We start from the raw sequence: 72089 nt of genomic DNA, 5'->3' as shown, positions 1-72089 counted from the left end.
ATTAACCATTTTAACATGTTTTATGATTTTCATTGTTTAGGTGCATCCGTATCGCTAATGATAGAGGATGGAGTGTCAAGTATTCAAGATGGTTCTAAAGTGATTCTAATATGTACGATATCTCCATATAGTAATGGAATGACATGGCTTGTGAATAACGATCCATACGCTGACTGCTTTCAAGGATCATGTGGTGCTTATCCAAACAAACCCTTCACATTCATATTCAACTTTGATGAAAGTAATGGGGAATTTAGACTCACTATAGAGTCTGTTAATACTTCTCACGCTGGTCAACTTTTCGCATGTGACGACGGGAGTGAGAGAAAAACCATAACTTTTAATGTCACAACAGGAGGTAATTTTTTTTATTGAATTTTCAGCACAATTGTCGACACTATGATCACATACAGAGTAGATTCTATGTACATTTACTGTCTTCCACGCATTTTAATTAATAAATGACGCCTGTGTTCTGCAATAATAAAGATATAGACGTTTAAATATTATATAAGATAGACACTTTAATATTATTTATAGTCACATAGTTTATTATTGATATTATAAATTCTCAAAAAGCGATCGTTACTTAGGCTCAGAATTGGAACGCATGAAATACTTTAGATATGAATGCATTTAAGTATATACGTGCGTTTTGATAAGTAAATATTTCAGTGTTATGATTTGTCCAAGACTTAAGCCTTGTATATCACAGATTTACATTGACACAAGCTTCAAAAGGTTCATGAGTAACGGTTAAAAAGTTTATCCAGCAAGTATATGTTACAAATGAAAACAATCATTCGTATATTAACTGATCTTTATACAAATGGACAACGTACGTCATTACTCGTCGGATACGATGATCGAAATAACATAAAATTAGCAGTATGACTGTAACCGATTTTACGAAATATGCATTTTTCTTCTTTATTACACCCTGTTCCGTAGACAATAAGAAAACGTACTCATTCGGGAAAATAATGTTTTCCGGTCTTCTTTCAGTGTCTTTATTGCTCTCAATACGTATATAGAAACGGTACGAACAATTGAGGTGACCTAGTAATAATGAACTTGTAAAAAGTAGCAACCACTAATAGGAATCACTCCTCTGTAGGTCTGTGATTTTTATTTATAATGTTTGGCCTTCTTCCCTTATACTACTATTGCTATCTAAATGAAATGTTACCAGATTGATTAGTACGCCAAATACAAGTACATATTCAACACTTATTTCTATTTCTTTTTGTTACGGATAATTTAGAAGCAGACTTAAACATACTTTTGTCAATATTCGATTTCCATGAGAGACAGTTATCAAATAGTGAATATAGATTCCAGGTAGTTTTTGACAATAAACATTATATATAATCAAATTTCGAAATATGCAGAGAAATTACCTATTTTATTTATTTTACATTTTGTTACAATTATCGTCCATGAAGTCTACTCTGGATTAATGATCATTTTTTGGGGGAGAGCACCATTCCTCAGATTGTATATTAACCAAACTTTGGTCAGCTGTTTGTTATGTTGGCTCGTCTGCGTACATATCAATTTTTGAATTCGTAATAACTGATATATCATTAACATATAACAATTTCTCTACTAGAGACATTTGACTGGAAAAAATGTACATTTTGTAAGAAAAAAATGATTAAGATTTATATTACACATCAGTAAATTGTGGTCAACTATATAAAAGGCGATTTTAAAATCTAAAAATATATATTTTATTGTCATCATCAATATTTTTGAGGCAAGAATCTATCAGCTTTTTGACAAGAATGATATATGCGGAAACCCTATTGCTGCTTATTTATTATATTTATATAACGACGATAACTGTTAAGCTGATTTGCAACATGCTTTTCAAATATGAAATCATATTCTTATAAGACTGTTTGGAAAAAAACCCGTCTTCATGTTATTTAACAAAAACAAATATAAAAGTAAAATTTCACCAGATTTGTGTAGTGGACTCAAAATGAATTAAAACAATGCAAGTGTGTTAAAATGCTTACTCAGTGAAATATCTTTACCTTGTTAGGATCGATAAAACAAATATAACTGTTTGCTATGTACATAGTTATAGTAATAGTAAATTCCTTCAAAAAAGGTCAAAACCGTTTAATTAACAAACATTTAAGTATAATTGTACTTTTATGAATGTAACATAAATGTTGTCACCAGAATTATGTTATTTTTGTAGTATAAAACGTCTGATTTACAGACATTGCTGATAAGCTTATGGGCTTGTCTATAAATTGAGAACAGCAATTCAGTAATTGCTTGCATACCATGTATAAAATTATAAATATTGTGAATAATAACCATATTGAATATTGCAAAAGAAGCATCATAACATCAACGACAAAATCTGTTATAAACATTCGTTATGTATCCAATGCTAATTTGCACAATAATACTAGCCATTTTCTAACATTCTTTAACAATGATCTCTATGAATAAAAATAACTTTCACTCTTTAGATTTTACAAAATGACCCTATGTTTTTATGTGTTTAGAAAAAGAAAATCATATCAGATTAAAATGTTACACATTGCTTTTGTGAATAAGATATCTTTTGTTGAAAACATTGGACCTGTTGCCACATTCGTACATAAAACAATTTAGGTTAAAAATCATGTTGATAGAATGCACATGGAACAAAAGTGCGCAGTCTATTGATATTTGTATTGATTAAGAAGATTTCGTTTAACCATTGTGCAAATGTAGTACATGTTTCAAATGTCAATGAGACATGAAATGCGCTACAAAAATACAATTCGTTATAAAATGTAATAAATGAAGTGGGGAAATATTGCTTTACATTTGTTTGACCAAAACATTTTCAATCAATAACTCAAGAACGCTTAGGCCAAGGAACTTCAAACTTGGTATGATGATTGGTCATGACAAGTAGATGATCTTTCATGATTTTGGGGTCAATGGGTCAAAAGTTAAGGTCACTGACCTTGTAGGTAAAACGGTTTTCGATCAATACCTAAAGAAGGCTTTGGCGTAGGAACTTTAAACTTGGTACGGTGAATATTCATGACAAGTAGGTGGCCTTACTGATTTTAAGGTCAAGGTAGAGGTTACATTGACATTGTAGGTAAAAACAGTTTCAGATCAATAACTTGACGACCCATGTGCTGTTGGCCCTCAAAACTACTAAGGTGCATTGGACTTGGCCAGTTGGCCAGTTGGTGACTACAATTGATTTTTGGGGCAAAGTGTCAAAGGTCAAGGTCACATTGAGGTTGTAGGTTTAAATGGTGTCCGATCAATAACTTAAGAACGCTTAGGCCTTGGAACTTTAAACTTGGTATGATGATTGTTCATGACCAGTAGGTGGCCTGTATTGATTTTAAGGTCAAGGTAGAAGTTACATTGACATTGTAGGTAAAAACAGTTTCCGATCAATAACTTGACAACCCATGTGCTGTTGGCCCCTTAAAACTACGTAGGTGCATTGGATTTTGCCAGTTGGTGACTACAATTGATTTTGGGGGCAAAGTGTCAAAGGTCAAGATCATATTGAGGTAAAAACGGTTTCTGATCTTTACCTAAAGAACGCTTAGGTCTAGGAACTTAAAACCTTAGTATGATGATAGTTCACAACCAGTACCTGACCCCAATTGATTTTCGGTTTCAGGGGTAAAATGTCAAGGTCACATTGACGTTGTAGATAAAAACAGTTTACGATCAATAACTTGGCAACCAAACGGCTGTTGGCCCTCAAATTTTGTTTTAGCATTTCACTTTGCAAGGAGGTGATCCGTACTGATTTTAAAGTCAAGGGATCAAAGGTCAAAGTCATATTGACCTTGGAAGTAAAAATGGTTTCCGATTAATAACTTGACAAACCATAGGCTTATAACCCTCAAATTGCGTAAGTGCTTTAATCTTGGCAAGTAGATGATTCCTATTGATTTTTGGGTCAAAGGTCAATGTAATATTAACCAAGTAGGTAAAAATGGATTTCGACCAATAACTTAATAAGCCATAGGCTGTTGGCCCTGAAACTGTGTAGGTGCATTGGTCTTGGCAAGTAGATGATCTCTGTAGATTTTAGGGTCAAGGGGTCAAAGTTCAAGATCATATTTGCTTCGTAGGTATTAACGGTTTCCGATCAATAACTTAATAAGCCATAGGCCTTTGGCACTCAAACGTTTTATGTGCATTTGTCATGGCAAGTAGATGACCCCTTTGGATTTTGGGGGTCAAGGGGTTAAAAATCACATTGACCTTGTATGTCAAAACTGTTTCATATTAATTAATTGACAACCCATGGACCTTTGACCGTCAATCTTCTTAGATACATTCCTTTGGTCAGAAAACGACCACAATGACACATTGACTTTGTACGTTAAGACGATATCCGACCAATAACTCAACAACTCAAGTTGCCTCTGTTGATATTTTTTATAAAACTAAATGTTTTTGGTATACGCATTTCAAGGTTAATTGGTTAGATAAAGATGTGTCATAAATTGCTGCACACAACCTTTACGGTCAAAATTATTTAGTTATTTGTCATGACCAGTAGATAACCCTAAATGATTTTGGCCACTGTGTCAAAAGCCACAATGACCTGATCACATGACTAATTAGCTGCCGATAAAGGGCAAACATGTTTTACTAACATTTCTTGTTAGAATGGGTTTTAAGTAGAAGTAAATAGGCATATAGAAATTTTTAGTTTTTGCTAGGCTACAGATTTATAAGTTAAATAAAGATTATCCCTATAACAATTGAAATTTTAAGGACCCTGATATTAACTACAGGTTTGCCTAGTGTTAATCTTAACATTATTTGCATTATTAACATGTTAGCTTTTCCGCTTCAACTGTTAAATACTGACTCATTACACAGGTACACGTACATACTTTCCAAACGTTTATATTATGCTAATTTCTAGATCAAATATATGACTATTTGAGACCGCTTCCAACAAAACTGGTCAAGTTTTTTTAGCAAATTCTATTCTATTCAGCCAATCTCTTCCAGCGTTGCCGATAACACTTTTCCCGCCTGTCATTGCATTGAAGTGTAAGTCTGATTTTGCCACTGAAAAATGGGCCATTTTGCTCTTGTTTAAATAGATAACGTTGCACCCGTAATATTATTGCATGTTGGCGATGTACCGTCAGTACAAGGCTCTGAACGGCCTCTTACAGCGAAAATCTCACTCAAGTTAGTGCCGACAAACAGTTCTTGTCGTTATTGGACGGATATGAATTGTATTGATTCTATTGGCCGTAACTGTAGATTGCATCAATATGCCTTCCAGCTGTTATACGGCTTCTTGGATGTTTCGACGTTATCCGTGTAAACAATTTTGGCAAATGGGGTTAATAATTAATTCATTCCCGCCCAAGTAATAAAAAACATATTAATATGTACATACTATAAAGGGGATTCAAATCATGGCGGTTTTCTTTACAATAATAAAAATAAGGTATTTTTACCTGTCTGTTCGAAAAAGCCACTTTCAACCACGCTTTTATTCGTCGCATTTTGTATCAAACTATCGATATTATTTTTTTTCTGTGAAGGAAACAATAATACAATAACACTTGTTAATTGAAATTATACGTGTACGTAAATCAGTTGGATAGAGTGCTATCTGGCCATTTTAGTTTACGGCAACATGTTTATCACTGTGAAAAGATGTACTTTTAAATAAAAAGTTGTCAGAAAAATATTGTAACACAATTATAAAAGCTTAGGTTCGTCATTAATTGATTTTTTTTGTGTTGTTGTTGTTGTTGTTGTTGTTGTTGTTGTTACCTGCCTCTAAAGGTGAGTTTTTTTTTTTTTTTTTTTTTTTTTGCTTTATTTTAGTCATTTTATAGATAAATTAACTTAAAAGGTATGAGTATCGATGATCAATACTTTATTTCAATTCATACTATCTTTGTTATCTCTAGTCATAAGGCTGATATAACAATTATATCTCTTGACATACATTTAAGTTTGTCTTGCTTTATGTTAATAAACAGCGTTTTTCTTTAAAAAGGGCATAACTGGAATATCATTTTTATCATTTGGCTTAACCATCTGTAGCATAAAATCTTTCTTAAAGAATAACAATAAATTTTGCATCATTACAGGGGTGAAAGTAACTCAGTACTATTTTTAACACCTCAAAACACACTTTTATTGACAAATAACTCAACAAGAAATAAAACTCCGTATTGTATAAACATGTATTTTATTTAATTATGATCCTATTTAATCATGCAAAATGTAAGACAATTTTGGCTACTAGTTTAAACATTCCATCTTTTGTCTATGTAAACAAATATAGAAACTATGCGAGAACTGTCTTTAATGGATAAACATTACATACAGGTGATTTTCCTTAACTTTACATAAGTGTCAACAGATCTCCGAATAGTAAAATATTTAGGATGACATTGTGACCACCTCAGCTCTCAGTATGTCAGAAAACCTTTTTCAACACATGCTTGACATTTCTAAAGAATATGGAAAAAAAGAGAATTCTAAAGAATACTTATCTTTATTGACTCTATAACAACAGAACTGTTGGCAGTCTTCTCAAAACATGTTACATTTCAAATGAAAATCAACAAGTTAATATTTGAATATATATTAGCATTCAAACAGGTGTTTGGTATTAACAGAAGAAAGTAAGAAAAAGTATTCAAAGATTTTGCTTTTTAATTAAAATTGTTCTTTAAATAGTACATTTGAGCAAACAGTTTCAATAAAAACAAACATCGACGGAAGAATGTTATACATTGTATAAATGTTTTAGTAACTAAAAGTAATCGAAAGTTTCATTTCAGAGATTCTCAAAAAAGTCATCTTTCATATGTTCCAAGATCAAAACGTATCCCACACGTAATATAATGCTAAATGCATCTCATCAATGTTATAAAATCATTTGCCATATTAAGATTGGGAGCAGAGCATAAAACGAAAAAGTTAAAGGGACTTGAACCGAACATACTCATAAAAAATGAATATTTTGACAAAAAAAAGTGGTAAATAAACGAAATTGTAGAAGTCTTTATCAAAAGTCAAGGTAATTAAAGTGCTTAACATTTCTGAAAAGTGTAAAAAAAACTTTTTTCAGTCTTCTTCAAACGTTCAATGCTGCATTTAGCAAAGTTGTTTTTCATATTCGCCAACTGTTTACTGAGAACTTATTTTTTCAAACATTGTCGGCCATCTTAAACGCCATCTTGAAAAATCATTTTGGCTCTTCTACTATTTAGAAATATTTAAATTTATAAAGATTTTAACTGAATTTCTGAATTACAATCATTTTAATTATTTAAAAAATGAACACTACGAGGGGTATTTATAAAGTGTTAATCAGTGTGAATTTTTACCGTTAATTTTAGCGTAATTGGTACATATGGAAAGGTAAAACTTCCTCTAAAATAATATGCACAAGGAAACCATAAATAAATACATTCGCAGTGGGCGAAATGTTCACTTGAATGGACTACAGTCAGGTACAATGCAGTTGAAAATGACAGAAAAGGAGAACACTTTTCAAGACGAGCAAATAGTGTATTGTAAAATTCGCGCATTGCTTGGTGTTGCTAAATCAGATATTAAATCAGACTTAGACAAGGTTTGTGGGGATAGTGCCCTATCGCATTCCACAGTTAGAAGATGGGTTCGACCTTTTACCTCCGGTAGAGAGACTACAAAAGATGACTGACGAAAATATTTTTGCTGTTAAAAATGTTGTTGATGTCCACTGTACAGTGAAGAGATAGGTGATTTATATGGCATACATTCGTCATCGGTTTTTCAAATATTGACTCTCGTGTTAAAGTTACGCAAGGTTTGCGCCCAATGGATACCTCACCTTCTCACTGAGGACAAAAAAACGGGAGCGCGTGCGAATTGCGTCACAGCTGCTCGATAGGTACAAAATTGCTGGCCAAAACCGTATGAATGAAATTGTCAGTGGTGATAAAACATGGGTCTATATTTATGAGCCTGATGGTAAAGAACAAAATAAGGTGTGGGTCGGTGAAAATGACGAACGGTCTAAATTGCCCGTAGATCTCGCACCTCAAAACGCATTATGTATGCATTATTTTTTGATTGCCAGGGAATGGTGGCTCGAATTCCTATACCAGAAGGCAGAAATTTTACCGAAATCTTTTATCGAGATTCAGTTCTTTCTGGTGTTGTAAGTCACTATACTACATCCCGTGCCCGTACCGGCGAACGCGGAATCAAACTCCTGCATGACAACGCACCTGCCCACAAGTCAGTGGTGGTAAAGTCGTACCTTGACGACAATAACGTTGAGACTTTACCACACCCTGCATACTGCCCAGATTTTGCTCCATGCTATTTTTGGTTGAATCCTTACATCAAGAACTACATGAGAGGTCGCCGATTTGAATCTCGGCACGCTGTCGGCAGCGAGCTTTTCCAGTGTCTAAACACTATACCCAAAGAGGCCTACCGAAAAGCATTTTCCGTTTGGATTTGGCGCTTGGAAAAGTGCATCAAAATCGAAGGGGAATCATTTGAAGGGTTGGTATAACAATTTCCGAAGAAATAATTATTACGTCTACGACTAAAGCGCCACACTTAGTTAACACTTTATAAATGCCCCTCGTATTAAAATTGTATGAAGGAATCTTGAATTTAAGCATATTTATAAGCAAAGTAATAAACTATTAAATAAATCAATATTACGTAAACGTTTCATAATTAGTTGCAAAATTTAATTTAACAAAATACTAATGAAGAAAAACACAGTATTCACTTTAAAAGGTCCTTTGGGATTCATTAGTTACATTATACGATACATATGTGAATAATTGGTGCAGGCAGCCTACGAATTTGATGTTTTTTCTTATTGTAATTAATATGAGAGTTTAAATATAAACATCTAGTCGAAAGGTGTTACCATCTACATGAGCGTGATTTGCTTCGTAATTTATTTTGCAAATTACATATTAACATCAACAACAAGTTTTGTGATCTGTCGACAAAGAAACTTAGCTCACATAGACGAATTAATTGCTTATCAGTAGTGATAGAAGCATTTTTTCATTTCGGATAATGGACAAAACTATTTTCTTGTCTCAAACGCTAGCCCTCTTACATTAACAGTCCGACAACAGGTGCCGGAGCAATACTTACACCTGTTTCGTTTAGCATTTCTTCAGTGTCAATCCTACCAAAATCTACACTTGTCGCCCCTGTGTTGAAAAGAGACAAGCAATCAATTGCCTCTTATTTTGTACTGTGTATTGCTTTGGCTGTTGATATTTTAATATTTGCAATGGTTCTCCTGTGTATTGTATTATTTGTCTTATAAAAACAAGACATGGGAAATCGTGAATCATCATTTATTCTGTCCAGGATATAATGAAATGTATAAAGTCAACAGATAAAACGTCAAGTATTTCTTAAAATGGATATAAACTTTATTCTCCTAAAGAAATATTCCATTAATACCTTTTTATAATAGTTTTGTGTTGTTGTTGCTGTTTGTTGTTGGTGTTATTTTGTTTTGTTTTATTTTGTTTTATACCAAAAACAGTAAGCTAACATCCAATTTGTAATATAATAAGGGACCAGAGAGTACTTTCAAGGATAAAAAAAAGAATCTGAACCGATAAGACCCGTTTAACTATCATGAACATTCAACAAAAAACTTACTTCTTGGATATAAACATTTAATTACTTAATAATAGTAATATTTATAATCATTATCTTTATCATTATTATTATTATTAGTAGTAGTAGTATTACGATTATTTTTATTATTATTATAATTATTATTATTATTATTATTATTATTATAAAATATTATTATCATTATTATTATTATTATTATTATAATTATTATTATTATTATTATTATTTGCTGTATTTTTTAGCATCTACCTGATAGAAGTGAAACTAAAATTGCCACCCAGAATTGTATACAAAGTTGACTTCACCCGGACTTGTAAATAACACTGACTAATTTCACCAAGTATATTATTCATTTTTTCAATTCTGATTATTTCCGACTAAAATTATATACAATTTTAACCAACTCTGCTCAGTATTATAGACGACTATTTTCGCCCGCAACATTATAAAAGACTTTGACCCATTCCATTCAGAATTATATATACATTTTGACCGATTCCACAAAAATTGTATGAAAAACAAATTAATTTTACCAAAAAAATATATAATACCAATTTATTTCAGATACCCTGAACAATATGCATATTAGTTAACCCCGCTCTGAATTGTTTACATCTATCATTAATAGTGTAAAAAATTTTATACTGATTAACGCAGTTTTACACATGCTCTATCAGTATGGCTTTTAATCATTTTACTTACAACATTGTCTTACAGACTCCATTACTATGCTCTGACGATAGTCGAAACTTGCAGTTGATTTTCTATTTATCTCTTGTTAAAGCATAGTATTACATGAACATAATCTTTCAACTAAGGACCAAAACCTTACAAATGGAAGGCAGTATTTATTTGACACTGGTACGTTTGAAAAAAGGAGAACATGTTACATTGTTTATCCCTTGAACATTTAAACAATATTTTACTTCGACATAAAATGTTATCAATTCAACGATAAATTTACACTTACAAAGTTATGTTTCCGCATAAATTGTCTTTGGCAGTCAGACATGGCTTCTTTCTTATGAAAGCGGATGCAACACATCTGCAGATGTTTCAAAATTCCAAATTACACTATTTTTGTGAATGTTGAATTCTGTTTAAGCCTGTGCTAGGAGGCGTGGAAGGTAATTTGCACTTTCCAGTACCGTCGATGAACAGGCTCAATCAAACTGAGCCTGCAACATTTTACAATTTTGCCGTGTTGGGCTGTCTTTAGGGATCCCTTTTTCATCTATTCCATTAATACTGTATCTAATTAAGAAGGTTTTCTCAATGTCGAAATATCTAATTATAATGAAAAGAAAATAACTAGAAACTGATTTAAGCGTCTCTTTTCACTAAAACGCCTGAAATCTAAGGAAGTGAAAATGGTGTCCAAAAGTTTTTAACCTCATTGCAGATTGACATAGCTTGCTGACAGTGGAAAACCAACAATTTTAACAATTATGCTATTTTGATCACAAAAATAATTGCTGATAATTATTTGATACCGATATTTTCTACCCTGATCCAAGGCGAACGTTATCACCTATATAAGAAATGTCATCAAACTAACACATCCCAAATTCTAGACATGTGGCTCATGTAATGTTTTGGGAGCCATTACCGCATCAAATATTACAATATTGTATATGATGTCCTATCTCGAGAGAAGAGAAGGGAATGGGAGGAAAGAGATATAATTTAATGTGTTTGTGACTATTGAGAAATTACTTTATTCAAAAATTTGATTTAGTGATTTTCCAACTAAAAAATATATTTATAATTTCATCAAAGCCGAAAAGAATAAAAACAATTGTTATATTGATTAATATGAATTCGATTCATGTTAACAAGCATTCAAAAACGAACCATATTTTTTGCTATTAAACAGGACACAAGTGTTTTTGTTCTGCAATGAAATAATTGTTGATGTTCTATATTTATACATGTGACATGTTTTTAGAACCAAAATAATATATATCCCAATCAGTGAGTTTATCGCCAGTTTTAATTGCAAGTAACTAAAACGTTTCTATCTTTTTAAATTCTTTTGATGCATTTTTCCTTCAAAGGGTACTGCTATTAACCTAGTTTTATTTCTGTTGCAACTAAGTGTAGTACGACTTAAAAAGACTCAATCAAATGGAGATTGCATTTTTCATAATTTTAATTTTGTTGTCATTGCTTTTGACAAATCTCCCTTGTTAAGGTTTTATACTCACCATAGCAGTTGTGGGTGTAAATCGCTTCCTCGTTCTATGAGTTTGTGTTTCCGGTTTTCGGTGTGAAGTTGTGTGTTGTTATAATAAAATTGCATCGTCTGTGCGTCTATAAATTGTTTACTGAAAGCGTCAATTAAATAACAAAATATCCAAAGGTAACAGGTGCATATATATTCTTTGACAAAAACGAGTATCTCGGAAAGAAAAATGAACCAAAACTTACATTGAACATCATATTGAAAGAAATTAATAAATGCATAAGGTTGCTAATACGCCTTAAAATATAATTATATGATGTGGATATTTTTTTTCAAAATCATTCGTCAGAATGTCGAACTGGCTAGCGTACTGAATGCGACTTTTGTGTTTCGTTGATATCTTAAATACATCATGTTTTTATTAGTATAAGTGTTTATCAGAGACATTTGCCGATCAGCTCGTGTCGTATAACATTTAAATTAGCAGATATGTAAATGTGGTCATTTAGGCGAGATGACGGGAAATTCATGAATGATGCACAAACGCAATACTGTTTACCTCATTAAAAGTAGCTAAATCGTAAAATGCGTCTTTGTACTTAAATATAGATACCGTCGAACCACACGTTCCTATTCATAACTCAAAAATTGTATAGGGAAGAGTTATCATTCTTGTACACAGCATTCCTCGTCAATAAGATCTATCCACCTATGACATTTCATGTTGACATCTCAAACACTTTTGAGTTATGCTCCACTCAGGTGAAAAATTAAGTATGAAAAATAACAAAGGGCAATAACTCAAAAATTATAAAAGGTAGAGTTATCATTCTTGTGCATTGCACACCTCCTGAGTAAGATCTATGCACCTATGAAGTTTCATGTTGATATCTCAAAGGCCTTTTGAGTTATGTTCTGGACAAAAATTAATTTTGAAAAATAACAAAGGGCAATAACTCAAAAATTATGCAGGGTAGAGTTATCATTCTTGTGCACTGTACTCCTCCTTAATGAGATCCATCCAGGTATGAAGTTTCAAGTTGATACCTCAAATACTTTTTGAGATAAGCTCCGGACAAAATAGTATGAAGAAGAAGAAAGGGCAATAACTCAAAAATTGTATAGGGAAGAGTTATCATTCTTGTACACAGCATTCCTCGTCAATAAGACCTATCCACCTATGACATTTCATGTTGACATCTCAAACACTTTTGAATTATGCTCCACTCAGGTGAAAAATCAGGTATGAAAAATAACAAAGGGCAATAACTCAAAAATTATGAAAGGTAGAGTTATCATTCTTGTGTACTGCACACCTCCTGAGTGAGATCTATGCACCTATGAAGTTTCAAGATGATATCTCAAAGGCTTTTGAGTTATGCTCTGGACAAAACTTAATTTTGAAAAATAACAAAGGGCAATAACTCAAACATTATGCAGGGTAGAGTTATCATTCTTGTGCACTGCACTCCTCTTCAATGAGGTCTATCCAGCTATGAAGTTTCAAGTTGATAACTCAAATACTTTTTGAGATATGCTACGGACAAAAATGTCGGACGGACGGAAGGTCGGACGGACGGAGACTATTACTATATCCCCCGCCGCCTTTTCGGCGGGGGATAACAAGCAAAACTTATAAATGATGTATTTCTTTGTGAACATGTTTCTATGTTAGCTCTTGCTTTTGAGAATTATATAATATCTAATGATTGGTCATTAAAAAAAACTAAAATTAACCCAAGAGCAAATATTTGAAATTTGAGTAGCCATAAATTTTTCAATCATCCATATTATATATATGGCCAGGATTGCCTGCATGACTTCGTCCTTACCAGTCCTTCAATACGTTTATTCTGAGGCATATTTTTATTTTGAAAAAAATTTTCAAAATATATAAGTACAAAAATGTGATTAAGAAGCATTTAACACTATTACTGTAAATGGGAAGGAAACGTACTTTTTACTTCATATGCGTATCTCCCTTCTTTTATTAGCAGAAAAGGATCGCAATTAAATAAGACATTTATCACAATAGAAAAAGTAGGCATTTTAGTTATTTTTTAATCTAATAGATAAAAGTACATAAAAATCAGTGAAACAGTTGTGCTCCTAGTTCGAAAAGCATGAATTTTGGGTATGGTGGCAGGATATTGTATTTCATCTTATTTTAGCCTGGAATCCAAGATGGCGGCCAAAATGTACAATGTACGTTGGGCATAACAAAAGGGGGTCATCCCCTTTTACACGATAATTATAAAAGAAATTGATATTGTTGGTCAATATTAGTAATTACTTGGCATAATGTTTAAGAAGCAACGGTAAGAAATTCAATATGGCTTCAGAATCCAAGATAGCCGTGTAGGTGCACATTTGTCTCGGAGCACATTTGTCTCTCAAGGTGTGACCGATGTAATTGTAAATATTCACATTTGCGACAAATTGGAAATGAGACAGATCGTTGACATACAAAAGAAAGGACACTCGAAGCATATTTGTCTCGCATTCTCCCAAAACATTCTAAAAGGGTCATACTTATGCCAGTCAGTATATTGGCCATTGTTCTGTGTTTTCTGTATGTATAATACCGTTTTTAGGTCTATTTTGGTCAATCAATATTCTTTAAAGAAAATCCCTGTTCTGCATATCACAATGAAAATTTCTACCAGTATCAAGAATCCAAACACATATGCAGCTAGTCCATTTTTATCGTTATTATTGGGACACCTTTCTTTCCGATGCTTAAAATTTTGTAAATTATTTAAGAAATATACAAAGCAACAACAAGGTAGTATCTACGGTGGCATAAAGGGCATATATGATTTTTTATCTATAATGTACGGATGCGACAGCTATAACGTGGCTACGCGATACTATTACGTGCGCACGCGATAGCTATAACGTTCTAAAGGGATAGTTACTGCATGCTAACGCGATAACTATTACGTGTGCACGTAGATAGGCATTCCGCATTTGGACTCTGGACAAGCGTCCTCGCATAAATAGTTCGACGCCCCGAGTGAGTGTCGAACCTACGGCGGTTAGGGGCAAGTGTTTTTTTGAAATCACTCGACCATGGAGACCCCTAAATGATCTAATGAAGAAAATGAGAAGACCATCCTACACGTATTTTAGCGGCTTTTAGATCTGCAATTGTTAAACACTTATAACGTTTATGAGTTCCTAAAAGAATCCGGGTTATGCCATAACTATGGAATATCGGGCCTCGCAGAATTTGGGAACACACGACATTTCGTACGAGTCACGAAGCGAGGCACATTTATATTGTTTCACGGGATTTCGCAATGTCGAAAGTTCCCGTACCAAGAGATTACACGGTAGAATATCGTGCATCGCTTCATGTTTTGCAGGAATTATCCTTTTCGGGTCTCTCGGTGGAATATCGTACATTGCTTTTGTGTCTGTGCTTCTCAAACGTCTGACTATGATAAAGGAACCAACGCGGTAGCCATCTGGCCTTGTCGCCTAATGTCGGACAGGTTATTGGACACTATTTGTCCACACTGCACGGCAAAGAATGTATAAATGTAAGCCTTTACTGTTTAGATTTTATCATTTCATCTTGGGTATGGTTTTGACATTTTGGAAGAACAAAAATGGAAGCAAAGGTTGTATTTTGATAAAGTGGTTTTTAATTTTATTATTGGTGGTACTTCCAAGTCATAGCAGTGTGATTTTTAGGTGATTTTACATTAACAAACATCTACTTTTCTCATCATTTCAAATCAATTTAATCATAACTCTTTAAAATGATATCAGGATTTGCTCTTTTAAAATTCGTCTAGCTATGTTTTGTACCTCTTGAAAATGTCAGTTTTATAAAGAATATACAGGGAATACTGTTCAGCGGTATATGCCTTGAAGAATTTTCCTGTCGCGTTGACGTACGTGATGCAAAGCGAGACGCGAGATTTTGGCGAAATGCGAAACTAGTCACGATATTGTATTGTTAAAATATTGCCCGGTTTCGGTGTTCCGTTTGGACATAAGTAACAATTTTTGTCTCCCTGAACCGCTATGCACGATCATCATGCTACGCCGTTTCATAATCGAGACATCATTTCTTCTCCATCGTTACATCGTGTTTTCACCATCGTACGATTACGTTTTCATCATCGTGCCTTCGTTGTTTTACCATCGTATCATCGTTGTTTCACCATCGTACAATCGTTGTTTCACGTTCGTACCATCGTGTTTGACCATCATTCCATCGCGTTTCCATCATAGCACTATTGTGCCGTTGCACTTACACCATCGGGATTCCGTATGTTTCAGTGAACGCCTTCAGGTTCAGACAATCTTTCTTGATTTAGAGATATTAGAATTAATAAGTCCACTTTAGGTTTTAGATTTGATAAAAAAACATATGCAAACCTTTTGATGAAGGTAAAACGGTGAACCTGTATTCTAAATTTTTGCCGTGGAAAAATCTGTTACAAATGATTCATAAAAATTACATGAGACAAATGTTCTTTCTTGTCACTTAAAACAAAATGAGACAAGTGTGCTTTCTTGTTCCTTAAACAACTTGATCGGAGCACATTTGTCACAAAAATGAGTATTTTAGGGTGGACATTCGAGGTCCCATTCTTTTTTTATGTCTCACGTGGGACAAATGCGACCGACAAATATGCTCCTACATTGCCGCCATTGAATGATGGGTTTTGGACAAATTTGCACAATAAAGATACTTTGTATGATCAACACACTTCATACATAGAGGCCACTAATAAACTGGTATTCGTGCATAAAAAGTCCGCTAATAAACTGGTATTCCTATATATAAACTGCACATTCACAGACAAAAAACATACATTTATTGATAAAGCCAGGCGAGCGTGTTATTTAGCTCTACATTTCACTTATATCAGACGAGCACGTTTGATGTCCTATCGACAGATCTTGTTAATATGCGTGATCAATACCACTACTAGCAGGACAGCCCCCGTAATCTTATTATCAAAATATAACAAACATTCGCGTAATTAAAACGAAACCGGTTTCTTTATATGGAAAACAAGTAACGAATCGCTGAATCACTGAACAGTAGTACAGTTTTATACACGAATAACTGTTATATATGCTTTTGTGCATTAACATCTGCAGAACTTAAATCCTTAGGACGCAGGCTTCAAATGCGTAATCATGCTTCTGCAGATGGGAATGCACGAAAAGGGTGCATTAATCCTCTATTGTCTTGTTTATTCAAGTGCACACGATTTCTTTGCTCATCAGAATCAAATGTTCGGGATGAATTATTAGTGTAAAAGGAGGTTGGGGGTTCTTTGGAATCCGGTTTTTTTTTTAATTTTTAGAAAAAAATTAATATGAATCATCCTTGTGTCAGTCTTACTGCTGCTGCAAATTATTCTTTATCAGTAATTTAAACAGTATATCCTGTGTCATTGATAACAGGAATAATAATCGGAAAAATTGTGTTTTTATTCTGGCAAGGTCTTGTGAAATACATTAGAATATCAGAACCAAATGGAACTTAAAGTAATATTTTAACTTTTAGATGATCAGGACTAAGCCTATAATTTGACATTATTAACATTAGTCATCCATAATATTTTAATAAATGAGACTAAATTAAGATTTTTTTACATTTGATAAATTTGATATGATTTTCCGTCTCAAAGATTGCACTACTGACTTTGTTACTACTTTTTTTTTTTTTTTTTTTTGTTTGTTTGTTTGTTTTTGTTTTTTTTTTTTTTTTTTTTTTTTTGGGGGGGGGTGGATGAGACGATGCTCTCCCATGTCTTCATATTGATATTCTATTGTACTAGTTGAAAATCCAGACAAAGCCCTTCATAAGAATATGTTTTTTTCCGGATATCTCTGGATACTGCAAACCCCTCTTACGAGTGTTAAAGGTAGAAGGGAGGTTCTGTCTGCATCTGTCAGAAAGAAAGGAATACCGGTATAAGAACAAGTGAATTCATGCCTACTTACATATGTAAGCTATATCTATGAGGTGTTCAACTCTTTTTCGTATTTTATAAATAATACTTTGCTTAATTTAGAATGAAAATAACCTGAGGTAAATGTAAAAACAAGAGACCGTTGACCCCCATTTTTGTTTAAGTGGTTTAAGTGTTCTCTTATTTCTTTATCGCCTTTTTAATCCGTTTAAAATGTTTAAACTATCTGAGACAGTGTGGATCCGCACAACCTGGAGCAGAGGCTTGAACAAACAATAAATGTGTATTGTAATAAACCGGTGCTATTTCATACTGTTCTGGTAATGAATACTGCTGAAAAAACATATCATTCTGAAAATTTTAATTTTAGCGGTCATCTCGGATTTTGGCGGCCATATTGGATTCACACAACCCGGATCCCAGGCTTAAATGAAAAGTATTTTATCAACTAACAACTGCCAAAGTTTTATGCTTTTTACAAGAAGTGCACAATTCGCCATATGTTATGCATAGATTTCTTGGTCTGTATAGGTTAAGAGAATCAAAAGGGTTCATAATGTGAATTGTTTATTAACTACTCACAAATACCTATAGATTTAAAATAACTTCAGATACGAGACGCTTATACGATTTTGTTAAAAGCAGTACTTAGAAACGTTTTATTTAACCATTCAATATCATTGTTAGAGAACATTTTGAGATTCTCACATTTTCCAATTGCCTTACATTACGAAAGATGGCCCTCTTTTCTTTTCAAACTTGTTATTCGTGGTAAAGAGGTGATTAGAATGAAATGCTTGACACATATAAATGATCATGTAACATAGGGATTACGCCCCTTTTTATAAAATGTCTGCTGATCACAGGACTGATATGCCTTTTTTAAATGCTAATATATAAGTCACAAATTACCATTGAGACTTTAGAAAACAATAAAGTCTGACCATATGCATTACTAGTATAGTCATAGCGTGTGCAGTGTAAAAGAGTCAATTTGGTTTTTGTTCGTGAAAAAGATCAGAGCAGTATTGTATTTACTAGTACGCAGAAATATCAGATAGCTGGTGTTAGCAATACATTGCTGTTTCATTGAAACCTCTTGGACAAACGTTTGATAAGTAGAAAGTTTTGGTAGGTCTGATAATGAAAATGAACGAGGTAGTAAATACATACTTGTGTCTCAGAAATCTCATATTTCTGGCATTGATGACGTTTTATTGTTTCTGTTAAACATCTTGGCAAGTGTTTCAGTTGAGGTATTTTGGGAAAATAGATATTTTATTTTTAGCTCACCTGAGCTTGCTCAGGGTGAGCTTCTAGGATCGGTGAATGTCCGTCGTACGTCGTCCGTCGTACGTCGTCCGTCCACAATTGCTTGTGAACACTCTAGCGGTCGCATTTTTTCGTCAATCATCAATCTTGGTCAGGATGCTTATCTAGTTGAAAGCTCGGATGAGTTCGAACATGGCTCATCTCGGATGAAAAACTAGGTCACAAGAGCTAAAAATAGAAAAACCTTGTGAACACTCTAGAGGTCACATTTTTGACCCAATCATCATCAAACTTGGTCAGGATGTTTGTCTAGGTGATAGCTCGGATAAGTTCGAACATGGGTCATCTCGGATTTAAAAGTAGGTCACAGGAGCTATAAATAGAAAAACCTTGTGAACACTCTAGTGGTCACATTTTTGAACCAATCATCATCAAACTTGGTCAGAATGCTTGTTTAGATAATAGCTCGGATGAGTTCGAATATGGGTCATCTCGGAAGAAAAACTAGGTCACCGGAGCTATAAATAGAAAAACCTTGCTAACACTCTAGCGGTCACATTTTTGCATCAGTCATCATCAAACTTGGTCAAGATGTTTGTCTAGGTGATAGCTCAGATGAGTTTGAACATGGGTCATCTCGGATGAAAAAGTAGGTCACCGGAGCTAAAAATAGAAAAACCTTGTTAACACTCTAGCGGTCACATTTTTGCATCAGTCATCATCAAACTTGGTCAAGATGTTTGTCTAGGTGATAGCTCAGATGAGTTAGAACATGGGTCATCTCGGATGAAAAAGTAGGTCACCGGAGCTAAAAATAGAAAAACCTTGTTAACACTCTAGCGGTCACATTTTTGCATCAATCATCATCAAACTTAATCAAGATGCTTGTCTAGGTGATAGCTCGGATGAGTTCGAACATGGGTCATCTCGGATGAAAAACTAGGTCACAGAAGCTAACAATAAAAAAACCTTGTTAACACTCTAGTGGTCACAATTTTGACTCAATTGTCATCAAACTTGGTCAGGAAACTTGTCTAGGTCATTGCTGGGAATAAATCGAACATGGGACATCTCGGATGAAAAACTAGGTCACAGGAGCTAAAAATAGAAAAATCTTGTTAACACTCTAGTGGCTACTGTTGTGATCCAAATATTCTGTTAATTGGTCTGAAAGTTTGTTTTGATGATTTCTAAGTCAAGAGCGAACATGGGTCATCTTGGATGAAAAACTAGGTCACACCGCCCAAATATGGAAAAACCTTGTTAACATTCTAGTGGTCACATTTTCGACTCAATTATCATCAAACTTGGTCAGGATGCTTGTCTTGGTAATTGCTTGGATGAGTATGAAATCGCATGTGAAACTAGGTCACCGGAGCTAAAAATAGAAAAATCTTGTTAACACTCAAGTTGCTACTGTTTTGATCCAAGTATCCTGGAAATTGGTCTGAAAGTTTGTTTTGATGATTTCTAGGTCAAGTTTGAATATGTGTCACCCGGGTAAAAAACTAGGTCGTACTGCTCAAATATGGATAATCCTTGTTAACACTGTAGTGGTTACATTTTTGACTCACCTGTCATGAGACTTGGTCAGAATACTTGTCTAGGTAATTGTTTGGATGAGTTTGATAAGTCAGGTGAGCGATCTAGGGCCATCATGGCCCTCTTGTTTTTTAGTAGGATCGTTATGATAGTGACATTTTCTTGTACACAGAAATCTCAGATATCTGGTTTTGAAATATTTCTATTGTTTTTGTAAGATCTCTGGTGGTTAGAAATATTATGATTTGAATCAGAGAAGTTTAAGCGTACAGTAACTAGTATACAAACATGTCGGATATCTGGTACTAAGGATGCTATATTAATTGGGAAATTGGTTACCATTTCTTATGAATGTTTTAAGAATTGTATTTTTGGAAAAGAAATATAGGATACGAGATTGTCGAAATGTTAAAATAGTGGAATTAAAGATAGGTTAAGCTTGCTTTAGCATGTTATTTAGTAGGGAATAGAGAACATATATTGTAACTTGGAATAAATGTTTTTGAATGAATTTAGAAACAGATTAAGGTTGCTTTATGCATTGAATGATGTTTTGATTTAGTTATTTTCAAATCATAAGGCTAAGAAACCCCGAAAAATTTGATCTATGAACATTTCAAATCAGTAAATCAGTACGGATAAGTATTCCAAGAAAAACACATTTATTTGCAATCAAGTATATCAAGATTTTATTGTGTAACACAAAGATAAATAATCATCGTTCGGTTCACGCTACACAAGTAATGGAGTAATACGGTTTGGAAATAAAGCTATCGTAGAAACATGTTCATTGTATTGTGTTCTAAACAATTTTAATACATGTACATCATCAGAATATGTAAGAAATAAGTATCATTGTCACAATGAATGACATAATTTAAGATCTAGCTTTGCTAGTTTAGGTGTCTTCCAGGCTCACAACTACATTAATTCAGACACACATATACACAGGTTATGCCATTGACTTAAACTTCCTAAACCCTCCTCGAGTGAAAAAATTCAATGTCCGAGGTAATTGATTCAGGATTCAGGCAGGTAATTGAATGTGATCAAACCTGGTGAAGTAGAGCATGGCTGCCTTTAATTTCAAATTTCAAACTAGAAAGCTTTAGCCTTGTAGTATTCCAAAAACGTTTTGCTGATATAATAGTGTATGTGATGAAAGAATCACGTAATAAATTTATACTAAATCGATTAATATAAGGAAATCCTGCTTTGAGGACACAATAATTGATTGTAAAAACAAAATTGATGGAAACGTTATTTCATTTCAGATCAAAACAATTCATCCATCATGAACACTACTAGCACAACAGGTACGGGAACTAATCTTACAACTGTTCCTTCTAGTATGTTATCAGTGTCAGTCCTACCAAGTACTACACCTGCCTCCCCTGTGTCGAAAACAGACAAGAAATCATCTTATTTTGTACTGTTTATTGCTTTAGCTTTTGTTGTTTTAATATTTTCTGTGGTAACGCTCTTTTACCTTTTTTTCCTTACAAGATCAAAGAAAAGAAAATCGGAAAACATCATTCGGTCTTGTCGATAACAACTTATAACTTACAAATGAATAAAGTAAACTTATTAGCGGTCAAAAGAGTCTGGTAGTGACGTAAACTTTCCATTTGGATTTATTTTTACCATATTTGAGTGCGTTTATTCGTGATATGTAAAGCATGAAACCGGGATGTCAACACTGAAGAAATATTCGAATAATATTATGTTTAATAATTGTGCGTTTGTTGTTGTTGCTCTAATTGTTATTTTTGTTCCGTTTTACATCGTATATTTACCAGAGACTGCGATTTTGTTGTGCACTTAGCTAGATTAATATTAATCAGGGCAAAGTGTAATATGTGACGTTATGTCCGTGTTTTCAATCAGCATTCATGTAAACTCTTTTAAATAGAAATCTCTTTTTGGAAGATTATTTCGAATCTGGGTACATTCAAGCATAAATAATGGTATGGACCTATTATATTCATTTAAAGTGACAAAAACATACCCAAGTGTAGATGGTGAGTGCATAAGTTTAAGTCAATAACTTTAATTTTTGCCACAATTGTGTTTTGAATTCTAAAGAATTATTATAATAAAAATACTAGTCACCTGTGGATTTTTTATAAATATCGTTCATAATGTATCAGTGTTCCAGTTGTAAAAAGAGTTGGTCTGTTCTTGTATAATGTTTATATTATATATAGTGTTTATATTTTATCCTTAATATTTTTCCATCATTAATTAGCCCTTGAGACTTATGCATTACCTGTTATGGTTTAGACATAATAATTGATGTCACCGTTTATCCACGTGTGATCGTAAGAGGCGACTTAATGGGTTCGAAAAGCTGGAATATATGCATCTCATAGCTCCAACAGGTTCGAAGGCTTTGGCCCATTGTGTTGCTTTCACGTTTTATACAACCGGGGTGAAGCAGAAATCATTTTCCCTGTTTCGGTTTCATATTGACTTATACTGTGTTGGTGATAAATATTATAGATTAAACTTGCCAGCAAAAAAACACTGAGCATATTGTCACTTTTATTTAAATAAACAGTCACATGCATTATTCAAAGTTCAATTTTTAAAAAGAATAACTATAATCTGTACATTATAGATGGAATATAAATATATGTTATCATAGTATTAATAAAAATTTTATGTTTTACTCTGTTGATATGTCGTTAGAAGCAAAAAAGCAAAACAAAAAAAATCGAACACATTAACATATTGTTAGCTTATAGATAACCTATAAGTCCTATACAAAACTAATATGAGGCATTATTGCTAACTGGGGTATCGCCTATGCTAAGAGCTTAGATCTATGTTTGCAACTTTGTCAAGTGGACATAAGTACAAACTATTTAAGTCATGCCCCATTGTAAAAGGTCCCGTTTTTTCATATTAATGTCTTAAAATACTTCTGTTCTGAAAACACAAGTCACAGATTTAGGATATTTGCCATAAAACATGACCTTACAGTCGTCTACAAACATAATTTACTAAAGTATATATTGAACTTTTAATTAATTGCGCCCGGAAATGTACAACTCTGATCATTCTTACCCAGAATTATAAACAAGAAAAATATTACATACATTCGTATGTAATATAGGTACGATTGCATACTACTTTTTGTGAAGACTTTTTATGTTTGCTGCATTGTGTAATGTAAAATGAACAAACATGTCATGAGATATTTTATATCTTTAAACATTTTCATGGAATGTAATTAATGTATCATCATATTAAAGTTGCATGCCTTCAGATGAGAAAAATGATTTCAAGGAAATCAAAATATGAAAAGAAAATTCACGGTCAATTGACTGCTTTGAAGCATAATCACAGAATAAAATTACAGGAAATTATAAACCTTTTTAATACACTAAAGGTAGAATTTCATTGTAAGTCATAGTCACAGATTTGAGATATGATTATTTATTCATATTAACATCATTATTGGTTATATATTGATAAAAAAAAAACCCGAAAGACGCAGTTTATAAATATTTATTACAATAAAATAAGAAAAAGGTATTTTCCATCCTATGCGACGCGCCGAGGTTAGTAGCCTTGGTTCCAGTCTGTCGCTTCTGTTCGGCAAATCGACATCAAAACCAGAGATGTTGTGCGTTAGACGATCGAGTATGAAATAGAGCGTATGTTATAAATAAGCAAAAAAATATCAACGCCTAAAACCCAGGCTACGAGGTTAGCTATATTTATAATTCCCGCGCTAAGTCGCGGTGGTGCTTGGAATAATCACTTGACTCGGTCCTTTCCGTCAGTCTTCGGATAAGGACCTCGAACACAATAGTATGAATACACAGAACGGATGCGGTATTCCGGTCTAACCTACACTAAGAAACTAAACATGTAAACAAATAGTAATTTAATGCTGGGAGTTGTTGACAATTTATTTCAAATATATGTAGTTAAAGTCCACCTAAAATAAGTGAATATTCATAGGTACAAAAGCAAACAATACATTATTTATATATTTTCTAATATGGCTGTAGAAACCGAAAGTACAAAAAACCAACCTGTTGACATTTAGTCGGATTTGTTAAAAATTGAACATCAGTGGGCATATTCAAATTACAAATTGTTGTCAGACATATTTTCAAGCAGAAGAGTACCGGAACAGACATTAGATGTCAAATATATACATTCGTTTTACATTATCTCTGTTTCTGTTTACATCTGTAAACCACGTTGTAGAACTACTTTCAATCCGTATTGTTTCCGAGGTTATTATAGATAATATCCGAGGCAGTTCCGAATGTCACTTGATACTGTAAATGGCAGCCATTTTACGATATGAAAATGCCTGGCCCTCCTCGGACAGTTTATCCTGCCGAAAAGATATGAAAAAATACTTGCAATTCAAATTTTGTTTGCTACATAAAGATTATCGATTTACTTCTCTGCCTGATTGTAATAATATTGATGTGTTTTCATTGGCTTAAACCATCACGTTATCAATACACATAAAGGTGTGAACTAATTTCGTGTTCAATAAAATGATTCCGTTAATAGACATATAACAGTCTTATTTACAAATGAATTGATAAAACAACAATCCCAGAAGCATTTAAGATAATAACAATCATTGGAAAAAAATAAATGCATATAAATTGTAAATTTGTGTATGACAACTCAACCCCTAAACAAAACATAATAGATTCAACCAAAACAAGCGTCTGCTTCTTTACCTAACTATGTAGTTGCATGACCATGATTAGCAATAGCAAACCAAATGTAAGAGCTAAAGCTATTGTAAAAATAATACTATGACCAAAGCAGATTTCGTACAGAAAAAGAATTAAACAGATTGATTAGATACAAATTGATATATGCACATTTAGATTTAAATATATTCTGCCTAGATGTGTAATTGTATATTAGTACAACTCTGTAATTCTAAAATTATATACAATTAATTAATTATACTGATTAATTCCACCAAGAAATATTATATAGTTTTTGATTACTCAACCCAGATTATTTTACAACTTTAAATAATTTTTACAAGAGCTGTACATTACTCTGATTTACTTTACCAGAAATTTATGCCATCTCCTTAAGCCAAGTTCAAGTGTGGCAACTTCAGTTTTCAGTTTTGTTTTGTTTTCTTTTTTTTTTCCTTTTTTTATTTTATTTTCATATGAGTTTGCATATTAAACGACACAAATGCTATACTGGCATGCGAGCAGTTCCCGCAGTTACTTAAACATTATTTTTTATTACTCTAACCAAAAATGATTGTTTCACATCAATATTCGGCTCGTCACATACATAATGGAAATTCCATTATGTTCTTAACATAGAATACATGTAACCCTTAGTTATGAGGCCTTATAAGGGTACTAAAATTATCCATTATTTTATGTGAGGAGAAGTAGTTTCCGTACATAAGATAAAACACATTATAATTATACAATATTGTTATATAAGACCTATTTTTCATTTTATTTTGAGAATATACCATTTTCCCAGAGGTAAATATGTGTCATTCAGGAAATAGAGCGTAAACTTATCGCTATAGTATCTATTACCTCGTACCGTTGCCCAACGCCTTCACACGCAATGGCTTGCTTGTATGCATGATATTTTACTTATTAAAGTCATAAATTTATAAAAGATTGTAATGTAGATTGAAATTCTGATTATTAAGCTTTTCATCACATTGCACACTTATCTGTACACAGGTGGTATAAGTGGAAATCCTTTTAACGGGTCTCATTTGTAAGTATTTTGCGCATGCGCAAAAGGACGAAATCCCCCAATGTTTACAAGGTCACGATTTGACAAAGCACAGCTGAGAGTGATTTAAAATAAAACCTTTTTACACGTTCTGCCAAGCTGACACTGAGATTTTGTCTCGTTCATAAATATGCTTGATTTGATATCAATTTTTAAAGAATGCTAGTAAAATCATGCGTTAAAATGAAAAATACGGTTACTGCTTCTGTACGGTAACTGCTCGCATGCCAATATCACTGTAAATTGTTTTAACTTAGAATAATGGTTATTAGATTTTTTACACAATACTTTGAATTATTGAAAATAATTTTGTGGCATTTTACAAATTTTTGGATACAGAACTTTTTCTTAATTTTCGGGATTATTACCACTTTTAACATAATGTATAACGACATGTTCTTATTTTACTATCAAGTTCTGACAATAGCCGAAAAGCCTGCTGTCGATTTACTGTTTATTTTCTGTTAAGGGAATGCATGGACATTGTTTTAAATGCGACCAGTGTCGGAATGGTAAGACGCGTCACATTAAGTGTCCTATGAATTCCATTACCCTATGAGAAAGTTAAGACATTTTTAGAAAGCGCACATTTTATTTTTCACTAAAAGTTAGGGTTATAAAAGAGATAGATAAGAAGCAGGTATTTACTAATGTTGAAAACAAATGACAAAACTGAACAGACTGAAGAAGACTAAACTTGCATCAAATAAAATAGTGTCGATATATATGTCCCTATCTTACTCTGTGATTGTGAGCCTATATTGAATGTTGTATACTTCATAACTTTTAGACAATTGATTTTAATAATGTTTGGTCCGTTTGCATATTTGTAATCGATTTGTAATCGATGTGAATTTACTACTCCTGATAACTTATTAAAAGTGAAAGTCCTGTGTATATCTGGTTTGCCTTAGGTCATCAGCTGACAATCCAAATTCCCAGGCAGAACCTTCTGCGGTGAGGCACACGTGGTTTGAAGTAAACGACCTTAAAATGTTCCTTCATGTCATTGGTTTGAGTTGTGTGGTCCATTCACTCTAATTTGTGTTAAGAGCACAGCAAAAAATATCAATATTTACATTAAACCTAAAACAATTTCTTCATCCTTTATCTTGAAATAAGTTTTATTTCCTCAAAATTACACTATCGTGATTCCTTTCTTGTAAATGTAGACTAGCATTCTTTTATTGAGAAATTTCAATACCTAGAAATTTATGTTATACATGTTATAGCAAATCTTTTTGTATTTAAATAGTTTTCTCATTCTATACATAATTGGTTGTGTAGACATTCTTAAACCTGCTACTTTTTGCAATATTTCCCAAAGCGCATGAAATGTTACCTTTTTTAAATGTTTAATATATGCACTTTCTATAAAGAAAATCTTTATGGCTTGTGCATTTACACATTTTTCGCAAGTACCTAAACAAAATCTAAAATAATTGAGTCATTGAGCAAATCAATTAAACAAATTTTGCCATAAAGGAAGGTATATAATATATAGATAATTATGCTAATGGCATTTAGTATCACTAATGACAACGAACCATGAACTAATTGTGTTATGGATATTGTTAGTATGCGTGGGATACAGCATCCGATATTACATATCTATACAAAACAGATAATAAATTGTTCAAATAGATCAAATTTTTATCATAGATATGTTCAAACTTAACCAAAAATCCTCACAAAAATGATTTTAGGAACATTCAAATTATATCTGCTTTTGTTATCAATATTTGTTATAATTTTTATGTAAAATATTATTTATGTTCCCACTTTAGTCCACTTTAAGCATTTGATTCTAAATAGATATTGTTAAATATTCTTTTTAAACTGTTTCTTGGGTATAAAATAAACTATTTTTTAAAATTTATTTTATTGAAAAAAATTGACCAAAAGGCTCGAATTAAAAAGCTGATAGTCCTAAATAAAATGAGAATATAAGCTGTTGTAAAAAAATCCGTTGAAATAAGCAGGTCTTATTTTTTGTATAAGGCTACTAACCTGATATCAAAATAATGACATGTATCAGGGAAGTGTTATCGAGCACTTGCTTAAGCATCTGTTATTTTAAGATTTATATTTCAATTCTTTTAATGACTTTTCCTTTCGTTACGAAAGAAGAATCTGTAGTAAAATACACTGTCTTGGTGATTCAATCGACTGCAATTATGTCATACATCAAATTTAGAATATGGACACTATTCAAAATACCTTATTATATTTTCCCATGAAAGAAATGGACTTTTTTTTTTTTTTTTTTTTTTTTTTTTAAAAAACGGAGTGGCCGACACTTTTAAAACATATCATAATTTGCACGTATAATTCATGCAAAACGTTACACTACTTGTAATTGTTTTGAGAGAGAGAAGAAGATATAACACATAGAGCTCTATGTGAGTTATCTAAAAATCCCAAATCAGAGTTTTTAACACGTTATATAGACCACTTTTAAGGGTCCTCACACTAAATTGAAAATCACTGACGGTCGTCTCGCGCATCCTAGCAATTAAGAACTTAGCAGAATTCGATTGATGCAAATGATGAGGTCAGGTGGTGCATCAGGATACTCTGGATGAATTGTGGCTCAGTAACCCGATCGATTTTGAGAAGATTCAAAGTCCGTAGCTCTTTAAACCGCAACGCCAAGGGAACTTATCAGCTAAATTAGGCTCCTCATCTAGAGGTTGATCAATCCCAAATGATGCTCTGACTGCTGAATTTCGTGTATGTTGTCTTTATTTCTATCTGACTGTTTTCGTTTCTTAATAATCGTGCAAATGTTCAAATGAATTTCATGTGAAATAAAATTTGCAAAAATTGTGTCTAAAACAGCTTTCCAGGTGTCGCAGTGAGACACTACCTTTAGGTGTGAGAACCCTTAAGTGCTGGCAGGTATATATTAGTAAAATACACACGCATGTTCACGTTAATGCACAAAACATTGACTTTTAAAAATACTAAGACTAAGCAAATTTGTAAATTGAAACTGATATGCATGCTAACATTGAGTGCAACTTTAAATTATAGGTATAATATGTCTGTTACATTTGTAATGTTTGCCAAGTGCGCATTTCAATAATTTTGTATTATAAGATTAAATAAGGTTATATGATTATCTTTATCATAAACATGTTTTTACCTAGAGTTGCCTTCACATGGAAAGGATCTGATGATGCGTGGAAGCGCCGAGTGTAATCTTATGTAATAAAACCCATGAAAATCAAAATCAAGTAATCAGTTTGCTTGATTTGAAGTTATTTGCTCCTGAAAGTAACCTTAATATAATTGATAAATTAATATTCACTCTGTTGGAAAGAAAACCCCAAAAGAAAGCCAAAGACCCCCTTCACCGCCCATTTATTTCTCATAAATTTGTTAAAATCATGATTACTAATGCAAAATTATCACCGCTTGTTTAAATTTATAAAATTTTAATTAAAGGGCTTAATAGTTTAATACATTATTAGATATCATAAGAACATTATGAACTGTTAAAACAAAAGCCATCAGAGAGTGTCTGTGTATCTTGCTGGTTAAAATTGTTTTCTTGTATAACCACGTTTGTGTTTTTGTTTTTTGTTGTTTTTTTTTTCTTCAGATATTTAATATAAACAACTTCTTTATTCGTAATAAAAATGTAGTATTAAGAAAGCTTGAATGTGCATTACTGTTATATATAAATGTAAAGAAGCCGTTTTAATGCTATTGTTCCATTTAAGTTTTTCCTGACTATTACGATATATATGTTGACAAAATTTTCTTATACGTTTCAGTGAATAAACCGAGTGAAAGTGATGGACCATACTGCGATACATTGTGTATTATTTTGCTCATTTGTATTTTTGGAGGTTTGGGTGGTCTTTTCGGCCTTTGCGTTTTGGTCATTATCATTTTACACTGCTGCGGTAAGTTTTCATCATTTCGTATATTTTAGCTATTAACCTTTTTAGATACAATATAAAGTTAATGGATAAAGCGTTGTCTCTTTAACCAAGAATGGGGGTATATTTCAAATGTCGGCAGATTTCGGTCGGTATGTTTGGGCAATCAGTTCGTCTCTACTCAGTAGATAGAGAGCCTGATTACCCTCATTCGATGATCACTCGTATTAACTATATGTGTTACTTTATTCTACTTTTGTATAGTTTTGTACAATAATAATTGCAAAAGAAAATCATCTTTTACGTTGATTATTTTATTGCTTCTTAACTGATGTGTTATTTGTTTATATTGCGACTATCTTACTTAAAGATTTGGTAGAATATACGGGTTAAATCAGACGCTTGGAGTTCTATTCAACGTTATATCCGTACAAGGAACATGGAATATTTTAATCAGCTAATGAAAATTAAGTCATTTTTGAGTGATGATCTCAGCAAATAAATCAGAGCAAAGATTAATCATATTTCAACTACCAGGTTAATTATGTAATTTTTAAGAAATATAATCAAGTTTGCATTTGATTATATTTATATCCGTCATGTCAATGACTTATCTGCTAAGAAAAAAAAATATTTGAAAAAATACGTCAATTGCACTTTTTATTTGACAAAGTACTGTTATAAGAATGGGATGTACTTGCAAGGATTAAGAATTTTTCTTGGATACAGGTAAATTATTCAAATTAATATGATGAACATGTAAATAACATTATTACTCTTGTTCATCTCTTGATAAAGTGCATTACTTGTAAATTTAGCTTTATCAGTCACCCACATATTTATCAGACACCTCATCAATACATATTGAAATAAAACGGAAATAATGGAATATTTTACCTCTTACTAGACTCAGTTTGAAATGTTAAACTGATAAACTTTGAATCGAATAGAATTTATGGATATTGAAGTCTCTCTTACATAAGTCTTAAAACGTTCTAAATTTCTTTTATAGATATGACCCTAGGGCTATTAATTTGCGAGGCATAAACTCCAGAGGTTCTTGACAGATTTTTGTTTTATTTTAAAATAAGAAGAAAGAAACGCATATCAAAATTGAAAACATGATGCAGAAAATACCAAACAAATGTCTGATATTATGAAATTCATAATTTTCGGCAAAGTTTGAATAAAAGACGCACACTAGTATGGTAATCTCTATCTCACCGATAATTCTAAAATAATTGTGCGATTTATAGTCGGTTACTTGCTGATAGTATTGTAATTACTGGTTAGTTATCAAAGAAGCTGGTAACGTGGACTGACTGCGTTATAATTATATTTACATATTAGCGGTTTAACCAGAACAACACATGAACTGATCTCAAATCAATTTTATTAAAGAAAGATAATAATTATTAGAAAATAGTTCAAACAGAATTTCAATAATGTAATGTCCGTTTGTGTCACAGTTATTCGAAATCCTGATTTTAGTATATATAAACCATTTTGTGAATGTAATAATCTAAAATAGTTTTATCTTTATAAAGCGATAATTTTAAACAGGAAATGAATCTACAAAAACTGGGTGACAAAAATGACCCCGGAAGCTTTTAGATACATGTTAATTTATGCGTAGTTAAAATATATAGTTATTTACCTTTTGTCATAGCACACAGCCATTAGTTCTGTTATCATGTTAGTTTTTTTCTTACTTGTAAATACAACTCACTAATATTTATACTAGAGGGTTCGTTTATTTCAGAAATAATATATACCAATCTGTGATTTTATTGCTCAATATATAATATTGCTCCGATATAAACAAAACAGTGCTAACTATACTTTTAATATCGGACCGCTAATGTCACCATGGATATTACGCTATTTTAAGTTCCACTGACACTTTTAAAATAAAGAAGAAACATATTCATGTTCATTGACGGTGTAATTATATCAGTATGAGTAAGACTATATATGAGTTATTGTTTGGTTTGACATTCGCTTTCTGTAATCCAACCTGGTCCAATATTGAAGAACAATTGTTTGTTGGTAGGGTCCCAAGACGCTGTGTTAAATAATGACGTGAAATGCCTTTTCCATGCAATACAAAATATGTTATTAGTACCATTTATCAAGTTTGGACACATAGAGTATCGATATACAAGAAAACTTAAAGCACCTTTTAAAGATTTCTTCAAAGTTGCCTGCCAATAAAATATATATCTTGACGTCCTCGACTTTGTTATTGGCAATATTAATTTATAGCAATATAGGGAATAATTAAAATTATTTGCCTGATATATTGAAAAATTTATAAGATATTGCAAAACTGGGAGAGTTTATTGTTGAGTTCAGAAGAAAATATTTCTGGTGAAACAACTAAATTATATGATCATTAATAAATTAACTCGTAAATAACAACTAGTCTACCTATTAAAATCAGTCTTTGAACTAAATGTTATTAATGCAAATTTGTTATGTTATTATAAATAAAACAAAACTAAACAACAATGCATTTTATCAGAATATATTTGACAATTCACAAAAGAATGACCTTAAGTCTAAACACAAACAAAACATACTTTTATTCAATATTTCAGTATCAACCAAAATTCAACCAAAATTTACAAAGATTGAACTAGAGGACACAGAAATATATTTAGAATGGACCGACAGCCTAAATTTTTGTTCAAAGATTTTTAGATATAACATCGTTTGCAGCCCGGTAAGTTTGTTATTTTCCGCCGAACTATCGATACGGATATGAAAATAGTCTCCTTCCGTTCGTCTCCTTTACATAAGTTTACCTCGAACATCTTAACTCAAGTATTCTAGGTATATTGCTTCTTCTCCGAATTTTCCTCTTTTATTGTCCAGAACAAAACATCAAAATTTTAGCATAGGATTGGTTTGGAGCCTTAAATGTTAAATACGAGTTATTCCATCTGTATAAATCTATCTAGTCGTTTCTTACTTGTATTACATTTGTATTTCCCTTTGCTAAATGTAATAATGTATTTTTATACGCCCATTTAAAAAAAACTGGTCGTATCATAGTGCCCCCCCCCTGGTCGGCGGGCGGGCAGCTGGGCGGCGGCATCCGATTATTGTCCGGAGCATATTTCTTAAACGCATGGAAGAATTTTAATGAATCTTCATAGAAATGTTCACTACTATAAGAAGCTGTGTACGAGCATAAATCAAGTCTCTAGTTTAAAGGTCAAGATCACACTTAGAGGTCATTAAAAATGCTTGTTCGGTGCAAAACTTCTGTATACATAAAGGAATTCAATATAACTTGACACAAATGTTAACCATTGAGGTCATTGTAAAATGCTTGACACAAAAGTTAACCATTAAGGTCATTGAAAAATGATTGTCCGGAACAAAACTTCTACATGCATGGAGGGATTTCAATATAACTTGGAACAAAATGAACACCATAATGATGCGGAATGCCGCATGCAAAAGTAACGTCCCTGCGGCAAAGGTCAAAGTCACAGATAGGGGTCAAATATCAGAAAAATATGAAAATGTGCATTCGGACCATTTATTAATCATGTATTGAGGTATTAAAACACAAATGATTATTATCATAACTATTGGTGTGAAACATTAATTTAGGTTAATATAATTATGCAAAGTCATTGTCCCTAAATATGATAAATTTAACTCCTTCACACCTAATTGAATTTTAATGAAATTTAATAGAAATGTTCACCATTATAAGAGGTCATTGAAAAATGCTTGTTCGGAGCATGGGGGTGGTATTCATGTAACCTGGCACAAATGTTCACCATTGTAAGGCTTATTGCGCACATATTCCAGGTCCCATGTACCAAAGTCAAGGCCAAAAAGAGATGTCAAAGTTTGTGAACGGTGACCATGTAGTCATCATATTGATGAATTATAACACAAATGATAACTATCATAACTACAAGTGTGACACATGTTATTTTGGTTAATATTTGCAAGGTTATTGTCACTAATGATGATAAAATATCAAGATATTTTACGGATATTGCCCAGAGCATATCTCCTAATTCATATATGCATATCTATAATGCGCATATCTTTGTCAAAAGCTTTTGTGAAGGGCGTAATTTGCGACAATGTTGCACTTGTTTTTTCTGCATTAGTCTAGGATTAGACAAGGTATTTTGTTTTGAAACTTGTCTCCATAAATGGCTGTGTTATAATTGTAATTTATGAATAGATTGCCTTAAACAGCCGTAAAGGTAAACACTTTAGAAAAGATTGCTATAAGTAAACATTGACCTTTATTTTGAAAACCATTCACTGCAATGTTCTATTTTCGATGAACTTGCCTCAGAAAATGCGGAGCAGTTCACCCGTTCAGAAGTGGATCTTTTTAATAGTGACATTTTTATTGTTTCGTGAAAATAAAATATGTATACATTTCAGTTTTCAGTCTATATTTAATTTACTAAAACGTAATGTGATTTCAAACAAATAAGGACACACATAGCCACACTCTGAGGGGGTGGCTATACAAACATGGCCTTGTAATAACTTGATATTTTATAGATCCTTATTTATATATAATTGATGTGTATATTTTTCTTTCACTAGTTTTATTGAAACAAACAACAAAAGTCCATGTATTGTATAAAGCAAATACGAAAAATAGTTTTAATCGGGTTTAAATTTCAAGAGTAACCGTGACTTTATTAGTCCCCTACCGGTTTAACCGGAGGGGACTTTAGGTTTACCCTCCGTCCGTCTGTCCGTCTGTCTGTCTGTCTGTCTGTCCGTCTGTCTGTCAGTCCGTCAGTCCGTCCGTCCACAAAACTGGATCCCGCGATAACGCAAAAAGTACTGAAAATATTTTTATGAAACTTGATATATGGATAGATGGCAGTATGGAGATTATGCACGTCTTTTTTTTTTCTTCCTATGTTGAAAATTCTGGTTGCTATGGCAACAAATAGTCTGAAAATATTGCAAATTTAACACATAAACTGGATCCAGTGATAACTCAAAAAGTACTGAAAATATTTTTATGAAACTTGAAATATGGGTAGATGGCAGTCTGGAGATTATGCACATCTTTTTCTTTTCTTCCTATGTTGAAAATTCTGGTTGCTATGGCAACAAATAGCCTGAATTTCAAGATTTCTGATTTAAATTTTTCAACTTTTTCACTATAAGTTCTTTATTTCTTAAGGTGTTTACTTCAAACTTTAAATATAAGTTTCTGGTCATCAACCACATCATATGTGACAAGGTTTATAACTCTAGCACAAAAAATATCAGTATTACCTCCCTTGAACTTAGATTTTTTAGGGGAAAAAATGTTGTCTTTTTTAAATAACTTCTTTATTTCCTAATGTATCTACTTCAAACTTCATATATATGTTTCTTATTATCACTCGACATTTTTGAGAAGGTTAAATACTCTAGCAAGACTATTTCCAGAATTATGTCCCCCTTGAACTTAGATTTTTTTCGAGAAACTGGTATTTTCACTCCAACTTCTTCATTCCTTATAGGATTTACTTTAAAATCCCACATCGTAATAATATGACAAGGTTGTATAAACATAATTTCCTTACTAAGCATGGAAACTTAACACATTACTGTGATATAGACAAACTTATTTTATTATGTTTTGTGGTTGATATTTTCAAATACAGACTTCATCCTCAAATTCATTATAAATGGCAATACACAGGAGTGTATGACAATTAAAGAACTTTTTGAGGGACCGGTAGGGGACTACTGTATTGCCCGCAATACTATCAAATGCTTGTTTTAAATTATGTGTCTTTCCTGTTTAAAATCTTGCAGACCCAGGGGCAAGTGAAGGATAAAAATTGTCGAGAAGAATTCACAAAGAAAAAAAATTTCACATTGGAAAATCTCGATCCTATGGCTATTTATCAGATAAGTTTATCCCGGAAATTATGCTGTTTGAAGAGTTCAGCAACACAAATATCTGTAATCACACGAAAAGCTGGTACGCTATGACATATATTACATATATTTTCTATATAATTTGTTATTACTAACATGGAGTACAATGCGTGTTTCTGTAAATAATTAAAGATCCTGTAACAGAAATTCTGTATGGTTTTATATAATAAATATGATGCTCAAATTAAGATTTATCAATTTTGTAAAATCCAAAAAGCATTATTGGTAAAGATATTACCTAATTTAACATTTCATGTAAATAAAGGAAGGTAATAAAAATTATTTTCTATAAAATTTAAGTCAATTTTTTCAAAAATAAATGAATGCATATGTTTTAATAATTACATATCATATGTACAAATATTTGCAGTTACATATTTTACATATTTTTCGATGTTTGAAATTTGTTTATATTTTAAGCATAATCATATACATATATATAATTATACTTAAGTGTGGTATGCAACCTCAATTAAAACATACAGGTTCTTTAAGTAAGCAATAAAACAAAGGTGTTTTTTTCGTTTTTGTTTTTGTGCCTATAATCTGATTAAAAAATCAATTCTAATAGTGCATGAATGCCACATTCGTTTCTGGGAAATTAGCAGTTCGATATAGTGAGAGAGTTTCTTATAATTATCAGTTTGCTTATTTATGATTTTCCCGAAACAAGACGTTGATACTTTGATTATCGTTCTATATAATCTTTAACAACTACTGTTTATATTTACTTATTTTATGTTAAAGATTGTAAAACATTTTATAAATATTGCATTATCATTTTATTTCGACAAGGTATGCTGAATGATCAAGGATATACTGCAAATTTAACGGTTATTGAGGTACAATGGACTAAACCTGATTGTATTTCGAACCCGCAGTTGCAATACGAAATCACATGCAATAAGGTAAATCTATTTTACTTGTAGCAGCTCACTATTTCATGTCAATTTTATTTCAACGATGTAAACCATTGCATACATTGTACTATGATTAATTTGTTAGCCTCCCGTACAATTTACATCAAATGAAGGAAAATAACTATATCCCTAGGCAAACAGTAATTGAACTTTCCGTTGATATGTCTGTATAACATTAACTTATTCCGACAAATCAGGTATATCTTGAGTACCTCTGTAATTTAAACTCGTACAAAGTTCAAACCCATTTTTTCAGTAAATTTCCTGTTTAGCGCTCTGAAATTAAGTAAAGTGATGATTTTACGTATACACTTATAGCTTCTGTTTTATTATTAACCAATACATAGCCAGTTTCCTTGAAAATTAATATAAAACCAGTATCCTTTTTTTACCGAGGTCAAACCATTTTGACATAGTTTACTTTTACTTTTAAAGGCCGTCTTAAATCAGTTTGACTTCCTTTAACCTTTACATGAAAGAAGAAATGTCATTGGTTATTTAAAAAAATAAAAGCTGAAATCATTGACTCTCATCAAAAAGTCTGAAATTATGCGGTTCCCTCAGCTTATGATTTTCACTAAATGTGCAATATATTTCAATATATGATAATCAATGTGTTCAATGTTTATAATGTATTGTTGATAGTTTCACATATTTTGCATATTAATTATTTATAAATACAATTTGCCTTCCTATTGCGTAGGTGTTTATGTTCACTTACCGAAACACAGCAGGTTCATTTAGGAGCATAAACCTCTAACAGTATTCCATGTTTAAGATTGAATACTGCATTGAGTAAACCACTGCACAACAAAGTTGTAAGGGGTATACTGGAACCAGCTTGTCCGTCCTGTCGTCCGTCCGTATTTTAAGATTCATTTGACCCTCAGTCTTCATATTTCGTACTTAGATTGGTCATGATTAGTAAATGAACCCTATTGAGATCACCAGGTCAAAGGTCAAGGGTACACGAAAACTAGAAACAAATTGTCCGCTCAATAACTTAAGATTCCTTTGACCCAAGTCTTTTTAATTGACAAGAAGTTAGTCATGATTATTAGATGAACCCTATTGATTTGAGGTCACTTGGTTAAGGTCAAGGTCAAGGTCACAGGGGCCTTGACTTCAAAAAGCGCGCCCGCCCAATAATTTTAGATTCCTTTGACTCTGAATCTTCATATTTAGCATAAAGGTTAGTCATGACCATTAGATGACCCCTGTATATTTTGATGTCACTGGATCAAAGGTCAAGGTCACTGGGGCATTAACTTAAAAAGGCTTGTTCACCCAATAACTAAATATAATATTTCTTTGGTCGCAGTCGTCATATTTTATATATATATAGATTTGTCATGTTAAGTAGATGAGCCCTATTGATTTTCATGTCATTAAGTCAAAGGTCAATGTCATAGAGCCTTGACTAAAGTATTTCTGCCCAATAACTTCAGATTCCATTGATCCACAATCTTCATGTCTTCATATTGAGCATGGATGTCGGTCATGCCAATTTGATGATCCTTATTGATTTTAAGGTCACTTGATCAAGGTCACAGGGACCTTGACTAAAATACTTGTCCGCCTAATAACTTAAGATTCCTTTGACCCATAGACGTCATAATTGGTATATAGATTGGTCATATAAGTAGATTACCTCTATTGATTTTCAGGTCACCAGGTCAAAGTTCAAGGTCACAGGGGCCTTGACTTCAAAAGGTTGTCTGCCAAATAACTGCAAATTCCTTTTGACCCACAGCCTTTTATTTGGCATGGATTTTGATAATCACCATAAGGTGATCCTTTCTTGATTTTGAGGTCACTTTGTAAAAAGTCAAGGAAGGTCACAGGGGCCTTTAGTTCAATTGTAAAAGACCCCTTTGATTTTAAAGAGATTGTGTGAAAGGTCAAGGTCACAGGGGTTTTTACTACAATGAACTTGTCTGCTCAGATGCTAAAGAATGCCTGTCAACAGTGTATTGACATAGACATTTTCTCATTTGAATCATTCATGTTCTCATATATTCATCATAAAACTCCCCCAGGCAAAGTCGCATTAATGAGTGGGGGGGGGTGTTCAAGTCATGCAGTGGGAGTTTCAGTTTTGAGGTCAGTAGGTCAAAGGTAAAGGTCGCTTTTATCTTTGCAACTAAAAACATGTAGAATACATAACTAAGCAATGCACTGGGTTACTTCGTCAGAGTTGGCAGGGAGGTTGTCCTTGAGCTCTAAATGACCAGTTTTGATTGTTCTTTTTGTTTTTGACTTCAGACCCGCAAACGTTTACACAATTTATGTGGTTGGTAAGGTTTAGTCTATATCTAGTTATAACAATTTTTTTTGTTTTTTGAAACCTAGTCCCGTAAACAAATTTAAAAGTTTTACAGTGTTTTATAGTTTTCTTTTCATCATAATAGTCTCCTTTCAATTAAAAATAAGATAAAAGTAGTTTGTTTATGCTATTCTATTCATTATCCTTTTATTAAATTTTTTATGTGATTTTTTATGATGCTGTCAATAGTGCATATTATTTCAAACATTATAAAGCCAAACTTAAGAACAAGTAATCGGGACACCTAAATAAATGTTCTAAAATAGACATCAGTTACAGCATGGATATGCTAATAGTTTATACAAATTCATTTCAGTTCGATTGTGTTGGAAGTTATAAGCGTATTGATATACTCTCGAATCTGTTCCTGGAACCAACCAGTCCTAAGCAATGAATGTAAATTTTCTTGCTCAAGGAAACAACGGCGTTCCCCAGACAGGGTTTGAACCCACGCGGTCAGCAATCATTAGATTACTTGTCCGACGTGTTAACCACTCGGCCACGCCGCCACTCAATATGCTAATAGTTTTAATTTCTATATTTTCAAAATGTTGTCTGTTTCTTAGCTACACAAAATCATTATGTCATTGTTATGCAAGCATTGCAAACCTGTATAGAAATATAAGATAAAACATATGCAATTTAACCAGTTTTTACTTCGACCGTGTATCTCTTTTTAAAGATACTTCTTGTTTACAATAGTTTTATACAAAAATATTTTTACCAATACTGTCATTGTATCGTATTAGAAATACTTGTATGGAGACAAATCGGTATAATTTATGAAAAGATATGAGCCGTGTTTTATGTTATTTGCCGGGGACCCTGCCATTTGCCAGAATATGTCCTTTAAGACTTTCAATTTATTAGATAACCGGTCGAGTTCACAATTACTCTTAGTGAATTTTTTGTCCGATGAATAACTTAAGATTAAGCCAATAGATTTAATGCCCGATCATTAAAAAGACAGTCAAAGGGGAGTAGACAAACTGATGAAAAATATCTGTACTGTTTTATAGACAAATACTATGTCCAGTATCTGACCCTTATTGGTTTTAAGTTATTAGGTCATAGAGCAAGGTCATATGTAAAAGTAGGGAGAAATCCTATCTCCATTCTATATATTTTGATAAAATAGATCTAGTTATGTAAAAAAATTGCTTACTGTCCTTTTGACTCATTTCTTCATATTATCTACTCATTGAAATAAAATATTATCAAATCAAGAAAAACGCTAAAATAAACACTTTCAGTGTACATTAAATTTGTTTTCAGGTAAAGAAAGACAGAACCGACAAAACCATGTATACCATAAAGAATCTTATTGCTTATAAAACGTATAAAATTGAAGTCGTTGCCATAAACAATGGAAAAACAAGTCTTCTCTTTACAGAGGAAATTTCAGCAACGCCTAGTAAGAAATCATTTTGTTTCCGTTTTTGCGTGATTAGCAGCGCCCTTTGTGAGATATATTCAACACTAAAATATTAAATGAAATACGTTCTAAATTCACAAAAAAGTACAGACAATGTTAAAATATTCATTTTGAAATTCTTGGATTATGGAAATTATGACGGATAGGATAGTCTAACTCTCGGAAAAACAATCTGAAACACCAGCTGGTAAATATTCTATGTTTTCAACTCATCGTTGATTATATACAGTGTCCTTAATATTACTGTGAAAAATAAACAAAGTAAATCAATTTTCAGATACATTTCAAATTTTAGAAATAATTATAATTCTCTGGGGATTTCTTTTAAAGTAAAATTGTGCCTGGAAGATGTTTGTTATGGACCAGAAAATACCAATGTAAAATGCAAAATAAGATGGACAGTTTCTCACGAACCCGAGCCGTTAAAAAAATCAGACAAATTCCTTTTCAATGTTATTTGTCGTTTGGTGAGTTTGTTTCTTTCAATTTTTCCTCTTTTTTGTAAAACAAAGTTGTCTTAAAGACAAATGAGATATGTATTTATATAATAGCACTTGCATTTTTAAGAAAAACATATAAAATGAAAACAAACAAGAATTCTATTTTGTCAATTTGATTAATACAGATTTTATTGTATTACTTACGTTAATGGCTTATTAAATAATTGATTAACCGCTCTGTCTCTTTCCTAAAGTTATTATTATTTTATACAGTTGTAGCAACTGTAAAGACAAATGATGCAAATATTGACGACTTTTTGCATGAATATTCCAGAAGGAGGTGCAGGTGCATAAAGAGAAGAAAATCACAGATTCAAGCTATACTATACCGGATCTATATCCCGATCGTTCATATACTGTATATGTTTACGTTATTTACAATTCGATTCAGCTTGAACCACCTTACAAAATTAAACTTGCACCATGTACGTCATCTAAAATTATATTTTACTTGCATTTTTTCCAAGAAAGGACAAACATTCGTTCACGCTTACAAACCTTGTTTGTCCTTTAAGTTTATTCTCGCCTAGAGAGAATTGCTTCTTTCTGTTGTTTTGTTTTGTTAATTGTTTGACTTAATGAATATTACTTAAAGGCTAACATAATTCATTTGGCCTTGGAGTTGCCTGATATCGTTTTACGTAGCTAGATGTGTTTACATTTTCATCCATGAAAGTAAATAATTTACACTTTCTTAATCTTTAATGCTTATTCACATTTTTTGCAAAGTCTATTACGTCATTTCTTTTGATTAACTTGACAATTTTCAGTTAACTGGTGGCGTTTAAATTGCTAAAACATTTTTGATGCTTTCACAGTTTCGGAAAATCTCACGAAAATGTGACCTTGCTGGATAATCAATCATCGATGCAGTTTTTAAGGGCATGACGTCATAGCTTTCTCTGCATTTAAATACAGTTCTGTTTGTCTAGGCAGTTAGTCCACCTAATTTGTTTTCATGGAAAACTTAACCAGTTATTATCTTTTTTGTCTGCGACTGACAGATTATTATTTCCACGAGATTTGTGAAATTAAAGGTGAGACAAAATTAATGACAATTGAGTCTCAGTGCCTAAGATCAAATATCACAGTGAAATTTCGTCTTGACGTGGGATCGAACCAGCGACCACTTGATACATGTAACTGGTCTTACAGGCGTTATCATTTTCCAAGACAGATAATTATATTTCAAGATTCAGTAAAACATTGATTATTAAATAGTATAGCTATTTCTTTATAACCAGATATACCGACTTGGGACTCGGAACCTACGCCAAAGTCAACAGAGATTGAATTAAAATGGAAGAAACCTGAGTATACTGGCGACCAGCCATTAGAATACGAAGTAGTTTGCAATAGGGTAAATGTTCAAATTCATCAATTCATATTTTTGGGTCCCTCTTACAATAGGCAACGACGACATCAATTGATCGGAAAATGATGCAAAGTATAAATATTTTATATGTGCTATGTGAACCGGGCCTTATTTTTATAAATGTTATTTCTAATCTGGTTCCTATTTTATTTTATTCAAAAGTATAGAACAGTGTTATTCGTTGCCTTTCCGATTATTGTAAGTCACTGAAGCATTAAACATTTTTTTCGTTAAACTGAACCTGTTTTTTACTTTTTAATGTTAACATTTAAAGGGTTCGACCATTGACTTTACTTGTCATGATTTATCGGTTTACGCATTTTAAGCGACAACATCAAGAGAACTTTGTCTTAATAATTTTTAATCTAAGAAATGCATGAAATTATATTTAGTATATTTAAAAAGTTAAAGAAATGATACTTTTCTTTTTGATGACATTTTACCGGACGAAGTCATATAAGTTGTAGAAGTATTATCCATGAAAGTTCAAAAGATAATTCTAATAAGATTAGTTAAGTATATATAGAAAGATACAGCTCTTTGAAAATACGAAGGACATGTTTATCATCTAATTGCTTACGCGGTCATTGGTATTTTTAAACAATTTAAATGATATACCCATTGAAAGCATATTGAACTTTTTGACTGAATGCGTTAGTATATTTAAAAATAATTATTTGGGACATATTCGCTACAATATGGTCACAGTTGAAATTACAATCCAGCAATTACAATATCTTAATGTCTTTGTCAAATATATTAAATCTCATCTGCACTCAGACTTGTGTCCCATATAAGGTTGTAATTACACTCATCAGTGTTAATAATTGAGTGAAAATGATGCTTTCAAAAAGAAACAAAATTAACTGACGCAGTCAGTTTGTTTATGTAATGATTATATATACATTTTCTAATGTAATGATTGAATGATTAAATGATGAGGTAGGATGGGACATCGGGTTGATGATTTCTAAACGAGCCAGAAAATGTTGTTTCTTTCTTTTTTCCCGGTCCGTGGCATCCTGAAAAAAGTAAAATTTAATTGATTATACTAGTGTAACAATGATATTTCTACATGTAGCTCAGTGTTAACAACATAAATGATGAGAAAGAAATATATGCTATGTATTTAATTTTAGGAAATGGTTGCGAAAACCCCCGAGACATCATACAAGATAGAAAACTGCAAGCCTCGTCAAAAATATGATATTGAGATATTTACAATCATCAATAAGAAAAATGGGATGAAGAGTCTTCCTTTACAACGGACAATTAGAACACAGCCTGGTAAGTTATCCTGATAATTGATAGTTACTGTGTTGTTCGAAGTATAAATGGTAAATGTACAGACAAATGTCATAATAACTTTACAAATTGCCGTAATTGTTTCAAGCTGATATTATTTCCGCATCAATTATCAATAACCATCTTGACTAACTTTATTTTTGAAATACCATTCGGCATGATCATGACTGGTAACGTTTAATAATATTATTGGTAAAAATAATGTGTCAGATTTTGCTATGAGGTAAATTTAATGTCTTATTCCAAACAACTACCCTTTGAAATAAATGCTCAGTCACAACAAGAACCTATTGAAATACATATCCACACCGCTTTTGAATAACATTCGGATTTTGACCATGACTTTATAATTAAAGCTTTAAATGTGAATACGTTATTATTTTAAATGAACAATATTGTTCTCGCAATCATGATTTGTTTCATCTATTTAATAATATGATTTATGCTCTGTATATTCTTATAGTGTTGATGCTGTTAGTATATTTACGACATCTAGGTTACTGTATTGACAACGCCTCATTACCATTATATACAAATGTATGAACGTATTCATAATAAGTTATAACAATTTTTAAATGTTATATGGCCCGATATGAATAGTGTTTTGTAGAAATAACCCATGCTAACTTTGATAGAAATAAGGGACTAAAAAAGTAGCCATTGAATTCCTATAGCAATCATTGACTTTCCATAGCAACCGATGAGTTCCATAACAGCAGTTTGCTTTATATAACCGCATTGACGTCCATAGCAACCACTGTTTTTTTATAGCAGCCATTGATTATTCCATAGTAAACGATAAATTCCATTGGTTTCCACTTCCATAGCAAATTTTGACCATTTACATAGCAACATTTTTAACAGGATACCTCTTATGTTGATGTTTGTTATAATATTTCAAGGTAGTTGTTACTGTAACATTATGTTCTAATAAAAATGTCGTTGTGTTTTTGTTAATTTTGCATTGTTAATAAAAAATCTTGTTACACATAATAGTTAGTAATACGTATATAACCTTATTATTTAGCTTCAGGCAGTCTAAATACTTAAAAGCCTCAAGCTAATACGACAGTCGTCAGTCCAATAACAAGGCTGTTATGAAACTTTCAATCGTGAATATACTAAATCCTAAATCTAGCCAATTACCGCTTATTGGCAAATCAGATAATGAAAGTACATTTAGTGATGTATATCAAAATACGAGCACTTTCTTAATAAAATACCTGTTGAATAAATCATACTTTGTTGTATTTGACGCATTTAAGTTCAAATATTTCTTAAAAGTGGCTATAAATTGTCAAATCATGACTGTCTGATATAAATAGAATTATTATATCGTTTGTATCTATATTTAAAAAAGATGTTCTTGTCGTGAAAGCCAGCATCTGATGTCTTATCGCTATTAGATTAAACCGAAATTATTATAATAGAGTTCTTTTAAGCTAGATATATCTTTTTAATGACCGTAAGAATTGTAGCACTATATTTGGACAGATTGTGATATCTATATATATTTCGTCGAAAAAAAGCTTTGCACCCTTTACAATTTTATGTTTTTTGTCCAGTTGTAAGACCAGATCTAAGTTATTTGTGATGATAAATAAAGTTCATGTCAGAATATAAAAGAGGTAATTATCAGAGAACTGTATGGCTCTATTAAATCCGTATCTAGACTAGTGTCTGTATACTTAATGTAGGATTAAAATGTCCGTTAGGAAGAATTTCATATCATAATAAAATATAAATACTGATCTTTTTTATTCTTGGAATACGATTAACAATAAATGACATAATTGTTTACTAATTAATATTTTGATACACGAACGTAGAGCAGATGTTATCTTATTTTACCAGTTTATCAGTCCAACTTATTAAGACACCGTATTCTATGTATGCATGTGATAATTGATTTCCAATTTATTTTAAAAATCGAACGTGTATTTTACAAAATTTATTATTCTGATTTGTTGTTTTTTTTCTAGCTCAACATGGGGGCAATCATCATCTACCAAATAATGCAGTAGATGCGGTTTAAGCAAGCCCAAACTAAGGAAACCATTCTCCCAGTGTTTTAAGATTACAGATATCTAACGATAATTAATAATGACTTGCGACAAATGAAATGTAGTTTGTGATTTTAACCTGCAGAATGAAGATGTTTAAACTTATATTTGTTGTTAAACTTATATGTGTCGTTATATTTTTCTGGTCCTTCGGGATCATTGATGCCAGCACTATTAAGTGTTGAGAAATGAGTACCTCCTAAACCGGTGCTAGGGGGCGTGGGGGATGTTGCATATATTAATTATCCCTCATGTACATACTCAATCAAACCGAGTCTGCAATCCTCTTGTAATTTTGTTGTGATTAATAATTCCGAGGGATCACTTTGTTTCCAGATTGTTATTTAGATATTCATTTAATTGATTATTTTCTATTTCTTATTTTTGTATTTTGATATTTTGTTAAAATCACCATGACTGTACACCTTTTTCCTTAATGATGATTAAATCGTAAATCGCAGTCTTAATAAATGCGGTTTACATTTAAATTTTTTATTATTATATTTATTCAAATTTTCGGAAAAAAAATAAATATGTATAAATGTGTTCTGTTTTATTCAGATATACAAAATTATTTCGAGGTGTTAAACAGAGTCGCAAAAAGTTATTGTTGCCTTACGTTATTGACAGAAACATGTTTCGTTAATTGAAATACATATATTTATGAGCAAATTGGAATACTAATTTGAATTGATCTTGGTATTATTAAGGCATTATGGATGTTATGCTAATAAAAGGATGTATCATTTTTTCATAATACGATCATGAGTTTACTAATAAATGTTTTAAAACATATACATGTAGGTGTACACAGTTTTATCATAATAATGAAAATTAGCCGGTTCCAATAATCAGACATGAGAAAAGTATATGACTGGATACTTGAGTGCAGGAATACATACAATTCAATTTGCCTATCATTTGATCAATTTTGCATGGTACAACACATTATTTGTAAAACAGAAGATGGGTAAAGAAGTTAGTTTGCACGAAAAGAATTATCAAAAGGACTTCTTTAGGCAGTACGTAATATATGATGTTGTTATTGAAACTGTTTTTTAAAACATAAATGAATGTCTTGGACTCTTTCTTTCTTTTCTAAGTAAATGTTCTTCTTTTTTGTCCATTCTTTCCATTACTATGACATGTGAGCAGTTGCCATAAGTAACAACATCATTAAATAGTCACTGTTTGTTTTTCTAATATTTACGTATATCGTGTTTATTTATAATTATTTAGAAACCGTAACTTCATCATTTGTGTGATTCAATTTGTATGACGTATGTTATTGTCTTGTAAGTAATACAGAATAAATATTATATCAATAGTTGTTTGTTGAAGTTCTTTCAAAAGCTCAGTTTGCTTTATTATGTGTCCAACAGTTTTGCAAATCTGAAACTAAGTGTCATGAGTGCATTACTTTTCAAAAGTAAATCAATTCATATATTGCTCAGCCCCCCTTCGAGATCTCAAATGGTGACAAAAACATATTTAAACGCAAACACTTTTGTTGTTTGAATAATAATAAAAAGTTATCACTTTTTCGGCGCCGAAAAGATACAGAGGGGAGATATCCCCCTTCTGCTTACGGTATTGAAGGGAGCAGCACCCCCCCCCCCTCATGGCAAAGAAGATTTTGGACTTATGAGAGGCTACAACTGAATTATACATGTTAACAACAAATAAAATATTTCAACAATATTCTGTTTAAAACGAAAAATTGCGTTTTGTTTATCGAATTATTGAATTGAACGCAAGGATCGGCTTAAATATACACACAAGGTGTTAAACATAAACACGAGCTAGGAACATGTTTAAGAAATCCTGGAGAAATGATCATTTCATCACAATTGTGTAAAAGGGCAGTGCTATTTTTAGACTGATAAAAAAATGCTGACTAATGATTAGATATACTTATATAGTCATGGCAGAATAATGTGTTTGTAAAAGATCAGTTGTTTAATCAGCTTTACTAAGGTACCCTCTCTACCGGAATAATTACTACATGGGCGAGCATATAGTTCATTTATTACATTTTCAAGGATCTGAAGATATATGCCTTGAAGTTATATCAGTAACTGTGTTTATGAGCGTACCATATGCATCATACCCAGGAGGTCTCTATGTACGTATGGGAACAGGATTAAATTGCTCCCATACTAAGAATTTTATACAAAAAAACAGGTTTATGTGCTTATTGAATTAAATAACTGATTCAAAAGTGTATACAATATATTAATTTTCTTTTCAAAAATTGTTACAATTATACAATCGTTATATACATTATACTATTAGATAAGTTTAATAATATTAGAAATATTGTTATAGGAAATTCAATGAAACAGATTTTATTAAAACAGTATTTAAGTATCTCCCTTATCTGCTTGACTATTAAATTTGATCATACCTATATGCCTTTTAAAACCTATGATAGCTATCCAGCAACCTCACGGAACGTCGTTGATTTAACTCAGGTGCCCGCTTGTGGAGGTTTTAATGCAAGGAGGGGCTTCTGAGGTCTTCCTCCACAATAGAAAAGATGTAAAGGTGTTATAATTATGACCTCAACTGTGTCGGTTCGACGTAAAACAAAAACAAGAGAATTTTTTTTATATATATTGCTAATTCTTCGTTTCAGTATAATGATCTTTTAAGGACAATGACTTGACAGGTCTTTATATTGACTTATTCGATTTTATCTATTCTTCATGAACAATGTTTGCATTTGTAAAAAATAAAAAAACAAAAAGACACCTGTTTAATATGTTCCATTTTGGTAAACTGAAAAAGGCGGTTTAAAGCAGTCATATAAATCATACCGGTTAAAGTATAAAGTTCTTTTTTTGCAAACTGTAAATCTAACATTTGAAGAAGGGCGGACTTCAAAATAATGTTTGGTAAAGGTTATCTGAAGTATTTTATGTGCTGTTTGATCTTTTAAAACTTTCTGATAAGTTTATCTTGTACTATATATCGAGGGTGTACAATGGAATATTGCATGCCAAATCTTTCAGCTGTTCATCATAAAAGAGACTATGAAAGATACTATAAACATATGATATTCTATTTTAGTCTTTCAAAAGGTCAATTACCTCAGGTCTCGACCAAAAATGACTAAGTGGTCTCGACCAAAAATGACTAAGTGATTTATAAAACATTTACAAGGGCTCACTTTGCTATGTTACAAACGAATCATATTGTCCCGTGTTCACACTGATCCTTTCATTAAAGTTTATTGCATTATCCACCTTTCATTGCTTACATATAAGGCAGCTGATGATCGACTTAAAACGGTCAATTTGTATCAATTTACGTTTTTTAATACGAATAACAAATTTAGTTCGTACATAGCCGGAATCAATTTCATGGACAAGATCAAACTTTGTATAATGTCTAAAAACTCATTTCATAAGAAAGCTATCGAAAGAAATGCAATGAACTTTCATAACAATAAGGGTCTGTTAGAACTTATTTGTTTTATTTAACTTATTTGTAGTATTACTATTACGCACATGTGTCGACGTAATATTTATCCTATTTCCTTGTTATATGTAACTGCCGCCAGTAAGACACTGAACATGAAGTATGCAATAAACTAAATGTTTTAATTGAAAAGGCAAACGCATGTACATGTTAAATATAATTATGCTGAAAAGGTAAAACTAGAAAGTATCACAGATTGGATTTAACAGAGCCTGTTCTAAGACGATCAGAATGTGTCTATATTTTTCAAAATAATTTCAATGAATCTGATGCACATTTTCTTCATACGTCATTTATCTTTTATCTTTGATATTGTTCTTATTCAGTGGCTACGTACTTTCCATTACCTGTTTATATGTAGCATATTTATATGTAGCACATTTTGATACACATATTACTTGGACTGATTTGAAATGAAGACAGGGGAGAGAGGGGGCAAAGAGAGTAGTTGTTAAATCACATATTGACAAGCAACAACTACAACTTGAAAAGCGTAGGTTGAACTAAAACAAAATATTAACACATCGAATCTTGGCTGAATCCATTTATTTTTTTAAAGCAATTCTTGGTTCAAAAAAGCCCATTGAGTAAAGAAATGGGAATTTACTGTATTAGAGTTTATTTTATATGAGCTGGATACTGTCAATGCATGCACTTGCATATACAATTTACGTAAGTTATAGACTAACAATTATTATTGTAAATATATGTTTCGCCACATTTTAAAATCCTCCTATAAATTCAAAGCAAGAAATTCAAAATTTAAAAAACCGATCAACAGGCGCCTTGTTTTATCTTTTTTAGACTTTAATTGGCTGACATAAATACATTATGAAAGGTCCTCTTACAAACCCCTCTAAATAAATAACATTCAAGAGACTTCTCTGTGCCTGAATGGTTACGGTCGCAGGCCTCAGTTACTTGATTCTCCGTCCATTTGGGACTGATGTTCGTCAGATTCTTTGAATAAGTAACATAAGAGAAAGCTTGGTAGCTAGCGTACAGGAGGTAAGTGGTTCTCGGTGCCCTCATGTGTGTAAAATAGTAAACACACAAACATGTTATACAATTACTAAATGGGACAGGCTTTTTTACCAACACCAATATATTTTTACATCCTTATAGGACCTGTTCGAGTTTGTTATGACTGAAATACCATACAACTGAATGCAAAAGTCCGCTGCTGTAATATGTATAGATCCGTCATCGTCTATCAGCTTAGTATCCGTTCTATGAAACAAAAGTGACAGACCAAACTGTGGAGCAGACTAAACTCAATAGTTTTGTGTTCAACTTCTGCTTCTAAATGTTTTACTTACGCTGATATATGAATTAGTAAAACTTAAAATATTATTTAATAAACTTAATATTCCTTGTACATTTATACGGACAGGTATCATTATTAAAGTGCATGTCAAAACAAAATTAATATATTGTTGTATTCGTATTACGATATTTAAACAGGTATGTGCTTGTTCATATCAATACATGATAGAGACTATGTAAGTGTTAAATTCGGCTGGGATATCGGATTATTTCATGTGGGGAAGCTATCCAGCTAGCTAACGGAATGTCGTTGATTCACATATTGTGCTCGTTCGTGCCTACAATTATGCATGAATGGGCACCAGAGGTCTTCTTGCATCAGGTAAAGCTGGAACGTCGCCATATGACCCTAACAGTATCGGTGCGTCGTACAGCTCAAGAAAAAAAAATATGGTGACAACAAAATATTTTGAACCAGCTGAGCAGATAACAGCATGAAGTGTATCTTATGCTGCATTGAAGTGTATTCATACAGATTATTTATAAATGACCTTTTGACATTGGTTACTGAATAAATATGAGTAACAACGAATGAGATTGAAGAGGAAGTTGTTGAAACTATGATAAATAAGCATAAATTTAAACACGAGGGGACATGTTATCAAAAACAAAATGCCTAACTTTGCGCTGACTTAAAACGGCTTGCGTTGCTGAGGGATTTCTCATGATTAACAAACACATTCCCGTTACCTTAACATGCATTTTCTTACCTAATTAAATGCTTTTTTCACTTATTTTCAATAGTTTTGCAAAAATATTACATATTTAAGCGATTGTGAGATTTGTTTTTTGTATAATTTTGGTTTACAATATCTTTATTAAATTGTATGCTTGAAATGGCCCTTACTTGATTATACAAGCCTAATATGAGCAATCGATTGTGTACGTGACACATTATAGCGACAGAAAATAGCAATACAACTTGCACGTGAAATTTACTTTACTTAAAAATGCAAATAGTTACAAGTTTAATAAACAACGATAGAATAATATTGCATAATTGAACTCATATCTCAAATCATCCATTTGATTAATTCAATACAGGATTAGATATAATTACTCTACGTGTATACAGATGAAATGTTATGCATACTAACACATAAATTATACACTGATTAAAGAAAATTTGATAATCATTGCGGTCTAAATAAATTGGTTGTCATTTATGTTTTGCACATGAACTGTGCATTTTCAATAAATTTAGAAATATTCTACAATTATGAATATGAACTGAATTTGTTTATTATAACAGGGTAATATTTAAAAACTAAGCACTAGTCGAACTTGTTAAAAGGCATGCATTGTGGATACATGATACAATGTTACATAGTTGTATGATCATAGATGATATTTCCGAAACATGTTTTTATTGAATGTTATTATCCTATATATCTGACTTTGTTGAATTTATGCAATCTACAATTTGCTCCTTAAGCATGAATTACTGAACAGTATCAGCGATTCTTTGAAGCTTGCTATAGGCACATCATATTTATAAACCTTACTTTCTATTGCCATAAACAAGGTAGTTCGTCGGAATCCTAGGATAATCCGTGTCAGCGTAAGTATTTGATTAATAGGATATACTTTACTTTTTATTATAGCACTATTGAACAAACATGTTTGGGTCTTCCTGTCTATTTACCCTGCGTTGTGTGTCTAGCAGAAAGGAGTTATGAACATGAAATAGACTACCTTAAATTCAAGCATACGAGTATAATGTGTTGTAAGTTTTTGTAATAGTTGTTGTTTTAAGTAAATATGTAATCACATTTTTAATATTACACATCACTGTGGCGGTCTTGCAACATGTACTTAAGTATAAGTAAATTTAGTACAAAGTCATGTATTTGTGTTTGTCTGCTATGTCAGCTTTCTTTGTTTTTTCTATGTTACATTATTAAAGCATACAAATGTAATAATGACATCAATCGATTAACAACTAACTTTTGATGACCAATGACGTCATGTTTAACTTATCTAGCATCACGACATTTTTGGTCATTAACGTTACATGATTTTGGCCCGGTCCTTAAAGCAGATAAGCATTATTGTTCTTTATTTACTCTAGATCTTTTATTTGTTAACCGACATATCAAACAAACACCATCGGGTCTTTATCGTTTATCAGTAATGTACGTGCAATTATGTGATTACCGACATCGTTGCTGTTACCAAGTTGATTTATTTTTAAACTTTTATCAGCAGATATTTATTTATGAATCTTACTTAGTGTTAGGTTTATATCAATATTACTTGGCACAAATGTTCACCATTGTGAGGCGGAGTGTCGCGCGCAAGATTCAGGTCCTTGCGGCCAAGGTCAAGGTCACACATAGAGGTCAAAGTTCAGATAAAAATATGAAGATGTGTATATGGACCATTTAGTCATCATTTATTGAGGGATTGTAATACAAATGGTCATTATCAAGACTATGGCTGTGATACATATAATTTAGGTCAATATATACAAGGTCAAGGTCACTAATGATGATGAAATATCCAGATTTTGTCCGGAGCATATCTCCAACACGCATGGAGGGTCTTTTATGAAACTTCATAGGAACGTTACCACTATGAGAAGTCGGTCTCTAGTCCAAAGGTCAACGTCACACTTAGATCTCATTGAAAAATGCTTGTCCGTTGCAAACTTCTACATGCATAAAGGGATTTCAATGTAACTTAACATAAATGTTCACCATTGTGGGGCGGAGTGTCGCGCACAAAATTCAGGTCCCTGCAGCCAAGGTCAAGGTCACACATAGAGGTCAAAGTTTAGATAAAAATTTGAAGATGTGTATAGGGACGATTAAATCATCATTTATTGAGGGATTGTAACACAAATGGTCATTATCATGACTACGGCTGTGACACATGTACATTAGGTCAATATATGCAAGGTCAAGGTCACTAAAGATGGTGAAATATCCAGATTTTGTCTGGAGCATATCTCCTACATGTATGGAAGAATTTTTATAATACTTTATGGAAATGTTCACCACCATGATATGTATTGCTCCATGCATGATCCAGGTCTCCAGGTCAAAGGTCAAGGTCACACTTAGAGCTCATTGAAAAACGCTTGTCCGGAGCAAAACTTCTACATTCATAGGGGGATTTCAATATAACTTGGCACAAATGTTCACCATTGTGAGGCTGAGTGTCGCACGCAAAATTCAGATCCCTGCGACCAAAATCAAGGTTACACATAGAGGTCAAAGTTCAGATAAAAATTTGAAGATGTGTATAGGGACCATTTAGTCATCATTTATTGATGGATTGTAGCACAAATGGTAACTATCATGACTACAGGTGTGACACATTTAATTTAGGTTAATATTTGCAAGGTCAAGATCACTGGAGATGATTAAATATCCAGATGTTGTCCGGAGCATATTTTCTACATGCATGGAGGAATTTTAATGTTACTTTATAGAATTGTTCACCACCATGAGACGTAGTGCCCTGCACATGAACCAAGTCTCTAGGTCAAAGGTAAAGGTCACAGTTAGAGCTCATAGAAAAACGCTTGTCTGGAGCAAAACTTGTACATGCATAGAGGGATTTCAATATAATTTGGCACAAATGTTCATCATTGTGAGGCTGAGTGCCGTGCATTAAATTCAGGTCCCTGCGACCAAGGTCAAGGTCACACATCCTGTGCATATCTTCCCTACTGATTTGTTTTAAGGTTCATTTAACAACACAGTGCCAAGAATAAAAACTTGCTTGCTAGATAACACTTATCCATAATGCCCCCATCTCCATCTTAAGCTTTTGTAAACGGGCGTATTTTGTGACTATGGCACCCTTGTTTTATAATAATACTTTTTTCATCCGAATAAATGCGTAAACTGGAGCAAATTTGACATTCTTTTCATCTCTCGAATGTTCATAATTCAATTATAATTTACTTTACGTATTCATTTAACGTACCGTCGCCAGGAGTGTGACTAAAACAATTCAAAGCGACTGTCATCGTCTGGTCATTTAAAAAAAAGGCGGATAAAATCAATTGATGTTCAGTTGAACTGTTATCTAGTCCAGTTTATTTTACCTAACAACATGAACAAAGTACGTATGTATTGTCAAAAAACATTTTATTTAGATAAAGTAACACAAATGTCCGCCATTTTGTATTTTTTATTTTTTTTTATTTTGACGTGACGTCATAATAGTGGTGTTATATCCGGTTCGCGCGTTTTGTATTTATATGAAATGAATTTCGAAATAAAAAATGATTACGAAAGAAGCTTCAATTATTGTGAGAAAGCTTATTTTCGGCAAGAATCTCCTTGTTGGTGAGCAACTCACCGGTCCAGTGAAGGAACCAGATAAAGCAGCAAGTTTAAGAAACGGTCGTCTTTAAAGTGAAGAGTTGAGGCTGAGCAACGGTCCGCTTCCCAGAAAAGAAGCAAGTCCTGGAGCGGTCCCCTTTCCGGAAAAGATTCCAAGTCTTAGATCGGTCCGCTACCAGGAAAGAAGCAAGTCTTAAGAGCACAGCAAGTCCAATAGTGCAGCAAGTCCAATAGTGCAGCAAGTCAAAAAGTGCATGCAAGTCCAATACTGCCTCAAGTTAAATACTGCAACGAGTCTTATACTGCAGCAAGTACAAGGAGCGCAGCAAGTCTAAGAAGTGAAACTAGTCCAATAGTGCAGGAAGGCCAATAATGCAGCAAAATTAAAGATGCAAGACTAGTCCAAAAGTGCAGCAAGTCCCATAGTGCAGCAAGTCTAAAACAGCAGCAAGTTTTATATTGCAGCAAGTCAAAGAAGCGCAGTGAGTCTAAGATGCGTAGATAGTCCAAAAAGTCAGCAATTCTAAGAAGCGAAGCTAGTCCAATAGTGCAGCAAGTCCAATACTACAGCAATTCTTAGGAGTGCAGCAAGTCCAAGGAATGCAACAATTCTTAACTAATAGTACCGCTTTGAATATCAATTAAAATGTCATAAGTGTAACCAAAACTGGACATATATCAGATGTGTTAAATGGCAGTCACTTTCATATCAATATGTAAAATATATCCATACCAATTTTCTTTACTCATCAAATCATAATAAACGAAAAAATAACGATTCAAACTAACAATGGAATCGAAGGCTTTAACTTCATATCAGATCAGCATTTAAGGGGAATAATTAATCCAAAATGTTAATGCTCTTTTTTAATTGATTATGAAGTATATATTAACAAATGAGAAAACTGATTTCTGAAATATTGTAAAACTATATATCTAAATATTCATTAACAGCTGTTAAGACTCTGCAGTTGTGTTCATTTTAGCATACTAGTTATTATAGTACTGTATTGATAGATCCTAAATGAGATAAACCAATACATTTTTGCTTCATTACTAATATCATATTCAGTTTTAAGTTGTAGAATGCTTCAAGATCAAGACAAAAGTCTCCCTCGGACCCTCTTGTACTAGAGTATGCTTAAAATAAAATATTTAATCTATGACTTGTCTTTTATTAAAACAAATGACTCGTGATTTCTTTTGAAAGCTAGTAAAATACTAAACAATGAGTCTTTTTATAGGTAGTATACCCCTTTTTGAATGTTTGTTAACCTTTTTGGGTGTATGTATATTCCTGGATCCACATCTGCAAATAATTATTAATTTTATAACTTATAGGCTGTTTAAATACAGTGTGAGTATTTTATATTTTATCTAGGGTAGAGCAACAGACTCTTTATCTGGAGATCAATTGTTCGAATCCTACTATTTCTGAGATTCTTCTTATCCGGTTATCTTATACGTTTGATTCTCTGTCCTCTCTCAGAATCCATTTTGGTGCGATTACTTGTAATGACAACAAGTAAAAGTGATCGAAGGGTGTTTCATCTGATATTTATGTTTGCAGATATGCAGAATTCAACAATATTCTCAACTTAACAGCTATATTCACCATATATCTATTTTTCAGCGTGTATTCCAGATGAAATAACATCAGATAGGCAGTTTATTTCCCCTAATGCTGAACTTCAAATAACAAATTTCCCGATCAGTATCCCTTCAACTGCAAGTACCCTTTATTTGTACTAATGTACAAATTATTAAATAAAACATTATTCAATGCATCATCATCAAAACATTTATATCAAAACATGATCATTATAGAGTGTAAACAATTTTAGTCTAATTTTAATTGAACATCAAATTATCACAAGTCTTTTAACCTCTATGTTACTATCAATTGGTACATGTAATTAGCTATCCTACTAAAGAAATATAATAATTATACTTAAAGTGACATTATGACCAGCCAATGGTATATAGTGACTGAACAGATAAATATCAAAATAAGTTTTTTTCTTTGTCATAATTCCTTTAATTCAATAATTTACTTCCCAATGCACAGATCCATATTGCCCAGTTTATAAAAGGAATGGGGCATTCTTTTTTTATATTTTAGGCAGATGTATAAGTTTTTACTGAACGTTTTCCAATATCATTTGTTGGTCAAACACCATTCTAACAGTCAATCTTTTGAAATATAAAGTCAATTCAGTTCAACTTGACTATGAAAATATGAACATTATGTCATTTAAAAGGCTTCTGTTATCATTGTTTATAATAAATGCAAATAAGAGATATAACAACTGCTAGGATCAGGGTTTCTTCTGTAACTGGGCAACTTCTGTGTACCTCAACTGTGATTTATGCTTTCTGGCTCTATATTTTCCAGATATTTCACTCCGAAAAAAAGATATTTATGATTAATGATATATTTTATAAATACATGTAAGAACATTTAGATAATTTTTCTTTTTAAAATAAAAAGGGGTTGTAATTGACAAATATCGTATAGATTTATTTTATCCATTCATTTTTGTGTTGTTTTTTTTTTTGTTTTTTTTTTTTTTTTTTTTTTTTTGTTTGTTTTTTTTTAAACTAAAATACTCGTGAAAGGTTCAAAACATGTATGTAGATCACTAATTTTGAATCAATCATAATGTCTCTGACAACTGAATCTTTGTACTCAACTATTTTTATTGACAATTTAATCTTGGTATCATATGGCCTAAAGAAATAAAGCTTGCAATGAGAATCTTAACATTAGAATTGTTGACTTTTTTTAAGTCTGATTAAATAGTTCCTTTTTAATATTTTATGCATTTTAAACAATAAAAGGAATTCAAATCAATCGCAGGGAGGCATTATATATCCAAACATATAATATCATTCTATAAATATCTATCATAGGGTTAAAACCCTATTAACTAATAAGAGAATAATTAATCATTGAAGCACTATATGTATTCCATTTGCCAATCAAATTAATACAGTGTGTTACACAGCTTTCACATTGGAATTTTAGAGCTTCTTATCCGTCTAAGGTGATCAATGCTAATAGCAATTAGAAAAGACCATTATATAATTATGTTACAAAATTACTGGTTTTTATAAAATATAGGTTTGCTTTAATTGTATGATAATGTAAGTTCCTTAACATGTTTTAGTTAACTAGTAGCTTAAACTCAAGTTTTACAAATGTGTGTGTCTTGATGTAAATAAAAATATATATTAAACGACATTGCATAAACTTGTTATATAGCATGTCTTAAAATCATCATCAGTATCGCAATTTGTTAAACAAAAATAATATTTCCTTTATGTTCTAATCGTCAAATGCAACAAAAAAGTTTTTTATATTATTCGATTTGGATACATTTTTATATATTATATGCGTAATGGTTTCATACATGCTAATACATGCTATGAAATGGTGTGTCACAAATTCTGTACTGGTTAATCTGCCTAGTAATTATCAATTTAACTAGAAACATTACCATGGACAAGGATATCAAAAGAGAACTGAGTAAAAATTACTTTTTGATTGGTCTTCGACGACAGAAGGTTAGCAAACGACCTTGACCAAAACTACGACCAAGACTACTACATAAATGGTCACGACTTTTTTATTAACAATTAATTAATATTTTTTTAATAACAAAGTCGATATAATAAGGACTTCTACAGTTTCGTTTTTCGGTGAAAATATGGGTGACATAAAATACTGCTAACATTAAATGGCTCTGTAATCCGTTTACAATTTTACATAAAATTTGAATTTTCAACTGCAAGATAAATCTAATAAACGATCGTTTCTTAATATCATCAGGCTGTTAACGATCAACGAGTTTCACATGTCGACAAACGCTATCTCACGTTGCTAAAAGCAGACTTTTTGATTTATAACCATTGTAAACACCTTAATCGTCAAAATATGTGTAGCTGGTGGTAAAAGTATTCACATGTAGTTTATTATTACAAAGAAGAGTTTTTGATATAATAGAAGTAACTAAATTTCTCCTTATGCGATAAAATTGGGTTCTATAATGTTTATAATATTTATTTGCAGTTTTGGATAGGTTTTCAGGGAATAAGAAAACAAAAGATATTCATATAGACGAACACAATTAAAGGTTCGAACATGAAATGAATTGCTTTGGGCTACTCTGGCATATATGTTGCATCACTGAATATTCTGCAAAAACAATTGATAAAAAAATTGCTGGTTAACGTTTGTAAAATAATGTACCGTAAGATGTATACGAATATAATATTAGACTGATGACCAACAAGTAATAAATCTAATCATTTATCTGGTTATTTGTAGCTTTAAACCTTGACCTATGCAAGTTGATATAATTATGGTTGGTAAAATAATTTTACAGATCTTGAAGAATGTTAAAAGCGGTAAACTAAAAGAGCAAAGTTTAAGAAAAAGTCAGAGTAAGCCAGGTGACACAGCGTGAGCTAAGAAAGGGGAAGGTAAGGTAAGGTTGGGTAGAGTGGAGAAGGGTTATGGAGGTTAGAATAAAATTGGGAAAGGTAGAGTAGTGGGGATAGGTAAGTAAAACAAAAAAATATATTTTAAAGAATGCACAAGAAAACATTTTACTCTTATTTCAGTTGTGTAACAAAGGAAGACATTGATTATAGCAAGTACAATATATCACTGAAATACTCTAATAAGAAAGGTAATATACTATATTCATGAGCAAACTTGTGGTGATCCTAATTAAGACAAAAAAGATTAAAAATTAATGAATGAATTTCAATTTAAAATCTAAACGGGAAATCAAAAGAAAAGAATCGAAAATAGAAATCAAAATATACAACACAAAAGTAAGAACTGAGCTGAAAATGTGTTACTTGAAAGGTACGTTAAACCTACCAGAGAACTTGATAAAATTCATATAAAATAACCCTGGCTTATTTCAAAACTACGGAGCCCCTAATGTGACATTTTCCACACTTTGTTCCCGGAACTTAATTCGTTTTTACGAAATAAAAATTCGTAATTACGAGATAATAATTCGTAATTACGAAATATTTATTCATTTTTACGAAATATTAATTCGTAATTACGAAATATTAATTCGTTTTTACGAAATATTAATTCGTAATAACGTAATATTAATTCGCTTTTACGAAATATTAATTCGTTTTTACGAAATATTAATTCGCAATTACGAAATAAAAATTCGTAATTACGAAATATTAATTCGTAAAAACGAAAAGTTATTTTGTAATTACGAAAAAATAATTCGTAAATACGAAATAATAGTTCGTAAAAACGAATTAAATTTTTTCTAGGGTTTCAAAGAGCTTGTGGTAATAGTTATAAATAAGGCACCGAAACTATGTTCCTGACTGAATATAAAGCCTGTAAATGCGATATAAATATGTGATTTTTTTTCTCCCCAAGTTTTTTAACTTAACACTATTGTTTATAAATCGCCTGTCAATATCGTTGCCGCCACAGCCTAGTACACGCGCTATAAAAATGTAGTTAAATTGGGGGTCCTGTGCTTCAAATCCAAACACAGACATTTTTTTCTGTTTCGTTTTGTCATAATTATAGAGATTTGAAATAAAATATTATGTTTTATAATCGCAAGGTGCCCATACATAAATTAGCTAATTGAAAGTCTGGAGCCCTCCCCCAGCCCCTTTAGTTTTACTAATGTGTATAATAAAAGAAAGGAATAATATAGCATGTTTCTGTTTTAAAGAAGCGTGCCAGAAACTTTAGAACCATTCGGCTTATAATCGCAAGGTTGATCTAGGCTTGTAAATGAACTCTTTGTGAGATTAGTAGGTGCTTTATCAAGCTTACAATGACCTTAAATAAGATTTCGTAAAACGAATAAATATTTCGTAAAAACGAATTATTATTTCGTAAAAACGAATTAATATTTCGTAAAAACGAATTAATTTTTCTTAATTACGAAAAAACATTTCGTTTTTACGAATAAATATTTCGTAATTAATTAATTTTTCTTAATTACGAAAAAACATTTCGTTTTTACGAATAAATATTTCGTAATTACGAAATAATATTTCATAAAAATGAATTAATATTTCGTAATTACGAATAAACATTTCGTAAAAACGAATTAATATTTCGTAAAAACGAATTAATATTTCGTAAAAACGAATTAATATTTCGTAAAAACGAATTAAATGCCGGGGAAGAAGTGTCGAGAATGTCAGTCAATTTAAATAGACAAGTTATCTATAGAGAACCTACATCTAAAACCAGATTGATAATCATAAAGAAGACTGCGCTATAAAAAGGAATTATTCACCCGATCATATATGACTCCTTCGCAATGAAGGGAAAGGATACTGCCCTATAGATTCCCACCACTGTTTTATCATTTTTTGTATACAATAGGACATCCTGGCCAATAATAATCAACTTATACAACTTCTAAAGATAGACAAATTGATAACACGGGGATAGAGCTATAATAGAAGCAGAGTACTAAAAAATCAGACAATTAGTAAAAATCGGTTGCCTTATTCAGTCTAAAAAACGCACTTAAAAGCTGAAGATTCGGAACAGTGGTGACATTAAAAAATAATCTAGTTGGACAGCTGTCGATAAATATGATGTTTATAAAAATATAAAGAACTCATTTGTACATTTAAGATAGATTGACATTTGAACATTTAAACATTTTATATGTAAGTGCACTTGCTACAAATATAATTTAAAGAAATGAATGATTCAGCAGTTCTGAAATTATTGTTGAATAGTTATATCTCCATAAATTTTAACTCAACTTTAACATCGTACATTTTAATCTTCAGATTGATGAAAAAAGTTCAATGATTTGTTTACATAATTCTTAAGATAAGCTTAAAATAAAAATAAAATACATAAATGACGTGCCTGAAAAGTTAAATACAAATATGATGGGAAAGGTTATCAAATAGGAAGTGAAAATCTCACCTAACTTTGTAACGACTTCAAACGGTAGGCATCGCGTAGGCATTTCTCAAGATTACTAGTTACAATCCAGTTACTTGAATATATATTTTTTGGCTTCATTTAACTCTCTTTTCCACTTAGGTGTAATTACTTTGCATTATTTTTGAACAGGCAACATTCCCGTGACATATTTTGGACAAATTTGTAGCAAAATCTTTGTTTTAATATATTACGTTTGATATGACCCACAGTTGGACTTTTTTTGCCTAACTCTTAACCAATATGCATGCCTTGTGTTAACGTGACATGTTATCTCTGAAACCAAGATAAAAAAACTGCAAACAAATATTAGCGTGCTTTTATCTTAACGATAAAACGTAAATCAATACAAGCATACCATAAAACGAAAACGATTCAAATATATTGCATGCTTGAAATTGGCAGGTGATATAAACTGATTAAGTAATAAATACATGTACATGGTTAGATGAATAATCCAGATTCAAAACAATAAATAGCTTAAATAATATAATATATTCTGTTATATCATTTGAAATTCATTCCAAATAAATTTCAAAGTTTTAGAATTTATATAAATATCACGACAAATTTACTTCTGTCACAAATAACGTAACCAAAGAATATAATTGAACACGGCATCTTTACCCGATACCTGAGTTACAACAAACAACTTTATGTACTATTAGATACTTTCATCAGCTGTTAATTGTCTAATTGAGAAGGACAAGATGCCAGTGCCGGTCTGTATTGTGATTATACATGCTAAATAATTCATTTTTCTGCCTCCTGACTTAAGATTTAATATGTGTCCTATCATATGTATGATAGGCATTGAAAATGGCATTAGACATAATAACAGTAGGAGTCATAGAAAACAGTCCATATTTATGCATTGCTTTATCAAAATCGTCAAGTTGATTTATTAAAGCTAAAAGCAGACACTCCTTATCAGAAATTGCAATGAGGAAGTCAACGTTACCAAACTAAAATAGATTACCAGATAACGTTAACTGTTTGCACCAAACAAACAGTCTTGTTAAGAAGATGGATTTCGCCTAACTATGTTATGTCATACTGCGACAGAATAATTCTTGAGCTTCTCAAGATTGTTTTAAATTGATGAAAAAAATTATTTTAATACTTTTTATCGTTAATTTAGGTTTTTGCTATCTTTTATCTAATACATGCACATATTGAGTATCTACCTCTTAATTAAGTTTCTTTAAAACAATGTTATTGTTACCAGACATCTTTGTTGTTCACATGTATTGACACTTTCCCTATATTAAGTAGGTTGCCTAACTTGAGACAGTGTCGATATGTCGGTTATCTGTTTGACTCGATAGGAAACGTCAACAACTAGGGTAAAAGATAGTACGACAGGCAAATTTGTGATGCACTATAACTGTTACACATGAAGTTATGCCTAGTTTTGTTTAATACGTTCTATCTTATTAAAATATTTCGATAAGACAAGAATATCTAACATATGTCTTTTTTATAACTATCACCACACCAGCTTGACTTTGTTTTATTTTTGGTTCTGGTATCTTTTGTATGCACTTATTGCCCAAATCACATCTTTACATTCAAACTACCTAAATATATTTATCTAATCATAATATGAAATATATCAATATATCACCACACAAGCACCGATAAATATTGTTAAATAAAATCGTTCAAACTATTGACGTTTAACAATAAAAAATTTATTAAACTGTCTTATATGACTCTTCATAGAAAACTTTTTCTACAATAGGTGTTAAAAGGGAGAGTAGAACAAATTTTACAAGTTACTTGTACAACTATTAACAACAAAGCTAAAAGAGTTATGTCCCTTCTTTGCTGTCTTTATTTGTAAGTCGAACACAACAGTTGGACAAACACAATCAAATGTGTTAGATTTAAATATCAACTGAAAACGTTAGGTATCATAGTGCAATGAGATCCTGCTGTCACGCTACATCCAAGCAAACATGCATATATGGGAGCAATACGGGTTATATTTAGGCAAGCCCATATGGCTATGCCCATATTTGATCCATATGGGTCCCATATTATAGTACTTTGATAAAGATTTTTTCTTTATTCATTTGTTTAAAATTTACTTATTTACTTTGAGCTATAATGAGCACCTTCACATTAAGTGCTATTATTTTATATAAAAGTAGTAGAATTCGACATTTATACAAACTATGTAGGACCCATATGGGTCCCATTTGGGCAACCCGATAAACGTTAGCACTCCTGAGCTGGTGCGAGATATTTAATTGTCTAGTTTTTTTTAAATTGGTTTTAATTTAATTAATAAAATATAAAAATGCATCTTATAGACTATAAATGAAACAATATTTATAAAAATCAGCGTATTGTCTAAACGAACATGCGCAGACGTGATTTCCGCTGCCGCTTAAACAAAACTGTGAAAATGCCTTTTGAAATGTTAAATTGAAAAACTGTTCTCGTAAATAGTATTTATTTGAATTCGGAATATTTAACCACGATTTCTTATATCGACCTGTCCATTTATATCCTTTCACATTATATATTTTTGTAGGAAAGCTAAAAACGCAGTTTATATTTTGGTTTTGCCTTTGCCATGTAATTCGCGAAAATCGTTTGTCATCTTCATTTCTGACATTATCTTTGTTTCGACCCATCTCTTAGATAATTAAACTGTCCAATTCAAGATGCATAAGTATATTTGTTATTGTTAAAACACTTAAATGTGAGTGGAGGGGTCGACACTTACATATAAATTGTTTCTTTTTAGACTTAAAAGAGGCACACCAGACTTAAAAGATCCTAGAGGCACACCATCACCATGTGTCCCTTCCTAAATTTATTAGTCCCTTCTATGATTTACCAATATTCATTTATAAGCATTTTTGATATTAAAATCAAAATACAAATTGTATCTTTTTAACATTAAATTTGTAACTGCAGTATACAAATTCTAGTATTTTATTTTCCAAATACCAACCAAACCCTCTGTTGTGCTACTGAAATTCCATTATGAAAAGAACATCCGGGAATTGGCAACGTAACTGGCGAGTATGGTCCAGTGTTGTTAAACATTTGATAACCCTTGGTCAAAATCGGTGAATAGTGATCAATTTTATGATAAAGGTTCAGAACCAAATTCCTGTGTCACAGAAAGGTATTTTTGATTTCAGAATCAAAACTAAATCCGACAGGTTCAAATGAAGATAATTGTCATTTTTCAGATGATTCTGCCAGACCAGGTAATGAAAACAATTAGGGATTTTCAGATACTTTCGGCAAAAGTTCCAACTTACTTCTTGACAGCGATATAGAAAAATGTGTTTCATTGTTTAACTCAGATCCATCAGATTCTGAAAATTCTTTAAAAGAAGATTCGGATATAGCATAAAAACTAAAGCATATGGGCTTCCCAGTCTGACATACCTCACAATGCTGTGAAAGATCTTTTGTTTAATTTACGTCCTTTTAATCCAATGTTGCCTAAAGATCCAAGAAGTCTCCTTAAAAACAAAAACAGACTATGAAGTGAAAAGTGTTACTGATGGGTCATATAACCATTTTAGATTAGGCGTTTATAAAGGAAACTCTTAATTAACTATAGTTCCGTTCGATGTTAATCTCGATCCTACAAATATCACAGTTTGGCTGATCCAATTCAACATTTGTGGTTTGCCGTTGTACAAACTGTCGGTTTTGGCCAATTTTGGCTAGAAAGCTCATCTTGTTGTTTCAAACCCGTTTGTTGTTGGCATTTTCTTGGGAACTGAAAAACCTGGCAATGTAAGTGATTATTTATTTACAGTATGACTGGTGATATAAACAACTTGACTGCCACTGATCTACAGATGCCGCAAAATGGTCACCATATTCAAATTGAAATATCTTGTGTTTTGTGTAATACTCCCGTAAGAACTTTTGTGAAACAAAGTAAAGATCACTCGTGGTATTTTTGGTGTGATAATGCTCTCAAAATGGACTATACGTAAACCACCGTATGACATTTCCAGATACAAATGCACCTTTGCTTACGGATTTCCAGTTCAATGAAATGGCAAATGAAGAACATCATCTACGTCAATCTCCATTTTTGGATACAAATTTGGATCTTGTCAGTCATTTCTTAATTGACGTCATGCATCAAGCATGCTTAGGGGTTATGAAAAGATTCGTGTATCTGTGGACTAAGGGTGTTTCAAGGTTGGGTCTAGCAAAAATTTATACCTCTTCTTAAATAATTTTAGGAATAGCTGAAAGTGAGGATGATATTACCAAAAAGGGTAGCAACATAGTTCTCTAACTAGAAAAATGAACTCATGCTTGCTTGTCGCCAGCTCATTTCGAAAACATTTTTTGGTCTAATATTCGCTTACATGTATCAGCTTCTTTTTAAAACCTCCCGAAATTCCACATATTACCGCATTACGCTTCTCAGAATTTCAATAGAATATAATAGCATATCCTAACGTCATGACGCTACATCATACTTGTTTGCAGTATTATAGAAAACCTCACGTGGTTAACGTCCTAGAAAGATAACCGAATAAACATGATAAAGTTCCGACTATACACAATATCTTTTTAAAGGGTAAAACAGTGTCGTACAAAGTGAAAGATAAAAGAGCATGTTAATATCTTACTACAATATTGCTTGCTTCAGAAATATTGCTTTGGATCTTAATTGTGAATTCATTTCATCTTATAAGTTTTGTGAAGTTGTATTCTATCAGTTGAATTATAATATTCACAAATGGATTAAAGCAGGCCCAATTTTAACGTTTTACACTGTTTTTCATACGAGTACTATAGTCGTTTGGGTGTGAATTGACAAAGAAGTATCAAGAAGCATGGTTATAAAGTGTATTGCATGAAAAATATTTTATTTTGAAACTTTCTCAAAACTATTTTTAATTAAGCTAACAGAAGGTGGCTTTAAAAGGTGAATGATAACTGTTTAGAACATTGCTAGACCACTTTGAACATTGGTGCAAATTTTAATTGTGTTATCCTCATATTTAATTCAGGAATATTGTTATTGTTTTCTAAAATAAACACGCTAGAGGATTCGCTGGTGAAAAATCGTTGGCAGAAAAAAAATCTGGATAAAAAAGGAAAAGCAAAGACAAGAAAGGTTTATACAAAGAAATTGTGTAGGAAGTAGAAAAATGAAGAAAACTGTGAGTATTTTCAATATGTATTTTATACATTAACCTTTCGATTGTAGACATAGCATACCCCTGAAACAACAGAGTATTTAAAAAACGTCTAAAACGATTGTTTCGAAAATAATATTAGACAGCACTTTTGAACATCTCAACGCATTGTTATTATAAAAAACCTTTTCATAGCAAATTCCTCAATTCAAAATCGGACAGGAGCGGAAAATGTATGCTCAATATAATAAATTATATAATATATATTTTTTATGTTAAGGCTTGATGAGTATTATTTTACTTGAGACAATAAACTGTTAACATTAGCAACAGTGGTATATATAATATAATGTGTCATAGAACAAAATTACACAATATATTTTGGGTTACCCCTTAAAATACTACAAAACATCGAATTTGACAAACAAAATGATCAAATGTCAAATTGTTTGATCTGCAATTATGTACATGTAATTAAGAAGATTATATTTTATCAACAGCACGGTTTCGAAAATTATATTTTGGACACAGAAAACAAACAAAAATTAGTTTACTTTTATTTGTAACAAATTAACCATCTTTTGAAATTCATGACCAAACGTTGTACCGTTATCTCGATAAAATATAAATTGATTTGCAACAGCTCTATTTACAATTACTCAATGAATCGACTTTATCCAGTACTTCACTTAAACTTGCTACAATAAATCACGGAGTTGTTTGTACAGACATCTTTAAAGGCTATATCTATTATATTAAAGCAAAAGATAAGAATATACATGATACTTATTTTAAAACATACTGATATTCCGGGTGTGAAGGTTAATGTTTTGACAAGTAGTGACATTATCAACAACTAGCTTCAAAACTATACACTCTCAGTTGCTTCACATTAAGTGCTATTATTTTATATAAAAGTAGTACGGATAAATTCACTTTGTATCGAATTGTGACTCATCAAAGCTGGTGTGATCAACAAAAGTATAAATTCAATTAAAAAAATATAATAATCATCTGATAAATATAGCTGGGTAAACTGCCTCGATCTTATTTTTCGTATTTGTCAAACAGTACTAAAAAGACGATTTGGCTGGAGCAAGATTGGAATGCTATTTTGCATATTCAAGACCTGGACTAGCTTTGCGTTTCCTGCTTGTGCTAAATATAATCATAATAAGTATAGTATTATGTTTCAAAATTATCAGAATTTACAAATGCATGAACTGTCATATGTCACAGAACGAGGATTATAGGCTGCTTTATCTGGACTCGGACGAGAGTACCTCGTCGGAAATTATTTCTTTGGACATTGAAAGATCGGACATAATGGTAAAACTGACTTAAAATACAACTTGTCTGAAACTTGTATGACGCTTAAATCGGGTTTTTAAGAATTATTTAGATCATTACCACATTTTTTCATCGGTTACTCTGTAAAATACATGTGTCGGAAAGTCTTCAATGTATTAATATTTCGCACACGTTTCCTGTATACTTTGAATGTATAATAAACACAGAGGTTTCGAACGAATTAAATGTTGTTTCCAGCGATATGGGCGCTAATTAATATGTAAACAACACAGAAAGGGATGGAATATGCCGGACTTATATTAAGTGGAAGATAATACAAACAGTAAGACAGTGATCCTTACATTTTCATAAATTTGTTGAAAGTATCATTTTCTCCAATCATGCATAGTATAAGAAAAACAAATAGTTACTTTCACCTTTATCGCATATTCTTTTCACTTATTATATATTCGATACAAAATGAATTTATCCATACATTTGATACAAACATCATTACCTGGTGATACACGTGTTTAAACATTGTCTTTCGTAGCTTGGTCCAGCAATGTTGGTTTTGATACGATATGTAAGAAACTGTATGTAAATATAGATACAACTTTCCTTTAAGGTGTGACTCATCGGAAGTTGGTTACGTGTTTAGCATGCTAATTATCTTGCATCAAGTGGTAACGAATGAAATGACAATAAATCTTTAAAATCTTTGAAACATGTATTGATTTTTTAAACGTATAGCAGAGGTGATTCTTTAAACGAATAACAGAGTATACCAGAAAGAATGATTATATACATCATGCGTATCCGTCCCTTGGAAACGCGCTAATTTGGTTAAATTTGGCAAGCATCGTTACCGCAAAATGGGCGGGCAACCTACGGATAGTTAATCCTATCAGGACTCCAACACATGACATGTATTATCAATTTAGCTTTATTTGATTAAAGGACAAAGATGTTTATTACATTTTTCATATAGGTATCCAGATAAGTCGAAATGAGTTTAATTTTATAGAGTTTATTTAAACTTTACATGATCTTAGAATATGATGTAAATTTACTGCTCTCGTTTTAGTTATAATACCCTTGACTTTGATTGCGCTAGCTTATTTTCATACAAGTTCAGGGGCAAAAAATATTTTTTGTTGGAATTCTAGTGAGAACACAAAATTGACATACGATTCGATAAAGAAAAATGCATAGCAAAACATCTCCAATCTTTTTTTTAAGGTTTGCACATGGCGTAAAAGGAATTCAGATACATTAAAGGTAGAAGATATAAAGTATTTCTTCCATCATGATTGTGAAACTTGACAGCATGGACATGAGAACGGTAACCTCAATTTGTATCTATCATGTTCATGTTTCATATTTGAAACTCATACAATTGTTCAATAATAAATAACAAACTTATTTGATCTGCCAAGATATCTTTATAAAACATAAAACAAATCTGTAAATAAAAGCAAAAAAAAACTACAAATGAATCAAAATGAATTGCAATTGATGTATTTGAACTCAGTATGAAATTAGAATTTATTCTAAACGTTCGTTCGAAATATATCTGATTTGTTTGTGATAATTGTAAAGCAAAATTTCTATCAAACAAATATTCTTAAATAAAAGAAAATGCAAATGGTATAAACATACTGGATTCTGATGAAATTACTCGCATAGACTCATACAAGGTGAAAACATAACGTCATTAGCGGCAGAAGCATCCATTTTCCCACAAATGCGATTTCAGAAACTACATGTTTTTTTTTTTAATTAGATAAAACAGTAGACGAAATATACAGATGTGTGTAAATACTTTCACGTTTCATTAAATAAAAAGCATAGAAATACATCTCCTATCTTTTGTTTAAGTTTGCAAATAGAATGAAAAGGAAGTCAGTTACATTAAAGGAAGAAGACATAAAGTCTTCCTTTTTTCAGATAAAGTTTGTACCTTGATCTATTTTTGTAAAGTATGTATTCGTTTTGTCAGGTGAACTTGAATCGCCTTAGGGCTACGTCAGAAAGGTTTAATTTGACATGTGTTACTGCTGTAACACGGCATAAACCATTAAAAGAAAATGTAGTTTATGATGCGTTGACTGAACATTTGATTTGCTTCTCTTGCTAAACTAGTACAGTTTATGTTTTTGAGTGAAAAATAATATTAAATTGCTTGTCCATATATGTACTCAGGTATCGTTGGTCGTGTTGCAATCTATGGGATAGGTATACACAGCAAGATCGACATTAATAACTAAATAACCTTAGTCCGTGATTGTTTTGATATCTATATGAATATTTAAATGAACGTACATTTTAGACCAATTGTAAGAGTTCACACCTTATAAAATATGACTTATGAACTTTTCTTGTTCTTAAAACGTGATGTTTGAATAACAATCGTTATCAGATAAGTGTGCATTCAAGATTGATGTTTAAAGTGCTCGTTCATTTTTGTATTTTATGTAGTGTTCTACACATAGACACGTTCGTTATTTACTTGTACGTCTTTTAACTTATCTGCAGATTATAATTGCATATCTTTAGAGGAAATCTATGATTTTGTTATATTTCTATTCCAATGAAGTAAATAGCAGTATACAAAATATACGAATATCTAAGGTAGTGCATATTTCTCAATTTGAATGCAATCGCGTTCTGTGGTTGGAACTTTACATGTGTTTTAAACTATACATTATTAAAACACTACCATCAAGATATTCATCTTTGCAATTATTTCGATTAACATCGAGTATCTTCTATTCATCTATTTTCATTGTAAAGTTCGTGAATATGTTTACTACATTTCATCATATTTACTAAAAGCGATGTACATGTTTGTATATTACCATTCAATATGATAATTAGGGATGTCATAAATTTTCACAAAGTCATTAATTGCATTATACTTTTACTCATTCTGTTCAAATTAAACATTCATTAAATTAAAACAAAAATATGGAGAGAATATTTCAGCTTTACTATGAGAGGACTAATCCGTCAAAATATAGCTTACTCTACAACACAGGTTTTCTCCCTTTATACAATGGGCATATTTTATTTAGTGGTAACAGCAGCGCGTTTTAATAAATAAATACCTTTGAGAAATGAGTGTCCTTCAAAATATTCACCATGGACGTCTACACACTTTTCCAGTCTAAAAATCTATTCTATTCTGCAGAAGCAATTTTGAACGGCTCTTTTGGTATAACGTTTATATTCTGGTATCAAGCGCTTCCGACGGCACTACGGGTTTCAAACTGAAGGCAAGATCTGATGTATGAATTTATCTAAAACTCATAAAGACAGAGATCAGAGCTATAACCAGGAGTTAGCAAAACTTCAATTGTTCTGCTCCTCAAAATTAGCTTGAAACCAGGCTGGTCGATGTGCAGGTGCATTGCCATGGCGTAATTCTATCCTGCGAACCCCGTACCTAGGC

The 72089-nt window shown here is 31.9% G+C and overlaps 1 protein-coding gene and 1 long non-coding RNA gene across 2 annotated transcripts in view; both read left to right on the top strand.

Moving 5' to 3' along the window:
- LOC132758093 (uncharacterized) overlaps positions 1 to 357 on the top strand; it is a 3406-nt gene extending 3049 nt beyond the window's left edge. The window contains exon 3 of the long non-coding RNA XR_009629540.1: positions 41 to 357. This is a non-coding gene — a long non-coding RNA (uncharacterized LOC132758093). The remainder of the gene's footprint in view (positions 1 to 40) is intronic.
- Positions 358 to 21817: 21460 nt separating this feature from the next.
- LOC132758148 (uncharacterized) lies at positions 21818 to 47439 on the top strand. Its single transcript, XM_060749719.1, has 11 exons — positions 21818 to 21917; positions 30153 to 30284; positions 32861 to 32985; positions 36072 to 36240; positions 36993 to 37105; positions 40719 to 40857; positions 41209 to 41345; positions 41653 to 41803; positions 42623 to 42738; positions 43893 to 44040; positions 46041 to 47439. Exons 1-11 carry the CDS (start codon positions 21896 to 21898, stop codon positions 46091 to 46093), a joined length of 1305 nt encoding a protein of 434 aa, XP_060605702.1. The 5' UTR covers positions 21818 to 21895; the 3' UTR covers positions 46094 to 47439.
- Positions 47440 to 72089: the final 24650 nt, after the last annotated feature.

This window comes from Ruditapes philippinarum, unplaced genomic scaffold (genome assembly GCF_026571515.1).
Source record: "Ruditapes philippinarum isolate M1 unplaced genomic scaffold, ASM2657151v2 ctg303_1_1_1_1, whole genome shotgun sequence".
In the NCBI taxonomy this organism is placed as follows: Eukaryota; Metazoa; Mollusca; class Bivalvia; order Venerida; family Veneridae; genus Ruditapes; species Ruditapes philippinarum.
This window is presented reverse-complemented; position numbering and strand designations above follow the sequence as displayed.

Excerpts from the sequence above, each read along its gene's own strand:
- LOC132758148 (XM_060749719.1), top strand. The coding sequence starts at position 21,896 with ATGAACACTACTAGCACAACAG. Across the intron at positions 36,241-36,992 it reads TGTAATCACACGAAAAGCTG|GTATGCTGAATGATCAAGGA; the intron begins GTACGCTATGAC and ends TATTTCGACAAG. Across the intron at positions 41,346-41,652 it reads TCAATGTTATTTGTCGTTTG|AAGGAGGTGCAGGTGCATAA; the intron begins GTGAGTTTGTTT and ends TGAATATTCCAG.